The sequence below is a fragment of the Delphinus delphis genome, chromosome 2 (genome assembly GCF_949987515.2).
Source record: "Delphinus delphis chromosome 2, mDelDel1.2, whole genome shotgun sequence".
Lineage (NCBI taxonomy): Eukaryota > Metazoa > Chordata > Mammalia > Artiodactyla > Delphinidae > Delphinus > Delphinus delphis.
In genome coordinates, this window is record NC_082684.1 from 106,678,009 (window position 1) to 106,750,097 (window position 72,089).

General features: G+C 41.1%; 1 protein-coding gene and 1 non-coding gene across 2 annotated transcripts; one reads left to right on the forward strand and one right to left on the reverse strand.

Annotated features, from left to right (window-relative positions):
- Positions 1-635: 635 nt before the first annotated feature.
- TICRR (TOPBP1 interacting checkpoint and replication regulator) lies at positions 636-51,219 on the reverse strand. Its single transcript, XM_060003628.1, has 22 exons — positions 50,557-51,219; positions 45,628-45,907; positions 44,334-44,578; positions 42,820-43,054; positions 41,785-41,914; positions 38,033-38,172; positions 36,979-37,197; positions 34,354-34,505; positions 33,647-33,744; positions 32,512-32,605; positions 32,342-32,421; positions 31,933-32,169; positions 31,320-31,413; positions 29,666-29,723; positions 26,474-26,620; positions 9,968-10,058; positions 8,889-8,950; positions 7,333-7,464; positions 6,559-6,716; positions 2,605-4,777; positions 2,355-2,480; positions 636-1,482 (listed from the first exon to the last, which is right to left on the reverse strand). Exons 1-22 carry the CDS (start codon positions 51,217-51,219, stop codon positions 1,370-1,372), a joined length of 5,727 nt encoding a protein of 1,908 aa, XP_059859611.1. The 3' UTR covers positions 636-1,369.
- Positions 51,220-63,174: 11,955 nt separating this feature from the next.
- LOC132421271 (U6 spliceosomal RNA) lies at positions 63,175-63,277 on the forward strand. Its single transcript, XR_009518552.1, has one exon. It is a non-coding gene; the product is annotated as a U6 spliceosomal RNA (small nuclear RNA).
- The last annotated feature ends 8,812 nt before the right edge of the window (positions 63,278-72,089 follow it).

The following is a 72,089-nucleotide window of genomic DNA, read 5'->3' on the forward strand; positions in this document are numbered from 1 at the left end:
AAGTCCTACTCTGCCATCTTGTCTCTCTCCTTCTGCCACCTTTTGGCTTGAGTTTCAGAAGGATGATTCTGGTCTCACGCTGATGTGTGTGCTGTTGGTTCTGAAGTTCAGCCAAGGCTTGTCACAGAACAGTCAATGGCAACAGGGTTGTGGTTTAAATGGTCTTATGTATATTGCAGGGGGGAGGGGACTGAAAAGCTTAGTAGTATCAAGTTTCGAAAACCATTTTAAAATAAATGACAGTAACCTCTGGAGGGAGAAATGGGAGTTTTCACTTAGAGTTTGATTTACAAGATCATAGTAAGACTCAGGTTTGGGAACACAACAGGCTTGAAAGTTTTTCAGAGACCATGAGACTGTTGAATCAGCTCTGTTAGCGAAGCTCCTGGCCAAGACTTGACAGCAAACTGGTCCACGGGGTGCTCTGGGCATATCCACGACTCAGGTGAGTCTCCCTGTGAATGGTGGGAACTGTGCCAGGGACTAGCTGACTCTCGGGGCAGACCTTGAGATGTGGCTGCTCCAGAAACCACTAGAGCTGGACCCTGGTCACATTTAACCTCAGGCTGGAATGTTATACAGAAATGCACTGCATGCCAAGTAGCTAGAGATGATTTTATTGTTATACAGGGAATGCAAAAGATTTATTCTGCCCCCATGCCAGTCTTCCGTTTGGTGGATGCTGCTTCCACCTCCAGGCACTGCCTCTGTCTTGGGCTCCTGGCCTATAGCAGCTCTGTGAGGGACTGATATGTAGGGGTCCTTCTCCCATTTCGTAAGTGAAGCAGAGTGGTCTGAACTTGCCATGGTCACAGCTGGGGTGGGGTGGAATGGGATCCTGATCTTAACAGTTCCTTGTCTGGTTCCTGACTCCCAGGCTGCCTCTAAGTTACACCACCAGCTATACCACCTTACTAAGGTAGGGCAGGCATTGTGGGTTAGGGCTGGGCTTGGAGGTGGATAGACTCCACAAGGGGGATTTGAAAAGTTGAAGGCATTCACGTGGGAATCTGAAAGCTGATCATGGTAAAGGAGGCTTGGGACCAGGCCCCAGTTTCTTTATGCCCATGGGGACCTGGCTGACCTCACCTTCATGTTTTAAATTTCCTAAGTTCCATTAAGCCTTGGTTATTCCTGTTTCTGTGCAGCAAACTGAGGGTTACATATGATGAGCAGACCAGTAGGGCCCTGGCTCAAATGAACCGAGTTTCTGGGTACATTACTAAGAATTCTTTTAAAATACATGTCTGGAATTCCTTGTACGTCCAGAGAAAACTGCTGTCAGAGCACTTCTGTTAAGAAGTGCGGTAGCTCTGGGCAGGCTCAGTAGTGTTTGTAGTTATAAGTCCCCCAACCAGTTCCATCCTGACTAGCTAATCAGCTTCTTCCGTGTGTAAGTTCTGCTGATGGGACGTCTCCTGGAGAATGCTCGGCTGAAAGGAGAGTCTTCTGCCGTGGGGGAGAATACATCCACATCCTCATCTAGAAAAAGGCAGAAAGACTTAGCATACAGGAAGTAACTGAGAACAGAACAAAAGAAAATGGGCTTCAACTGCAGAGGGTTACACGTTAAGATGGACTTAAAACCAGCATTGCTTGTAGGTTCTCTCATCCCACAGACACGCTACCTATACTATTTCAAGGCCCTCTGCCCTTACCGTCAGCACGGAGCTGACAGCAACAAGTAATTGTGAAAACGCAGAATACCTGTGGCACTTCAGTTTGATACCATGCAGTTCTTTTTGTCTCAGATCTGTGGCGGTTTTGCATGATTTCTATCATGGTCTTGAGGAAAGAGAGCCACTGAAGAGCCCCACCTCCTGCACCCCGCTGCAGTTCTAGCAGAAGGAGGAAACCTCTCTAACCAGTGCAGCTAACAGGGTGAATCCCGTTCTTTGCAGGTGGGGTCGAGGGGAATCCTAGGGTCTGAAGGCTGATTATAATAGCCAGTCCGTTCTCAGACTGAATGTATGGAAACACGGGTAACCCCCGAGGGGAAATGACTGGCTCTGCACACACCACCTACCACTCGTGCTGCTTTCCCCTCAGATCCCAGCGACCACAGACGAGCAGGACGTGATTGTGTGCCAGCTTCTGTCACTGTCTTCAAGAAGCTGAAGTAATTTGGTAGGATGTTGAGGGGTTTTTTGGTTCAAATACACATAAGTTCTAAAGTGGTATTTCTCTGGGAAGGGCACATGACACTGCAGGGATAAAACCATCCCAAACTGTGGCAGTCCCTACGACTCCTGCAAGATGCAAGTGCCTGAAAACCCCGAGCTAGCTTGGGATAGAGCTAACCAAAGGACAGACGATTGATCCTGGTAACATCTTTAGGACCTTCAACAAATTACCTCTGGTGTCTTTACACTGAGAGGAGGGTGCCTTCCCGTGGAACAGCAGCGGAGAGTGGGTCAGCGCCTGCAGACCGCTGGCAGAGAGGCAGCTCCGCACGGCACAGCCAGAAGGCGGGGTGGCACCTGCAGCAATGGCACGGTCAGCACAGCCCGCAGCCCTCACAAGGAAGCCCCAGCCATCCCGTAGGCGTCTCTACAGTGCCTCCTGGCCAACACACCCGACAGAGCTGCACGGCAGCCAACTCACCTGAAACAAACACCTCGTCGCCTGCCATGGAGGGGAGCTGTCGCACACCCGTGCCTGGAGACCTGTCTTCACTCTTACTGACTTGGGAGTCTCCTCTCTGCTTGTCACAGACTCTTTTGGTTTGACACTCAGCCTCCTCCTTGGCAGAAAGGAGTCTCTTCCGAGATCCCAACCCAAACTGTCCCCAGGAGAAGGCTTCCTCAGCCTTAGGCTCACTGTCCCTGGGAGGTGACTGGTCTGGCAGCTGACACACCCCCTCGAGCTCAAAATCCCCCAAGATGGGGGTCTTGGTGATGCTGAGTTCAAGCCCTCGCTCCTTCCCCTCCGGCTCCAGCAGCGACACGCCCCCAGGAAGGTCTGTACCGACCTCGCTCCTCCCAGCAGAGGAGCTGAGGCTGCAGTCCACTGCCCTCTTCCGGCGGGGCCAGTCTTTAATTGTGTCAGGAGTTGTCTTCCCGCTGTGCTTGGGGGATGGTGTCCAAGGAACCCCGATTTCTGTCTGAAATGGAGAGGGGGTACTAGAGGGGCAGCGGGTGGGGGTACAGGACTGGCAGATATAGGTCTGTCCCCCGCTCTTGCCGGGGGTGCCGTGCGAGGGGCGAAGGCAGGGGGGCGACAGGTAGGTGGCTTCGGGTTTGCCTGAGGACTTGCTGGCCCTGGGCACGCTGAGACCAGGGAGGCAGCTCTCCTCTCCCAGAGAGCTCTCCTCCCTTCGCAGGGGCTCGGCTTCTGACAGACAGCTGGGGTCTATCTTTTTAATTCGAAGCTTGGGAAGGCCAGAAGCTTGCATCTCCAGCTCAACCTCATAGGTCTGTGGGCTGGCAGAGGCTCTGGAGGGCCAGGCTGATGCCTGCAGATTCTCTAGTTGGGCGGCAGCCTGGCGCTGCTTCCTGTCTGCGGTGCAGCGCAGGTCGTAGCAGGGTGTCAGGGGAGAGCTGGGCCCAGAGGAAGGAGAAGAGGGAGGAATCCCGGGGTTACACAGAGACGGCTTCTCATAAGTACCCATCCTTGACCCCTCACCTTCTTCCACTGGTGAAACGTTGCTTTTTAAGTTATCACTGCTATGGTGCTCAGCAGCTTCATCCAGGAGAGTGAGATACTCCGAGTCTCTTGCAATAAGCAAAGGAGAGGATGTATGCCAGTGACTCCCAAAGCTAGTCCCAGGGTAACTATGTCTTTCAGGAGGAGATGGAGGAGAGAGGGTCTCTTCCTTCTGGTTCTTTCTAGCATCTGTGATGGCAGCTGGGTTATCAGTTGTGGCAACTCTCAGAACAGCAGAGCTGTTAGGCTGGCCCTCCTGGAAGTTTCTTTCTGTTTTAGAAGTCTTTTTATGCCTTCTCCCAATTTTAGAAGGGGGTGGAGGCGGTAGGAGGTCAGATCTAGCTATCTGTGAGGCTTTGTGGGGAGTCGAGGGAGCAGGACAGGATGGAGATGTGGCTATACTGGGTGATTTCTGGGCCTCCTGCCAATCCAGTTCTCCAGAGGGAGGAGATTCTATAGAAAAATTCCCAAATGAAGTCTTCTCGGAAATACCACATGAAGGAGAGGGAACAGGTTTCTTTGGAGAAGTCAGAGCTGTGTTCCCTGGTTTCTCTGGGGTTCCGACAGCATCATTCCATGGCTGCACCAGCTTCTCTGCCTGAGATGCTCCGGAGCCACGGAGGAGTTGGCGTTTCTGACTTGGAGGTGTGCCCATGAAGGCAGCTCGTCTTCGGACCCCCGAGGCTGCTGCCCTCAGAGAGATGCGAGGAGAGTACTTGCTGGGAGTCAGACACTCACTTCTGGTGTGGGCAGTTGACGAAACCAGGGCTGCCAGACAGGAGGTGCTTTCTGGACTAGAATTCACCAAACGTGGCCAAGCAGAATTCTGCAAAAATCTAGGTGGCTGGCCACCTTGTCTTTGGGGAGTTCTCAGTATTTTTTCAAGAGGAGAGTGACCTTCTGCCAGGGAGTGTCCTTTCTGAGGAGTGGCTTTTCGTCGAGATGGCGAATGCCAGCCGTGTGAGGAGTCTTTTAAGAACTCCTTAAAAATGACCTGTTTGGCAGGGGTCATTTCTGCAGGGGATTTTTGCAGCCTTTCAGGAGTGCGCAACGGAGTTCGTGGCGTATGAGGGAACTTTCTTGGTGTAGCTTTAGAAAAGACTGGAGATTTCCAGCAATTCTTCTCAGGAGTCTGTAAAGAAAAATGCTTATTTCAGTGCTTGAACATCATAACCCATATTCTCTGAAGAGTGTTTTAATAATGTCTAAGTTGATTAAAAAGTCAAATTTGGAAGATTTATATAGTCAGCCAAAGGAATGATCTTAAGTTGGATTTCATATAGTGACAGGTTTCCACTTCCAAAACATGACCCAGATTTTACATGTCCACTTTTTCTAGCACCAAGCGCTGTATCCAATCTTAGTTTCTTCTCCTAAGACAAATAGTTTTAATAATTTGCATACTACAGCCAAAACATGCTTTGCCTCTAACTCTAACTCTGTCACTCCACTACTCACAGCTATCTTCTTCAATGAGACAACTATTTCTGATCTTTGCCTAAAGTAACCTTTCGGAGCCACATCACCTGCTGTTGATCTGCATTCAGCATGTGCTTTTAAGTACCTGCTATGTGCTAGGCAATGTGTGTGCGGGAGGAGGCCCGGGGGGATGAGGTGGAACATGGAATATATGGATATATAAGGCACAGCCTCAAAGATAACATCTCAGAAAGGAAACTCTCCAGCAAAAAACTTCCCTTCTTTCTTGCAAAAATGCAGTTAAATACTCCAACAGGTAAGGAGGTCCAACACCTATTGTTTAATCTTACCTGATCATCTCAAGGGAGTCCTGGTCTAGTTGGCATTTCATGTGGGATACAGACAGATATATAGTATGGCCAATGCAATGACAGGGGCACGCATGGAACAATGTGGGAGCACCGGGAGGGTTGGCTATCTAACCCAGCAAAGGGGAGAAAGAGGGAACAGGAATAGCGAGTCAGGTCTTAAAAGAATGGGTGTGAGCAAGTGAAGACAAAAGGTGGGAAAGTGGGGGAGAGGGAACTTCAGGCATAGAAAACAGTGTAAGCAAAGGCACAAAAGCAAAAAACAGCAGTTGTGTGCATCTGAGGCTGCTGGAAAGGTGGAGTGTGAAGCAGAGATGGCTGAGCAGGGATCAGATCATGGAGGTCCTTGCCTGTCCATGGAGGAGAATGAACATGGTCCTATAGATCTGTGGTTTTCAAACCCTTCCCCACAGTTCCCTCCATATCCTCCTCCATCCTAAGCAGTTTTTGGGTTTCCAAACAAAGATTATTATCTTTGAACACAGGGTTCCATTTTAGGAAAACTTAGAAAACCCTGCTTTAACAGATGAAGAGTCTATAGAGCTTCAAGCAAAGTGATGTGGTCAGAGGAGCGTCCACTGGGGTCACAAAGGTCCTTCTGACCTCTGGGGACAGGATGAATTTGAGAGAGAAGAGGCTACTGAAGTGTTCCAGGCAGAACTGAACTAGGGCAGGAACTGCAGGGATGGAGAAGAGGGAATGAGTATGAGATAGTTTGTCAGTAAAATGGGCAGGACTAATTGAGTAGCCAGGCCTGAGGAGAGGGGGAAGTCCAGGATGACTCCCAGGTTTCTAACATGGGTGACTGGATCGAGTGGGCAATCTAACAGAAACAGATGAATGCTACTGCACATTTCAGAAGGATATATACGTAGTGTCCAATATAAATGGAAGATGAAGCCAAGAGAGTAGGGCGAGATCTTTCTATCTCCTCCCTGCCACCTTGGCCTCAGCCCAACTGCTACCTAAGTCCCCATACACCCAATAATCGTTCATTCAAGTCAACCCCAACCACCTCAAATCTCTGTTATTATCTTCTCTTCCCTACTGGACTCAGTGGTTTTCCTTGTCCACGACTACATGCTCCCCAAACTATACTATCTGAAACATCATCGTAATTTTATACCTGATAAGCTATAGGTATTTCAGAATCCAATGTGTTTCCTGAAGACCTTTTAATTCGAGCTGAACCCTTCTCAGAGGGACTGATCATCTCAGACACTGCCCCGAAAAGAAGCCTCTTGGGAGACCGAATACTTTGGATTGGAGAATTTTCTCTTTGGTCTGCAAGTCAAAAACAGTTACAATATTTCATCCTTTCTCAACTCCTGCGCCCCCCACCCGCCTCCCGCACCAAATACCCATAAAACAGCCAGTCCATATGAGAAAGATGATAATTCTTTTAGAGCAAATAGGGGCAGATCCCACCTAATTATGATAGCAGTCCAATAATTGCTGCCTTCTTGAATTTTAACACTGCATATCAAGCCCAGTCCCTGTGTTAGGAGATGTAGGCAACTGAAATAATTTAATTTGCAAAGACAAATATAAAAAGACATATCTGATAATCCAAGCTAATAATGATAAAAGAATGAAGGACAAACAGCACCTGCCACCTGGAGATGCCTTTCTGTAGGATCTGAACATATGGTAGAAATTACAGGTAATTTCCTCTTGAATGAATGAATTACCCACGAGGATAATGTGGACAGCCAGCCATAGGAATCTAAACGGATGACTCTGATAATGGTGGCCATGGATTGTTCATCTGGTCATCACTCTGAACCTCAAATATTTATACCTATTCTATTTCTCCAACGTCAAACTTCATTCTTTTCCCAACAACACTTCCCACCAAATCTGCATGGACCTCTGAAGACAGGTAGGCAAGCACTGTTACCTGACTTGACTTGCTGGAATGAGTGAACTCGTTGTATACTTCGAGACTTTGGTTGAGACACAGAGTAGAAGGAACCAGAATTTTTCCTGCTGAATGCCAACTGCTTGATTCGAGGACTTCGTCTCAAACTTACTTCTACAAGAACTAATCACAGTTAGTTCTGACAAGAAGAAATGCAAGCTTGACGCTTCCCCACATATTAAATGGGTAAGATTTATGTAACACCACGTACAAGATGGAAAATTGACAAGCTGTTGACTTTGAGATCTCTGAAGTGAGACAAAGCTAAGAGGGATATGATACGTGGCCCCAACAAAGTACCAAAAAAACCCAAAAAACCCCCACAAAAACCAAAAACCAAAAAAACCCTGACCCCCCCCACTATAATCTGCAGAAATTTCATAACCTGCCACCTTTAAGAATGATGTAGAGTGAAAAAAGGTTTGTATAGTGTGAGTTGTTAAAAAGTTTAAAAATGAGTTTTCATATTTATGTTACACATATTTGTATAGAAACAACACCTGTAAGAGTATTATTAAAGCTAAATGTTAATAGTTATTTCTTTTCTTTCTCTTTTTTAAAACATATTTATTGGAGTATAATTGCTTTACTATGCTGTGTTAGTTTCTGCTGTATAACAAAGTGAATCAGCTATATGTGTACATATATCCCCATATCTCCTCCCTCAACAGACTTATTTCTAATTTGTGGGATTACCAAGTGATAACTAAATTCTTGGCTTCTCTGTGTTTTCTAATTTTTCTACAATAAACATAAACTACTTGATTTAAAGAAGTTAGTTTTTGGAAACCCCTCCTTCATCATGTATACTTTTTTTTTTTGTGGTACGCAGGCCTCTCACTGTTGTGGCCTCTCCCGTTGCGAGCACAGGCTCTGGACGCACAGGCTCAGCGACCATGGTTCACAGGCCTAGCCGCTCTGTGGCACATGGAATCTTCCCAGACCGGGCACGAACCCGTGTTCCCTGCATCGGCAGGCGGACTCTCAACCACTGCACCACCAGGGAAGCCCCATCATCATGTATACTTTAAAAATAAGCCACAGGGGACTTCCCTGGTAGTCCAGTAGGTAAGACGCCACGCTCCTAATGCAGGGGGACTCAAGTTCAATCCCTGGTCGGGGAACTAGACCCCGCACGCATGCTGCAACTAAGGGTCCGCATGCCACAAGTAAAAGATCCTGCATGCTGCAACTAAGACCCAGTGCAGCCAAAATAAACAAACAAATAAATATATATATATATTTTAAAAAAGCCACAGCACTTTATATTAACGTAGTAGTTTAGCTTTCACCCTGAATCCCATTTCTCTTGTGTAAAAATATTTCTTCTCCAGAAACTCTTAGTACATTCTATGTAAAAGACCATTCACCAGTAAATATGTACTGATATACGTTGTGGGCCCAGAGCTGTCATAATGTCTGTAAAGTATCTTAGGCTATGCTGAGCGATAATACCAGTATAGAATAGCTTTCACAGAAAGTAGAGGAAACACAAAAACTGAGAACCCTAAAAAAAAAACAAAAGGAGGTAATACCATCATCTCCTTTTTCCGGGGACTCTTCAACAACGTCAATTTCAGGACCAGGATCAGAGGACCTTGAGGAACAGCAAGTACAAGGATTATTCAACACCACTCATAAATGACGCATGTCAAAGAGCTACAGGTTCACACCTCACAAGGTAACAAAGACCACAAGTGGTCTTTGGCAAGCACTCTCACACATTACTGTCAAGAATGAAATGGTAAGAATATTTTTTTTTGGAAAGCAGTTTGACAACATAAAGTTAAAAATATGTATACCTTCTGACCCACAAATTTCACTTCTTACAATTTACCCTGTAGATAAACATGCACAAGTGTGTAAAATCCACACACAAATAATGTCCAAATGGAGCCTTGACAAGGAGGAGTAGATGCACTTCTCCCCATTCTCCCTGTTATGTACAGCTAAGAACCCTGGATATTACATATAAAGGAAGCATAAGACTCTCAAAGGTGGAGAGAAGAGGCTTGGGACTTTAGGACCTGAGAAGAGACAGGGCAGCGAGCCCCCGGAGCTCCTGGATTGGGCGCCCGACAACCTGACAACCCCGATACACCAAGAGGTGCAGATGAAAACTGCCCTAAGGATAGCTAGCTCTCCTAGCCAAAGAACCAGGAAAGAGGCAGCCAAGCAAGACAGAAACTTTCAGACCAGAACTGCCCTACTCCAAGTGCCATGGCAAGCTGTGGTCCCACCACAGGCCAAGTTGGGATCCCAGACTTCCAGCCTTGCCTGGCAGTGAGACTCCCTCCTTCCCCAGGTCAACACATGAATAGATTTTTAAATCAGGCAGTATGCATTCAAATGGAATACTACTCAGCAATAAAATGGAACTACTGATATATGCAACATGGATAAATCTCAATAATTATGCCAAGTGAAAGAGGCGAGACACAAAGAGTGCATTCTGTATGGATCTCCAGCCCCCATAAAATCTACAGAATGCTCTTTGGTTATAAGCAACACAGTTGAGACTAGAATCACAAAGGTCATGAGAAGGTAAACATGGCCCATAAGATTAGGAGGGCTGTGCAGGTGTATGAAGAAGATAGACAAGGATGTCATTTACCTGCCCTTGATCTGTCTATGAAGCAGCCTTCTGGAGATTTGCTTATGTACTGGAGTCTCGGCCACACTCTTGGTTAGCAGCTTGCGATAACCTAAAATGTAAAAAGGATAAATTTCACATAATCTTATCAAGAAGGAAGAGCAAGGCAAAGGGAACAGTTTGAACTTAAATATGGTCTAATGTTTAGCCGGAGTGGCTCTTAATGGTCTTTTGGACCAAGGTCTAACCATAAGACTCAATTTAACATGATATAACAATTTATCAACACTATTGGAGTTTAATAATAAATAAGCCAATGTAAAATATTATAAAATTTTAAGATAATATTCCTGAAAAAGTGAAAAGTTCTCATTTATTTGGGCTAACACATCTGTGCACCTACTTGGTGGTTCTTGTATTTATGATTAAATGAAATAAAGCATGTGAAAATGCTGATGTGTCATACAATAAGATGTTTAATATAACGATAAATCTAACTTATGCTCTGGCATAAGTTTTCTCAATAGAGTAGGTATGCAAGCTACTCATGGGAGGACTGGTTTTAAGGGAGATAAAAATGACTAGAAAGAAGAGTGATGTCAGCAGGAATGTGGAGTAAGGACCTCTTAAAAAAACTCTCCTCCATTAAAGGAACGAGAACACTGGCAAAAGTTCAAAATCAATTTTTCCAGAACTCTGGCAATTAACCAGTTTGGAACAATCCAGGGAGTATTTATTCAACAAAAGCAGCTGAATCTCATTAAGAATAGCAAGCTTTGTGGAACTTTAACTTGCCCCAATCCCAACCTCCTCTCCCTAGGCCTGTGGTAACCTTGAGAACCAAAAGCCCATAATTACAGTGAAAACCAACAGCCCAGGAGCCTCTGGATGGAACAGAATGGGATCCAAGCTCCTCCAAAGCCCCATTTCCAGATAACAATTTGGCCTGTCTGGCGGTTCCCTGGAAAATCCCACTCACAAGGCCTGTCTTTATTTGACCTGACTCAGAACTCATCCAATGCAAACAACGTTTTTCCAGGGAGCATTTACTGAAAACAATCAGCAGCAACTGTAAACATCACAGCTGCCTGAGGTGGTGATAACACTTGGGGCAAACCACAAGCTGACCAAAAGTTTAGATGGGAAAACTGGGGAGTGAGATGTCCCTAAGGGACTCTGCTGACTTCTGACACACTCCTGGGACCCTAAAAGTACATGTGTGGTAGGGCTGTGTGCATGCCCAGGATGGACCCAAGAAGGCCCTTAGCTGTCACCTCTGGCTGACCTTGAGGCTCTGGAAAACAGAAAGAGTTGTAAAATGTCTGGCTGAGTATTGAAGACATGAGCCAATGCACACATAGGGCCCCTCAGCAAAGGCTGGGAAACTTACTGGTTCTGGGCATGTAAGAAAATCTCTGTCCAACCCTTAGCTGACCACTAAGCTAACCAAGCAGAGACTTCAGTGGCTACACATGACAGAATACAGACTTAAAAGACTTAGTTCAGGAAAGTAAACAAACAAAAGCAGTAATGGTAACAACAAACCCTGCCCTGGAGCAGTGGCAATCTGATCATCAGAGTTGACTCATTATTTAAAATGTCCAGTTGTCAACAAAAAATATGAGACAAGAAACAAGAAAGAATGGCCCACACACAGTGGGAAAAAAAAAATCATTCAACAGAAAGCATCCCTGAGGAAGTCCAGACACTGAATTTATTAGCCCAAGACCTTAAATTAGCTATCTGAAATATGTCCAAAGGAAAAAAAAATCATATCTAAAGAACTAAAGGAATGTATGAATGAGCCTGATGACTTGCCAAACAGAGAATGTCAATAAAGAGAAATATCATTAAAAAACAGAACCAAATAGAAATTCTGAAGTTGAAAAGTACACTATCTAAAATGAAAAACTCATTAGAGGGGCCCAGCAGTTGATATGAGGTGGCAGAAGAAAGAATCAACAAATTGAAGACAAGTAATTGAGATTATCCAGTCTGAGGGACAAAAAGAAAAAAGAAGAAAAATGAACAGTCTCAGACACCCATACGACACAATCAAGCATAATAACATAGGCACAGTGGGAGTCCTGGAGGAAGAGGAGAGAAAGAGGCAGAAAAAATATTTGAAGAAATACTGGCTGAAAACTTCCGATGTTTGATGACAGACATTACGTAGCCAAGAAGCTCAACAAACCTAAGTATGATAAAGTCAAAGAGATCCACACCAGACAAATCATAATCAAACTGTTAGAAGCCAAAGGGGAAGAGAGAATCTTGAAAGAAACAAGAAAGCAGTGATCCATCATGTACCAGGAACCCTCAATAAGATTAACAGCTGATTTCTCATCAGAAACATAGGATAACAAAAAGGCACTGAGATGAAAGGCAAAGTGCTGAAAGAAAAAGACTCAAGGATTCTATATCCTCTAAAACTGTTACTCAAACATGAAGGAGAAATCAGCACATCCTCTCCACCTCCAAAGAAACACCCAAAAAACAACACTGAGAGAATCTGACACTAGCAGACCAGCCCTAAAAGTAATATCAGTTCTACAGGATGAAAGGAAAGGGCACTATAGAGTAACATGAATCCACGTGAAGAATTAAAGAGCACTGGTAAAGGCAACTATACAAGTAAATGCAAAGAACAGAATAGAAGTATTTTTGGGGCTTCCCTGGTGACGCAGTGGTTGAGAGTCCGCCTGCCGATGCAGGGGACACGGGTTTGTGCCCCGGTCCGGGAAGATCCCACATGCCGCAGAGCGGCTGGGCCCGTGAGCCATGGCCGCTGAGCCTGTGCATCGGGAGACTGTGCTCCACAACGGGAGAGGCCACAACAGTGAGAAGCCCGCGTACCGCAAAAAAAAAGAGTATTTTTGTTTGTAATTCTTTTCTCCTTTGAGTTAAAAGATAAAGCAATGATTACAAATGTACTGATGGGCATACAATGCATAAACATGTAATCTGTATGACAATATAGCCCAACGAAGGGGATAGAAAACAGAGTTATACAGAAGGAAAGTTTTTGTATACTCCTGAAATTAAGTTGGTATTAACCTCAACTAGATAAATTAAGATACTTAATTGTAACCCCCAGAAAAAGTGACATCACATGAAACAGGGAAGTAGGAAGCTCTAGGGTTTGGTCCCTCCCCCCAAACAACTAGTAAACTAGGGAAAAAAATTATCAGAGTAAACTATTTTGGAACTCTGGAACCTGACTGGCACTTATGACAACCAGGGAAGTGCCTGATGAAGGGAGAGGCTGATATTTAGTAAGTAAATGACGTGCACGAACCAGCTACCAGCCTCCTTTGCTCAGCCCTGCTGTAGCTGTGGGGACAGTGGCCCACATTCTAGGAGCAGCTGGCTGGTGGTAGGGCAGACAGTGGGGACCCTGTCTTCCAAATTTGCGGTTATACGGTTCAGTCAGTGTGCTTTGGAGAGTGGAGTCCTGTGGGGCTGGTGCAGACATTTGCCTTGATTTCTGCTCTCTCAGGCTGCAGCAGCTTTCCCCCACTGCATCTAACAGAAGATTTAGAGGGACAGGAACACCTTTTTGGAGCCAGACACTTAAGGAAATCTTTGTCAGGCCACTGGCTAACCACAGAGATAACAGAACAGAAACTTCAGTGACCACACAAGAAGGAATACACGCTTTGTAAAGAACAGTTTGGAAAACGCACAAATGGACAGACCCTCAATAAGCAAAGATCAGCAATTCCTCAGAAGTGGGAGAATTTGATCTCCAGAGTTAACCAACTGTAATATTCAGAATATCTAATTCTCAAAAAAGAATTACAAAGCATACAAAGAAACAGGAAAGTGTGTCCAGGAAAAAGGAATTTGACAGAAACCACCCTTGAGAAATCCCAGACATTGGAATCACTGGTCAAATATGTTAAATCAAATATTCTAAACATGCTCAACAAGCTCAAGGAAAAAAAAGAACAAAGAATTAAAAGAAATAAAGAAAACGATAAATAAAATGAGAATACCAATAAAGGGACAGAAATTATATAAAGGAACCAAACAGAAATTTTTGAGCTGAAAAGTACAATAACTGAAATGAAAAGTTCACTAGAGGGGTTCAACCTCAGATTTGAGCAGGCAGAAAAATCAATAAACTTGAAGATAAGACAATCAAAACTATCCAATCTGAGCAGAAAGAAAAGAGGATAAAGAAAAATGAACAAAGCCTGCTTAAGGGACCTGTGAGACACCATCAAGCATAACAATATACAGACACTGGGAGTCCTAGAAGAAAAAGGAGAAGAGAGAAAAAGGCAGAAAAAAGTCGGGAGAAATAATGGTTGTAAATTTGCTAAATATGATGGAAATATATAGCAACAGAGTGTATACTATTGAAACTAAGTCGTATTATTCAACAGGTTTAAATTTAAGGTGTTAATTGTAATCTCCAAGGTAAACACTAAGAAAATAATTAGAAAATATACAGAAAAAAAGATGAAGGGAATTGAAACAGTATACTACAAAAAAACAAAACAAATCAGCTACAAAAATGGCAGTAACAGAAAAATGAAAGAACAAAAGAGGTATAAGATATATAAAAAAATAAGTAGAAAATGGCAGAAGTCCTTCCTTATCAGTAACTACATTAAATGTAAATGGATTAAGTGTTTCAATTAAAAGGCAGAAATTGGGGACTTCCCTGGTGGTACAGTGGTTAAGACTGTGCTCCCAATGCAGGGAGCCCAGGTTTGATCCTTAGTCAGGGAACTAGATCCCACATGCATGCCATAACTAAGGAGCCCATGTGCCACAATTAAGGAGCTGCTGAGCTGCAACTAAGACCCAGCACAACCAAATAAAAAAAATAAATAAATGTTAAAAAAAAAAAGGGCAGAAATTGGCAGAATGGATTTTTAAAAATATGATCCAACTATATTCTGTCTATAAGCTCACTTTAGATACAAAGAGGTTGAAAGTAAAAGGACAGAAAAAGATATTGTATGCAAAAGAGAGCTCGCATGGCTATATTATTGTCAAAATAGATTTTAAGTCAAAAAAGGTTCAAAAGACAAAGTTCATCATGTTGATTTAAAAAATTCAATCCATTAAGTGATACAATTATAAACATATACACGCAACTAACAACAGGGCCCCAAACTCTATGAAGCATGAAACTGACAGAATTGAAGGAAGAAAAAAATAGATAAGTCAACAATAATACTTGGAGACTTTAATACCCTGATTTCAATGATAGAACGTCTATACAGAAGATCAAAAAGAAAACAGAAGACTTGAACACCATAAACCGACTAGGCATAACAGACATCTATAGGCATTCTACCCAAGAGCAGAACACACATTCTTCTCAAGTACACATAGAACATTAACCAGAACAGGCCAAATGTTAGGCCATAAAACAAGTCTCAAAAAATTTAAAAAGACCAAAATCATACAAAGTATGTTCTTCAACTACAATGGTATGAAATTAGAAACTAGTAACAGAAATTTGTGGAATTAACAAATATGTGAAAATTTACACCCTCCTAAATAGCCAAAGGACCAAAGAAAAAAAATCACAAGGGAAATTAGAAAATATTTTGAGATGATGAAATTGAAAACACAACATACCAAAACTTACAGGATGAAGCTAAAGCAGCGCTTAGAGGGGAATTTGTACCTGTAAAAAGCTGTATTAAAAAAGAAGTCTGGGGAATTCCCTGGCAGTCCAGTGTAAGGACTCCGCGCTTCCACTGCAGGGGCCACGGGTTCAATCCCTAGTCAGGAAACTAAGATCCCACAAGCCATGCAGCGTGGTCAAAAACAAAAACAAAAAAGAAGCCTGGAACCCTCCTACACTGTTGTTGGGAAAGTAAACTGGTACCTTTACATTGGTACCTAAACCACTATGGGGAACAGTATGGAGGTTCTTTTAAAAACTAAAAATAGAACTACCATATGATCCAGCAATCCCACTCCTGGGCATATATGTCTGGAAGAAGCCATAATTCGAAAATATACACGCACCCCAATGTTCACTGCAGCACTATTTACAACAGCCAAGACATGGAAGCAACCTAAATGTTCATCGGCAGAGGAAAGGATAAAGAAGACATGGTACATATATACAATGGAATATTAGCCATAAAAAAGAATGAAATAATGCAATTTGCAGCAACATGGATGGACCTAGAGATTATCATACTAAGTGAAGTAAGTCAGAGAAAGACAAATATGATGTAACTTATATGTGGAATCTAAAAAAATGATCAAATGAACTCATTTACAAAACAGACACAGACTCAGACTTTGAAAACAAACTTTTGGTTACCAAAGGGGAAAGGTGGGGGTAATTAGGAATTGGGAATTAACATATATACACTACTAATATATAAAACAGATAATCAACAAGCTTCTACTGTAGAGCACAAAGAACTCTATTCCATATTCTGTAATAACCTATATGGGAAAAAGAGTCTGAAAAAGAATGGATATATGATAATGTGTAACTAAATCACTTTGCTGTACACCTGAAACTAACACAACATTGTAAATCAACTATACTCCAATATAAAATAAAAATTTTAAAAAAAAGGACAGTGGTGATAAACTGTTCAATGAGTGATGTAAATAAAAAAAAAGCATGTATTTTAAAAAATCAATAACAAAACCTTAATCTTAAAAAAAACTGAAAAAGATCAAACTAACATCAAAGCAAGTAGAGGGAAGGAAAAAATAAAGATTACACAGGAAGTAAACGAAATCAAGAGTAGAAAAATAATAGAAACATCAATGAAACCAACAGTTGGCTCTTTGAAAAGATCTTTAAGTTAACAAACCTTTAGCTAGATTGACAAAGAAAAAATACAGAACACTCAAACAACTATGAAAGAGAGAATAAAACTGCCAAACTTACAGAAATAAAAAAGGACTATGAGGTAATACTACAAACAATTGCATAGCAGCAAATTAGAAAACCTAGATGAAATGGACAAATTCCTAGAAAGACAAACAACTGAAAACAGACTAAACAATAGAAAATCTGAATAAACCTATAACAAGTAAAAAAAAAATGAAACTGTTATCAAAAAACTTCCAAAAAATACCCAGGACTAGATGGCTTCACTGCTGAATTCTACCTAACATTTAAAAAGAACTGGGGGGATCCTAGTAAGAGAAGAGAGATATTTGAAACACACAGACACAAAGTGGAAAGCCATGTGAAGACAGAAGTGAAGATTGAAGTGATACATCTATAAGACAAGGAACTTCAAGGATAGCATAAACCACCAGCAGTTAGGAGCCAGATACACCAGAAATACATCTACACGTGGAACAACTCTTACAGAACACCTACTGAACGCTGGCAGAAGACCTCAGACATCCCAAAAGGCAAGAAACTCCCCATGTACCCGGTTAGGGCAAAAGAAAAAACAGAGACAAAAGAATAGGGATGGGACCTGCACCAGTGGGAGGGAGCTGTGAAGGAGGAAAGGTTTCCACACACTAGGAAGCCCCTTCACGGGCGGAGACTGCGGGTGGCGGAGGGGGGGAGCTTCGGAGCCGCTGAGGAGAGCGCAGCAACAGGGGTGCGGAGGGCAAAGCAGGGCGATTCCCACACAGAGGATCGGTGCCGACCGGCACTCACCAGCCCCAGAGGATTGTCTGCTCACCCGCCGGGGCTGCGAGCTGAGGCTCGGGCTTCTGTCGGAGTGCAGGGAGAGGACTGGGGTTAGCGGTGTGAACGCAGCCTGAAGGGGTTAGTGCGCCACGGCTAGCCGGGAGGGAGTCCGGTAAAACTCTGGACCTGCCGAAGAGGCAAGAGACTTTTTCTTCCCTCTTTGTTTCCTGGTGCGCGAGGAGAGGGGATTAAGAGCGCTGCTTAAAGGAGCTCCAGAGACAGGCACGAGCCGCGGCTATCAACGCGGTCCCCAGAGACGGGCATTAGACGCTAAGGCTTTTGTTGAAGGCTGTGTGCGAGCACAGGTCACTATCCACACCTCTCTTCCGGGGAGCCTGTGCAGCCCGCCACTGCCAGGTTCCTGGGATCCAGGGAAAACTTCCCCGGAAGAACGCACGGCGAGCCTCAGGCTGGTGCAACATCACGTTGGCCTCTGCCGCCGCAGGCCCGCCCCGCACTCCGTGCCCCTCCCTCCCCCCCAGCCTAAGTGAGCCAGAGCCCCGAATCAGCGGCTCCTTTAACCCCGTCCTGTCTGAGCGGAAAAACAGACGCCCTCCGGCAACCTACATACAGAGGCGGGGCCAAATCCAAAGCTGAGCCCCTGGGAGCTGTGAGAACAAAGAAGAGAAAGGGAAATCTCTCCCAGCAGCCTCAGAAGCAGCGGATTGAAGCTCCACAATCAACTTGATGTACCCTGCATCTGTGGTATACATGAATAGACAACGAATCATCCCAAATTGAGGAGGTGGACTTTTAGAGCAAGATTTATGATTTTTTTTCCCCTTTTCCTCTTTTTGTGAGTGTGTATGTGTATGCCTCTGTGTGCGATTTTGTCTGTATAGCTTTGCTTCCACCATTTGTCCTAGGATTCTATCCGTCCGTTTTTTTTTCTTTTCTTAAATTTTTTTCTTAATAATTTTAATTTTAATAGCTTTATTTTATATTACTATATCTTCTTTTTTTCTTTCCTTCCTTCCCTCCTTTAGACAATGAATCATCCCAAATTGAGGAGGTGGACTTTGAGAGCAAGATTTATGATTTTTTTCCCCTTTTCCTCTTTTTGTGAGTGTGTATGTGTATGCTTCTGTATGAGATTTTGTCTGTATAGCTTTGCTTCCACCATTTGTCCTAAGGTTCTATCCATCCGGTTTTTTTTTAATTTTTTTCTTAATTATTATTTTTAATTTAATAACTATTATATTTTACTTTATTTTATCTTCTTTCTTTTTTCCTTCCTTCCCTCCTTCCTCCCACCGTCCGTCCTTCCGTCCCTCCCTCCCTCTCTCCTTTCTTTCTTTCCTTCTTTGCTTCTTCCTTCCTTTCTTCCTACTTCTACTAATTCTTTCTCTCTACTTTTTCTCCCTCTTATTCTGAACCGTGTGGATGAAAGGCTCTTGGTGCTGCAGGCAGGAGTGAGTGCTGTGCCTCTGAGGTGGGAGAGCCAACTTCAGGACACTGGTCAACAAGAGACCTCCCAGCTCCACATAATATCAAACGGCAAAAATCTCCCAGAGATCTCCATCTCAATGCCAGCACGCAGCTTCACTCAACGACCAGCAAGCTACAGTGCTGGGCACCCTATGCCAATCAACTAGCAAAACAGTAACACAACCCCACCCATTAGCAGAGAGGCTGCCTAAAATCATAATAAGTCCACAGACACCACAAAACACACCACCAGACGTGGACCTGCCCACCAGAGAGAAAAGATCCAGCCTCTTCCACCAGAACACAGGCACTAGTCCCCTCCACCAGGAAGCCTACATAACCCACTGAACCAACCTTAGCCACTGGGGACAGACACCAAAAACAACGGGAACTACGAACCTGCAGCCTGCAAAAAGGAGACCCCAAACACAGTAAGATAAGCAAAATGAGAAGACAGAAAAACACACCGCAGATGAAGGAGCAAGATAAAAACCCACCAGACCTAACAAATGAAGAGGAAATAGGCAGTCTACCTGAAAAAGAATTCAGAATAATGATAGTAAAGATGATCCAAAATCTTGGAAATAGAATAGACAAAATGCAAGAAAACATTTAACAAGGACCTAGAAGTACTAAAGATGAAACAAACAACGATGAACAACACAATAAATGAAATTAAAGATACTCTAGATGGAATCAGTAGCAGAATAACTGAGGCAGAAGAACGGATAAGTGACCTGAAAGATAAAATAGTGGAAATTACTACTGCAGAGCAGAATAAAGAAAAAAGAATGAAAAGAACTGAGGACAGTTTCAGAGACCTCTGGGACAACATTAAACGCACCAACATTCGAATTATAGGGGTTCCAGAAGAGGAGAAAAAGAAAGGGAATGAGGAAATATTTGAAGAGATAATAGTTAAAAACTTCCCTAATATGGGAAAGGAAATAGTTAATCAAGTACAGGAAGCACAGAGAGTCCCATACAGGATAAATCCAAGGAGAAATACGCCAAGACACATATTAATCAAACTGTCAAAAATTAAATACAAGGAAAGCATATTAAAAGCAGCAAGGGAAAACAACAAATAACACACAGGGAATCCCCATAAGGTTAACAGCTGATCTTTCAGCAGAAACTCTACAAGCCAGAAAAGAGTGGCAGGACATATTTAAAGTGATGAAGGAGAAAAACCTGCAACCAAGATTACTCTACCTAGCAAGGATCTCATTCAGAGTTGACGGAGAAATTAAAACCTTTACAGACAAGCAAAAGCTGAGAGAGTTCAGCACCACCAAACCAGCTCTACAACAAATGCTAAAGGAACTTCTCTAGGCAAGAAACACAAGAGAAGGAAAAGACCTACAATAATGAACCCAAAACAATTTAGAAAATGGGAATAGGAACATACATATCGATAATTACCTTAAATGTAAATGGACTAAATGCTCCCACCAAAAGACACAGATTGGCTGAATGGATACAAAAACAAGACCCATATATATGCTATCTACAAGAGACCCACTTCAAACCTAGAGACACATGCAGACTGAAAGTAAGGGGATGGAAAAAGATATTCCATGCAAATGGAAACCAAAAGAAAACTGGAAGAGCAATTCTCATATCAGACAAAACAGACTCTAAAATAAAGACTATTAGAAGAGACAAAGGGCACTACATAATGATCAAGGGATTGATCCAAAAAGAAGATATAACAATTGTAAATATTTATGCACCCAACATAGGAGCACCTCAATACATAAGGCAAATACTAACAGCCACAAAAGGGGAAATCGACAGTAGCACATTCATAGTAGGGAACTTTAACACCCCAATTTCACCAATGGACAGATCATCCAAAACGAAAGTAAATAAGGAAACACAAGCTTTAAATGATACATTAAACAAGATGGACTTAATTGATATTTATAGGACATTCCATCCAAAAACAACAGAATACACATTTTTCTCAAGTGCTCATGGAACATTCTCCAGGATAGATCATATCTTGGGTCACAAATCAAGCCTTGGTAAATTTAAGAAAATTGAAATTGTATCAAGTATCTTTTCCAACCAACCACAATGCTATGAGGTTAGATATCAATTACAGGAAAAGATCTGTAAAAACTACAAACACATAGAGGCTAAACAATACACTACTTAATAATGAAGTGATCACTGAAGAAATCAAAGATGAAATCAAAAAATACCTAGAAACAAATGACAATGGAGACACGACGACCCAAAACCTATGGGATGCAGCAAAAGCAGTTCTAAGAGGGAAGTTTATAGCAATACAAGCCCACCTTAAGAAACAGAAAACATCTTGAATAAACAACCTAACCTTGCACCTAAAGCAATTAGAGAAAGAAGAACAAAAAAACCCCAAAGTTACCAGAAGGAAAGAAATCATAAAAATCAGATCAGAAATAAATGAAAAAGAAATGAGGGAAACGATAGCAAAGATCAATAAAACTAAAAGCTGGTTCTTTGAGAAGATAAACAAAATAGATAAACCATTAGCCAGACTCATCAAGAAAAAAAGGGAGAAGACTCAAATCAATAGAATTAGAAATGAAAAAGGAGAAGTAACAACTGACACTGCAGAAATACAAAAGATCATGAGGGATTACTACAAGCAACTCTATGCCAATATAATGGACAACCTGGAAGAAATGGACAAATTCTTAGAAATGCACAACCTGCCAAGACTGAACCAGGAAGAAATAGAAAATATAAACAGACCAATCACAAGCACTGAAATTGAAACTGTGATTAAAAATCTTCCAACAAACAAAAGTCCAGGACCAGATGTCTTCACAGGCGAATTCTATCAAACATTTAGAGAAGAGCTAACACCTATCCTTCTCAAACTCTTCCAAAATATAGCAGAGGGAGGAACACTCCCAAATTCATTCTACGAGGCCACCATCACCTGGATACCAAAACCAGACAAGGATGTCACAAAGAAAGAAAACTACAGGCCAATATCACTGATGAACATAGATTCAAAAATCCTCAACAAAATACTAGGAAACAGAATCCAACAGCACATTAAAAGGATCATACACGTTGATCAAGTGGGGTTTATTCCAGGAATGGAAGGATTCTTCAATATACGCAAATCAATCAATGTGATAAACCATATTAACAACTTGAAGGAGAAAAACCATATGATCATCTCAATAGATGCAGAGAAAGCTTTTGACAAAATTCAGCACCCATTTATGATAAAAACCCTGCAGAAAGTAGGCATAGAGGGAACTTTCCTCAACATAATAAAGGCCATATATGACAAACCCACAGCCAACATCATCCTCAATGGTGAAAAACTGAAAGCATTTCCACTAAGATCAGGAACAAGACAAGGTTGCCCACTCTCACCACTCTTACTCAACATAGCTTTGGAAGTTTTAGCCACAGCAATCAGAGAAGAAAAGGAAATAAAAGGAATCCAAATCAGAAAAGAAGTAAAGCTGTCACTGTTTGCAGATGACATGATACTATACATAGAGAATCCTAAAGGTGCTACCAGAAAACGACTAGAGCTAATCAATGAATTCAGTAAGGTTGCAGGGTACAAAATTAATGCACAGAAATCTCTGGCATTCCTATACACTAAGGATGAAAAATCTGAAAATGAAATCAAGAAAACACTCCCATTTACCATTGCAACAAAAAGAATAAAATATCTAGGTATAAACCTACCTAAGGAGACAAAAGACCTGTATGCAGAAAATTATAAGACACTAATGAAAGAAATTAAAGATGATACAAATAGATGGAGAAATATACCATGTTCTTGGACTGGAAGAATCAACATTGTGAAAATGACTCTACTACCCAAAGCAATCTATAGATTCAATGCAATCCCTATCAAACTACCGATGGCATTTTTCAGAGAACTAGAACAAAAAATTTCACAATTTGTATGGAAACACAAAAGACCCCGAATAGCCAAAGCAATCTTGAGAAAGAAAAACGGAGCTGGAGGAATCAGGCTCCCTGACTTCAGACTATACTACAAAGCTACAGTAATCAAGGCAGTATGGTACTGGCACAAAAACAGAAAGATAGATCAATGGAACAGGATAGAAAGCCCAGAGATAAACCCACGCACATATGGTCACCTTATCTTTGATAAAGGAGGCAAGAATGTACAGTGGAGAAATGACAGCCTCTTCAATAAGTGGTGCTGGGAAAACTGGACAGCTACATGTAAAAGTATGAGATTAGATCACTCCCTAACACCATACACAAAAATAAGCTCAAAATGGATTAAAGACCTAAATGTAAGGCCAGAAACTATCAAACTATTAGAGGAAAACATAGGCAGAACACTCTCTGACATAAATCACAGCAAGATCCTTTTTGACCCACCTCCTAGAGAAATGGAAATAAAAACAAAAATAAACAAATGGGACCTAATTAAACTTAAAAGCTTTTGGACAGCAAAGGAAACCATAAACAAGACCAAAAGACAACCCCCAGAATGGGAGAAAATATTTGTAAATGAAGCAACTGACAAAGGATTAATTTCCGAAATTTACAAGCAGCTCATGCAGCTCAATAACAAAAAACAAACAACCCAATTCAAAAATGGGCAGAAGACCTAAACAGACATTTCTCCAAAGAAGATATATAGACTGCCAACAAACACATGAAAGAATGCTCAACATCATTAATCATTAGAGAAATGCAAATCAAAACTACAATGAGATATCATCTCACACCAGTCAGAATGTCCATCATCAAAAAATCTAGAAACAATAAATGCTGGAGAGGGTGTGGAGAAAAGGGAACACTCTTGCACTGCTGGTGGGAATGTGAAACTGGTTCAGCCACTATGGAGAACAGTATGGAGGTTCCTTAAAAAACTACAAATAGAACTACCATATGACCCAGCAATCCCACTACTGGGCATATACCCTGAGAAAAACAAAATTCAAAGAGTCATGTACCAAAACGTTCACTGCAGCTCTATTTACAATAGCCCGGAGATGGAAACAACCGAAGTGCCCATCATCGGATGAATGGATAAAGAAGATGTGGCACATATATACAATGGAATATTACTCAGCCATAAAAAGAAATGAAATTGAGCTATTTGTAATGAGGTGGATAGACCTAGAGTCTGTCATACAGAGTGAAGTAAGTCAGAAAGAGAAAGCCAAATACCGTATGCTAACACATATATATGGAATTTAAGAAAAAAAAAATGTCATGAAGAACCTAGGGGTAAGACAGGAATAAAGACACAGACCTACTGGAGAACGGACTTGAGGATATGGGGAGGGGGAAGGGTGAGCTGTGACAGGGCGAGAGAGAGGCATGGACATATATACACTAACAAACGTAAGGTAGATAGCTAGTGGGAAGCAGCCGCATGGCACAGGGATATCGGCCCGGTGCTTTGTGACCGCCTGGAGGGGTGGGATAGGGAGGGTGGGAGGGAGGGAGACGCAAGAGGGAAGAGATATGGGAACATATGTATATGTATAACTGATTCACTTTGTTATAAAGCAGAAACTAACACACCATTGTAAAGCAATTATACCCCAATAAAGATGTTAAAAAAAAATAAAATATAAAGAGAATTAGGGGGACTTCCCTGGTGTTGCAGTGGTTAAGAATCTGCCTGCCAGTGCAGGGGACACAGGTTCAAGCCCTGGTCTGGGAAGATACCACATGCTGCGGTGCAACTAAGCCCGTGTCCCACAACTGCTGAGCCTGCGCTCTAGAGCCTGCAAGCCACAAATACTGAGCCCACATGCCACAACTACTGAAACCTGTGTGCCTAGAGCCCATGTTCCACAACAAGAGAAGCCACCACAATGAGAAGCCCATGCACCGCAATGAAGAGTGGCCCTCGTTCGCCACAACTAGAGAAAGCCTGTGTGTAGCAATGAAGACCCAATGCAGCCATAAATAAATAAATAAATAAATTTATTTAAAAAAAAAAAAAAATTGGGACTTCGCTGGTGGTCCAGTGGCTAAGACTCCATGCTCCCAATGCAGGGGGCCCGGGTATGAACCCTGGTCAGGGAACTAGATCCCAGATGCTGCAACTAAGTGTTTGCATGCCGCAACTAAAGATCCCACGCACCACAATGAAGACCCAATGCAGCCAAAAATAAATTTTAAAAAATGGATATCATCAAAATTAAAAGTATTTTATGTATCAAAGAACACTATCAAGAAAGTGAAAAGAAAACCCAACAGATTGGGGAAAAAATATTTGTAAATTGTATATCTGATAAGGGGCTGGTATCTAGAATATATAAAGAACTCTTACAGCTCAACAGTGAAAAGACAAACAACCTAATATAAAAATGGGCAAAGAGTTCTCCAAAGAAGATATACAAATGGCCAGCGAGCACATGAAAAGCAACTCAACAACATTAGTTATCAAGGAAATGCAACTCATAACCAAAATGACACACCACTTTACACCCACTAGGATGAGCAGAATCAAAGAGGGACAATGGAAGGTGGAGGCAAGGATGTGGAGAAATTAGAACCCTCATACACTGTTAGTGGGAATATAAAATGGTATAGCCACTTTGGAAAACAGTCTGGTAATTGCTTAAAAAGTTAAACATAGAGTTACCATATGATCCAGCAATTTCATTTCTAGGCATATGCCTGAGAATTAAAAATGTGTCTACACACAATCTTATATATGAATGTTTACAGCAGCATCACTCACAATAGCCAAAAGTAGAAACAACTTAAATGTCCACCAATTGATGAATGGATAAGTAAAATGTAGTTTATCCATACAATGGTATATTTTTGTCAATAAAAAGAAATGAAGTACTGAGACGTACTACACCACGTATAAACCTTGAAAACATTATGGTAAAGTAAAAAAAGCCAGTTACAAAGACCACATAATATGATTCCTCTTAAAAGAAATATCCACAAGAAATCTATAAAAACAGAAAGTAGACTGGTGGTTGCCTACAGCTGGGAAGACTGGGAGAAATGGAGAGTGATACTAATGGGTAGGTACAGGGCTTCTTTCTGGAATGATGAAAATGTTCTGGAATGTGTCATGATGGTTGCACAACTTTGTGAATATACTGAAAACCACTAAAAGTTGATTTTATGATACATGAATGGTCTCAATTATAAAAAAGCAAAAAAAACCCCAACACACCGAAAGACTAGAAAATTGCTAGTCACTATCTTTCATTTTGGTTTAATTGGTTTTATAAAATAGATGTTTGTCTGTTGTCTGTAGGGGTAACCAGAAAGGGAGGAATGAGAAAGACCAGGATTAATTCTTCATCTAAACTTGGAGGGAGAGACCCCAAGTGGAAAATTAACTGATGGTAACCAAAGAGGAGAGGAAAACATGAGATTAATGAGCTTCTGCAACAAGAGTCTGGAGACCGGTTTGGGTCCAAGAATCCCCTTCTCGTGGTTACCCTAAAATGTAGTACCTTTGGTCCTCTTGAAGTTGTCAAGTTTATACTCTAGACCTTCCACAGCTGACACAGAATGGCTTCTAGGCAACCCCCGCTTTACAGATCTCTTTGAAGGAGAAATCATTTCCTGGTTGAAGAGATTTCTTCGAACTTTGGTCACTTCTGAAAGCATTAAGAAAAAAAGAAAGTCAAATATTATCATTAATAAAAGCCACATGTGGGAAAAGAAAGATATCCAAAACAGAGAATCTGCTTGAGGAAGCTATTTTACAGGCTGACTGCTATATTCACATTTACTAATAGGATTTCCTTAAATAGTACACTCACATGGTATATCAAAACTATTTACTTCCCTGATGGCGCAGTGCTTAAGACTTCACGCTCGCAACGCGGGGGGCCTGGGTTCGATCCCCGGCCAGGGAACTAGATCCCACGTGCATGCCGCAACTAAGAAGCCTGCCTGCCACAACTAAAGGAGCCCACGTGCTGCAAATAAGACCTGGTGCAACCAAATAAATAAATAAATATTAAAAAAAAAACTTAAAAAAAAGTTTTTAGAAACTACTTACATTTGTAAATTTAATTTAAACCCAACCTTTCAGGAATACAAGGAAGGCCCACATCACTTAAATTAGAAGTTTTATTCACTGTAAAATGGACATAATCCTTAAGTGAGAGGTTGGATAATGTAAATCATAGTCCTTTTAATATATCCCAGTGTTACGATATTTTTCTCACATTGGAACTTTTTGCTGCTTTGTATTTCAGCATCAAGCAGAGAAACTGTTCTTTTCAATCCCAGAGATTTCATTTTTCTTCTTTTGAGTATATTACTAATTTGCTGGGATACAGTAGTCCCTCCCTATCTGCAGTTTCACTTTCCACATTTTCAGTTACCCGCAGTCAACTGCAGTCTGAAAATATCAAATGAAAAATCCCAGAAATACATAAGTCATAAGTTTTAAAGTTGTGTGTCTTTCTGAGTAGTGTGATAAAATCTCATGCCATCCTGCTCTGTCCCACCCAAAACATGAATCATTCCTTTGTCCAGCATATCCCACCCGTTAGGCACTTAGTAGCCAGCTGGGTTATCAGATCAACTGTAGCAGTATAGCAGTGCTATATTCAAGTAACCCTTATTTTACTTAAATACTTCTTGTGTCCCAAAGCACAAAAGTAGTGATGCTGGCAACTTGGATATGCTGAAAAGAAGTCATAAAGTGCTTCCTATAAATAAAAAGTTTCTCAACTTAAGGGAAAAAAAAATTGTATGTTAAGGTTGCTACGATCTATGGTAAGAGTGAATTGTCTATCTGTGAAACTGTGAAGGAAAAATTCACGCTAGTTTTGCTGTCACAACTCAAACTGCAAAAATTATGGCTACAACGCACGAAAGTGCTTAGTTAAGATGGAAAAGGCATTAAATTTGTACAAGATATTTTGAGAAAGACCACATTCATGTAACTTTTATTATAGCATATTGTTATAATTGTTCTATTTTATTATGGTATTGTTAATTCTTACCATGCCTAATTTATAAATTAAACTTTATCATAGGTATGTATGTATAGGAAAAAACATAGTATAGGGTTTGGTACTATCTGAAGTTTCAGGTATCTGAGGGTATTGGAACGTAACCCCTGTGGATAAGGGGGGAACTACTATATTTTAAATCCTCTTCCTAACTTCAGAGCATGAGAGTTGTAACCATCTAGACTCAAAGTTAGGAAAAATAGCTGAAGAGTCAGGAAATACTTGACAAAGCCAGCAGGCTAGCATTTTAATCTTAATCTTAAGCAAGATGGCCTGGTGGAGGCTACTCAAAAATTCACCAAGAGTAAAAAAATTCTAATTGCAAGTCACTTAAATAAAAACCAAATAAACCAGGATCCACAAACTGGGAGGAGCCTTTTTTACCCATCAATGACATAAACATTAAGGACGCCAATAATGCACACCAAAGTTTCAAAAAAATGTTTCTCTATCTCCATTATAAAAGCCTCTGTTACCTGCCTTAGGCTGTCTATGAAACTGATTTACGGCCTGACAGCCAAATTTGATCTGTTTTCCATTTTTCCCAAATTTTGGAGAAGTTTAATATCTATAGAAAATTTCAACGTAGAATCATGGTGACTTTGGTGGTGGCTCAGTGGATAAGACTCCACGCTCCCAATGCAGGGGGCCCGGGTTTGATCTCTAGTCAGGGAACTAGATCCCACATGCATGTTGCGACTAAGAGTTTGCATGCCACAGCTAAGGAGCCTGTGTGCCGCAACTAAGGAGCTGGCGAGCTGCAACTAAGACCCAGCACAACCAAATAAATAAATATTAAAAAAAACCAAAACCAAAAAAACACACATAGAACTGTCACTAAAATTCACCAACTGTCAACATTTGTTTTCTCCCTCCATCTCTCTCTCTACGTTTGTACAACTGCCCACCCCAGAACGCTGGAGAGTGAGTTGCAGACATCACAACTCTTCAGTTTCCTGTATTTCAGCATGTATCTCCAAAGAACAAGGGCGTATATCTAAACCATCTTCGAATTTCCTCTCATCGTCTCAGTAATATCCGTTATAGCTTTTTACCCTATATTTAAGACCCAAGCAGGGATCATGTAGTGCACTTATGTCACAGTTAAATTCCTTTTATCTAAACCAGCTCCACTGCCTCTTTTCTTTTTCAGCTTTCATGTTAATGGCATTAAAAAAAAATTTTAGGGCTTCCCTGGTGGCACAGTGGTTAAGAATCCACCTGCCAATGCAGGGGACACGAGTTCGAGCCCTGGTCCAGGAAGATCTCACATGCCACGGAGTAACTAAGCCCGTGCGCCACAACTACCAAGCCCACGTGCCTAGAGCCCATGCTCCACAGGAGAAGCCACCACGAGAAGCCCGCGCATTGCAACGAAGAGTAGCCCCCCGCTTGCCACAACTAGAGAAAGCCCACACACAGCAATGAAGACCCAATGCAGCCAAAAATAAACAAACAAAAAATAAATTAATTAAAAAATTTGAGACCAGTTATTTTACAAAATGCAGTATTTTGAGACCATGTGAACATCCTACTCCTCTAGCACACAGTATATGGACATATTTCATAAACCAACAATTACAAAAAACTATAATTTTTAACTATATGCAACTGCTTAAATATATGTAATCAAAATAAAACTGTCACTGAGTACAACAAGGAAACAAAGTATACCTTGTACCGTTTCTTTCACTGGGGGTGGAGGCTGCTGAAGAGTAGGGTGAGAATTCTCCTGAAAGATGAGAAAATCCAATAAGAAAATTTAAATAGGAATTCATTTAAAAGAATAAAAATTCCACAAGAAACCCTTTGATCCTTGCAATTCCACTTGTAGGAATCTGTAACAGAAATAGTTGTAAAATGCACAAAAACAGGGCCTGGAAATATACACAACAAACTGCCATCAGCGATTACTTCTGAAGAATGGATGGTGAAGAGGCACTAACAGTTAACTTTATATAATTTCAACTTTTAAACGATGTTTCTGTATACCTTTTATAACTAAAACATCAGGGAAACCCCATAATATTAGAGGATGGCTATATACTCTTAGGAACGTCTCTGTATAAAACTGCTATTTGGGGACTTCCCTGGTGGTCCAGTGGTTAAGACTCCGTGCTTCCACTGCAGGGAGTGCTGGTTCGATCCCTGGTTGGGGAACTAAGATCCCACATGCCGTGTGGCGGGCAGAAAAAAAAATACCCACCTGCTATTTATTTGCTATTATAGTAGAGGATTCAAGTGCCTAAACTCAAATGGCATCTAAACAGAGAATTGTTTTTAAAGATTTTGTTGCTGTTTTTTTCAATTATGCCACTGCAATCATTAAAGAATAAACAGCCAAATAGGAGCAGAAACTTAACAAATGATATTCTTTTTTAACCAAAATCAAATCCTGATCTCAGTAAATCTGGTCTTAAAGAAGTTAAGTTTCTAGGCCAATCTGAAACAAAAGTTTTCCAAAAGGAGTGCTAGAAAGGACTGCTAATCGTGTAAAATCTAGTGAGAGAGGTGGTCTGATACCTTTTGGACTTCATACTCTCTGAACAAAATCTCCAAGATATCTAAGATTTGCATCTTATTCACTCATATAAGAAAGTGAACACCACTAACTCTTCCAAAGAAACCCCACCTCCAGTACTAAAGCACAGCTATAAATCTCTAGAAACAAACCACTATTGTAATGATTAATGCTTCTAAAGCTAGTTCTCCTAGAATTTTAACTCTTCTCATAATTCATGCAGTTTAAAAGTTTCAATGCATTTTTTTGTCTCTCTCCTTCTCTTAGTAAGACATTAATTCTACTTAGTAAATAGACTCCAGCTGGATTTCTGTTTTTGCAACTAACAAGTCCTAACATCTACTGCCACAGAAAAATAATTACCACCTGGCTTCAGGACTTTTTTTGTTTGCTTTTGTAACTTGTTATTGACGTAAAACATACCTACTGAAAAGTACTTTCTGATACACAAAGTCCTATTATGATTGTACATTATTTTTCAATGGCTTCTTTTGCTTATGTTATTATTTCATGAGTTTTCTTAACTACATTAAAGATTTTGAATTAACTTATTCATTCCTAACTTTTACTATTTTTTTCCCCTTAATATTACCTCTGTCACACTTTTGGGAAAAATGATTAATATTTAAATTTATATTTCTTTATTCCTTAGATTACAGTTGTAGACACATTCATAAAAATACCTAATTTTATTTCTGTATCCTCCAATGCTCATTTCTTAAAAGTAAAGACACTGTTTCATTCTTATTTATTGTATGAACTCAGGCCCAAAGTGATACCACTTTCTATCTCCTGGAAATGACTTACATTTTTCGTAGCTCTCTTGGATACTTTGGGAATTTCAATTTGTCGCAGATTTTGTGAAACCTCTGCAATGCTTTTATGTCTTATTGCATTTTTCCTTTTAAAAATAGAAAGAAACAGTCAATATACACTGAATACAGGTTACAGCTAGTTATATCAGAATGGAACTAGAGTTTAAAATAAAACACTTAAATAAAAGTCGGTTATCTTGAGGTTGCCCTGAACTTACAGTAAAACAAGTCAATCCCAGAATTTCTAAAAGTAACAACTATAAATTTAACTAGTTATGAACACTTAGAGCATCATGGAAAATATACAAAGTAAGCTGAAACCCTAAGCTTATCTCATGGAAGGCTCCTAGTTCTTGGAGACCCCATGTGGAGAGTCAAGAGGGGACTGTGACTACACAATACAAGACTATATATTCCCCAGATAACATAAAGAGTGTCAGATGCTCCTTGTTAAGAACTCTAATAATTGGCTTCTGTGATTCAGACATAAGGGCAACTACTAATTCAATAAATTATAGACAAAGACAACTGGACTATGGCTTAAACATACCCTATACCAGAACTGTAACAGTGCAAGTAATTCCTTTAATTCCTTGAGCTCCTACCTTCTCTTCTTAGCTGATCTGGAACGAAGCTCCTCCAGTTGGTCAGATTCAGTGCCACCCGACACTGACCTATGAGCATTTGACGTAAGAGGCACAGAAAGGGGTGATTTGCTCTCCTGTGTCATGGAGTCATCACTGATAAAATCTGTAGGAAGGACACCAGCCAGCTTCTGAGGAATCACAAATCCTAGGCTGTGGTAAAGATGTCCAAGTATCTTTGGGATTGAATCAATATACCTGTGGAATAGATTGATTAAATATGGAACAGTCAGTCACCATTCCACCCTCTCTACTCCCTTCCTCACCCAGCATGAGAAATAGTCCTTACAATGCTACAATTCTGAGACAATACCTATATAAGTTCTTGGTAAAATTATTTTAAATTTAAATTAGAAGTCATCAAACTTACAATTCCAAAATTTCTTCCAGAAACTTTGCTAGGTATGCCGAATCTTCAGTTAAACACACCATGCGCAGCAAATCTGTCACCTGAAGATTTTAGAAAATTACCACATGGCCTCTGCAGGAAGCTGAATGCATCTACAGCACATCCCCAGTGGCACTAAGCAGCATACTTGCCTCCTCCACTACTTGCTCCATTTCACCTATATGTTCATATACTGAAGGGCACTGCCGACACATCTCCAAATGAAGAAATACCTGGAGCCGGCACCTTGAGAGAAAAAAAAAAAGCTTGGTTATATCTGCTTTGAGTGTCACTTAACTGAAATGAAAGTTCCTTCCTTATGCAGAGATCTGTTTACATAAGAAACAACAACCAAAAAGAAGAGCCATTGCTTTCTAAATAGCAATATGGTTATTAGGTAAACAGGTGTTGCAAACTGAACATTAGAACGTTATAGAGAATCAGCTACAAAAGCCTCTTCAAGCAACTGGCAATCTATTTTAAACTGATATATACTCAGCCATTGAAAAGAAAAATGAAATAATTCAATCTGCAGCAATAGGAATGGACCTAGAGATTATCATACTAAGTGAAGTACGTCAGAAAGAAAAACATACATCACTTATATGTGTGGAATCTGAAATATGACACAAATGAACTACCTATGAAACAGAAACAGACTCAGACACAGAAAACAAACTTATGGTTACCAAAGGGCAAAGGGCAAAGGGCGTGGGGGAGGGATAAATTAGCAGTTTGGGACTAGCAGATACAAACTATATTATATATAAAATAGATAAATAACGACATTGTAAAGCAACTATACTCAAAAATTTTTTAAAAAAGATAAATAAGGTCCTAGTGTGCAGCACAGGGAATTATATTCAAGATCCTGTAATAAACCATAATGGAAAAGAATTTTTTAAAAATGAAAAATTAAATTGATACAAGTAAATCTTGGAAGTTCTGTTTTGGAGTAATGGTTTAAAAAAAAAAAAGGGGGACTTCCCTGTTGGTCCAGTGGAAAAGAATCCGCCTTACAATGCAAGAGACGTGGGTTCAATCCCTGGTCAGGAAACTAAGATCCCACATGCCGCGGGGCAACTAAGCTCACACGCCACAGCTACTGAGCTCGTGCACCTCAACTAGAGAGCCCACGTACTCTGGAACCCGTGTGCCACAACTAGAAGGAAGCCCACGCACCGCAAGGAAGAGCCCGCATGCTGCAACTAAGACCTGATGCAGCCAAAAATTTTAAAAATCATAATAAATAAATCTTTAAGAAAAATTAAAAAGGTAGTTAATTACTCTCTGACTTTATCGTCTTTATCCAGTTTTCCTACATTCTGTCGAAGACTTTTGCTAGTTTTCAAGAGGTTGTTTCTTACTTGATGTAGGCAGTTCATCTGAAAATACAAAATTACATAGGAGAATATTAATATTAATGCTTATCATTATTTCTAATTTCTTCACAGCTGACTAATGCCCTAAGAAGGGAAGTACATCCTCTTTCTTTCATTTGAATGAAAAATAGTGTAATATTCTTTTATATTTTTTAAAAGAACATGTAGAAAAGTATTTGAGAGCAAGTGGGCATGGATACAGCAAGCCTGCCGATTTGAACTTTCATAAAAGGAAGATTCCATAAAGTAGTGATTGAGAAGTCTAAGCAAAATGAATCAACATTTTAAAGAAATGTTCCAGGTGACTCTAAAGTGCAGCCAGGGTTAAGAACCACTGGCTTAATTCATGCAGCTAACATGCAACTCAGATGAGGACAGAGCTTTCACTGGAAGGGAAGTACATGTAATTACTCCCACTTGGCCCATTTCCTTGATTTCTGCCTTCTCAGTGGACTACGTCCATCTTCCAAGACATAGAATTGTGCTCACCCCCTCACTCATCATTTTTGAAATGTGCACTGCATAACAGATATTTTCCAAGACATATGAGCCAGACCCACCAACAAGCAACTAACATTGTTATGACAAACAACAATATCCGGATTCCCTTACTTCTAATTCCTTGGTGCCTTTGGACTTTAGGAATGCTTTAATGTTTGAGATCATGTTCCGAGCACATGAACACAACACGATTTCTCCTGTGGCCACAGTCTTTTGGTAATTTTCATGTATGTAAGATAGTAGCTCCTCCTCAGTTTTAAAATCTGTGGGAAAAAAAAGTCACATTGATCATCAGACCCAGCTGAAGTCACTGTACTGCTTAAGCCAGTGGTTATAAACTGGGAAGTTTTGCTGCCCAGGGGGACATCTGGCTATGTCTGGGTGGCAGTGACTGGTGGGGAGAGGGAGGGTACTACTGGCATCTAATGGGGTGGAGGCCAGGGATGCTGCTAAACATCTTATAGTTCACAGAGGATTACCTGGTCCAAAATGTCAAAAATGCTGAGGTTGAAAAGTTCAGAGATAGTGATTAATTTTAAGGGTTTGCAAATCACGTGTACATGTTATAAATTTAAGGATAACCAGTAATGGAGAAGAAATAAACTATACAAACCTAGCAGAAAGGAAAAAGATGCATAAAGAAAACTTGATTAATCCCATAGCCTGCTATAAAGGAAAAAAACAATTGAAAGCACAAAATAAGACACTAAAATACACCCTAGCTTATCAGTAATCATAATAATTATAAATATTTATTTTACGAATACACTTGCTGGTTAAATAAAAGATAGAAACTGTCAGGTTGGGTTTAAAAAAAAAATTATGCTATTTACAAAAGACATACCCAAAACACATGACAAAGAAACATTGGAAATAAAGGAATAGAGGTATAATCACAAGGAAAACATAAATGATTTTGTATGGACCTAAAAAGAAAGCCTCAAAATATATGATGCAAAAATTGGCAGAACTGCAAGGAAATTTAGACATCTACATGGTGGAAGACTATAATACAATCATCTCAGTTATAGATTCTTTTAAGTAGAAAAAAATTAATAAGGATTTTGAATATTCAAATATTAAGATGAATATGTATGGAACCAAGTACCCCAAAATTAGAGAATACACATTATTTTCAAGTACACATGGAATATTAACAAAACAATCACATATTAGGCCATAGAGTTTCCACAAATATTAAAGATTCAATATCTTACAGAACACATTGTGCACAGTCCAAAAAAATTAAAAGCTAATTACAAAAATAAAACACTCCTCTCTATTACAGATGTCAGAAAATATTTAGATGTATCAATGAAAACAGAATATAGCGAACTTATATAATGCAGCTAAATTTATACCTAAAGGAAAATTTATAGACAAATTATCTTTTTAAAGAAAAATTCAAAAACCGAATTAGCTAAGGGTCCAACACAAGAAATAACACAAAAGAGTAAATCCAAATAATAAAGAAGGCAACAATAAAGATAAAAACAGAAATGAATTAAGTAGGAAAAAAGAAATGAGAGAGCAACAAAAACAAAGATGATTCAAGAAAATAAAACAAATTCAAAATACTATTAAGAGATAAGGTTTAAGTTCAATTTTTCCATAAACATATCCAGTTATTCCTGCACCATCTGTTGAAGATTATCCTTGTCCTGTTGAATTGTTGGGGGCACTACTGTCAAATATCAATTTACCACTGTTGTGCAGGTCTATTTCTGGAAAGGATCTAGTCCAGAAATTATGCTAATGCCACACTGTCTTGCATTACTGTTAATTTTGCTCTCCCATCTGCATTCTGGTATACCATACTAGCTCATCGAAGATGTGCTATCTCACTCAAACTGATTATCATCTATGATCCAGTATTCCACAAGAAAAAAAAAATGTTTAAAGAAGCAGAAAACTTTCATTCCAGAATTTTCAAAAGGACTCAAAGGTGACATCAGGTAATTATCGCCCAAAGTTCATAAGCTATTGTCACAATCACCCCACAGTACTGGCACTGTCAGTGTGAGCTAAGAATGTACCCTGAGAATGAGAAACATACTGTAATTCAATCCATTTTTAAATAAGAAAAAAGAACAAATAGGAAAATAAAAGCTACTGGACTAAATTCTTCTGCCTGATTTTGAAAGACCTCAATAATCTAACCCTAGATTATTCACGAACCTTTTCCCTTCTCTTCATTCACAAATGTATAAAACTTCTTTAACCACTTAAAGGGCCAAGACACAGCCCTTCTTTGTGACTATGCTTATGCTAATCCTCCATCTAGCACACACTTCTTTTACCTTTCTGCCTTCTAAACTCTGCTCATTCTTCAAAGTCTAACCTGGGCTCCACTGGCTCCGTAAAAGCCTTCTCAGCCTGTTCTGCTCAAGACTGGACTTTCCCTTTCTTGACTCCTAGTATGTCTTTACTTCCAAAATGAACAAGTATTTTCTGTTACAGTCTCTTGGCTCTCTTACGTATTCATTTTACCAATTCGTTGTGTATATGTATGTGTATATATATATATATATATATGTTCATTATTATTCTTTGTAGCTGGATCATAAATCTAAGGCTATCTTATTTACTGTACTCCCCATAACACACTTGTGGACATACAGTAGATAGCCAATAAATGTTCATTAAGCGAGGGATATGATTAAAACTTAAAAATATGAGAGTACAGAAGAGTAAACATGAATTTAGATACCAAAATGCAATGGAACTGAGGAATACCTTTAGGTTTAGAACTTCTTAGTGTTCTTCCTTTGTTTCCCAAGTTATCTGCTGTTCTTCCATTGGCTATCTTTTGGATCCCTTTCTCCCCAGCTGTGTCTGGACTGCCATCTGGATGTAACTTCTGAGCCTTTACATTCAGTCTTGCAACATTCAGCATCTTTAAGGAACGGCACATGGTATTCATCTTCTGCCTCACTGGAGTACGAGGGACACCTCCTACCAAAACGACATCGTGGGAAGGAAAGTAAAATAACTTTTACTTCTGTGGAAACAAGAACTACTTTAATTCAGATGAAATATTCTGTGAAGGAGTATTGAAATGAAGTATATCCATTCAGAATGATCTGAATTAGGTAGTTCTTGCATCTCTTTCTACCTACAACACAGGGTAGAAAAGAGCTCTTTTTTAAACTGAAGTTTAGGAACTAAATATCTCAAGGTGGTTAGATGATTTTTACATCTAATGCCAAACAGACAACAGACAAATGCCGAACTGACTCATTTTGGTGTTACCCAGTAGTCACAGAGTTGTGATGAAACTCTTTTGAAAGGCAATTAAGCAGTCTGCATCCAGAGCTCCCTTTTCCATGAATAACTTGTTCATGGAAACTTATACTAAGGAAATCACTCAAAGGTAAATCATATGCATGATGTACACTATAGTATTATTTATAATGGTAAAAACTGAAAACAATCTACATGTTCAACAACATAAGAAATTTGCAAATTTTGTTAAGCAATGAGGTAACTAAAAAAGCAAAGTAGTAGATAAACAAGTAATTATAAGCAGCACACAAAGTTGTATTTAAATTTCTATTATAACTAAAAACAAAAATGGTTTAATTCATTAAGAAGGTAGAAAAAAAAGAAGGTAGGATTGTGGGAGATTTTTAAAGTCACTACTGTACTAATATAATTACTTTAAAATATGAAATATAAGAACGTGTCCTTCTTTATTCAGTTACCATTTCAACTTCATTTTAAGGAATATCAATCTTTTAAAACACACTGTCAAAAAAGACTGTAAGAAACAGCCTTTCTATGTGCTTACGCTTCTTTTTGCTGTCTTCTTGATTGGACACAGTATATTCTTCACGAGACTTTCTCTGGTAGAGCTCAGAGAGGCAACGTGTCAATTCACTTTCAGTTTTGGAAGGCTCTTCCTTATTAGATGACGCAGCCTGTAGTAACCTGTGAATAAGTCAAGATGTCTAGTACAAAGTTGAAATTCTGATTTTCCAAAATGCTTTAAAAACAGCAACAACAATATTCATTATCCTTTTAAAAGCTAATCAAAAGATGTCTCCACAAGATGCCTTCACAAGTATTTTTTCTCAGGAGGGAAAATGTCCCTCTTCTCATTTATGATTTGTACAAATTCAGGGGCAGAAGCTACCTGTTCACAAAACCATTAATGTATTATTACATACAGTATTGACTTTTATTAATAAGATTCTTCATGTCCTAGGGTACATGTCTAATTATGCTAACTATTTCACTCACTTCTGGGCTTCCACAATTTTTACCCAGTTTCCATATATTAAAGTACAAGATGATGTAATACAGTGTAGTGAGTATCAGAATAACTTTTGAATAATTATTTCACACTCTAGTAAACTAATTTGGGATTGATGAGCAGGGAAAGAAATAGGGCAGGGGAGATGATTAGTTATTAACTGCTTTCCCGCCTACAGCTAAATATCAGTCACTAAGGAAATAATGAAAATAGCACAACTTTCAAAATGTATTATTTCTATTTCATTATCTTCCATTATCTGATATCATCTGACTTAAAAGTAGGAGAAAGTTATGGTGCCATTAGTTGAATTAGTTCATACCAGCAGCAGGTCTGAAGCAGCCTAATTCTCCTAAGTGTGCTGGTATTTCCTTGAGCAGTGAGGGTTGCTTTTTCCCCCCCGTTAATTTACTGTATCTGCTTCAGATTTTTTTTTAAATAAAATTAAGCATTCATGGACACAGAGAAAGCCTCACCCAATTTCTTCCCATCCCTTCCTCCCAGAGGTATTCCTAGATTCGTGTGTACCTTATTTACAGAGACATATATATGTAACAAAACGAACAAACTGCTGTTTCATATGTTGTAAATCTTATGAAAATGGTATCATACAACACCATCCTTTGGCAATTTTGTTTGCACTCAACATATTTTTCACGTGTTGCTCTGGTTTATTCAGTTTTACTAATCTACGTATAATATTCTATTGTATAACTATACTGTAATTTATTTATCCATTTCCCTGCTGAGAGTCTGCTAGTCCTTTCCACTGGAAATGAATATTCTAGCACAGCTCTCCTTGTGTTTGTGCAAAAATTTCTTCAGTGCAGACACCTAAAAGTAGAATTGCTGAGTGTCAGAGTATGTGAAGTTTCTGTTTTACTAGGAACATTGTTCTCTAAAATGGTTGTAACCATTTCACACTTCTACCATCTAAAATGTGCTCATTTCCCCACATGCTAATTTTTCACAATCTAATAGTTATAAAATAGAATCTGGTGGGTTTTTCCATGTTGTGGTTTTAATTTCCATTTGCCTATGCTGAGTATCTTTCCAAATTACTGCTCTGTTGGATTTCTTCATATGAATTGCTTGTTCACAATTTTTTTTTAATTTATTTTATTTATTTATTTTTGGCTGCATTGAGTCTTTGTTGCTGAGCATGGGCTTCCTCTAGTTGCGGCAAGCGGGGGCTACTCTTCATTGCGGTGCGCAGGCTTCTCATTGCGGTGGCTTCTCTTGTTGCAGAGCATGGGCTCTACGTGCACGGGCTTCAGTAGTTGTGGCGTGTGGGCTCAGTAGTTGTGGCTTGTGGGCTCTAGAGCGCAGGCTCAGCAGTTATGGCACATGGGCTTAGGTGCTCTGCAGCATGTAGGGATCGAACCCGCGTCCCCTGCATTGGCAGGTGGATTCTTAACCACTGTGCCTCCAGGGAAACCCTGCTTGTTCACATTCTTTGCCCAAGTTTCTATTGGATTTCTTATATTTAGGAGATCTGTACTAATTTGGATACTAATGCTTTGCTGGTTATATGGATTACAGCTACCCGAGTCTATGACTAGTCTTCATCATTTAAACATTTTAAAATTCATTATAGTCATATATGTTCCTTCATGCTTTGAATTTTTTAGGTCTTATTTGAGAAATCCACCCTTAGCCTAATCTTCTTCTCTAGTGTTTCTCCTTCTTACAATTTTAAAGTGTTTACTTTTCATGTTTGGTTTTTCAGTTTATTTGGAATTTATCATTATGTATGCTGTGAAGTAGAAATCTAATTTTTTATCTTTTTTGTTCTGGATAGCCAATCATCAACACCACCATTTACTGAATAGTCTATTCTTTCCCTGCTGCTTCTACTCCACTGGTCTATCTGTTGATCCTTGCACCGATACCACACTATGTTATTTACTACAGCTTTATGGTAAATTTTGCTATCTCATATGGGAAGGTGTACCTGTTATGCTCTTAGTCTTTTGGAGCTGTACCATGTCCATGAATCAGAAGACTCATTATTATAAGATGTCAATTCTTCCCAAATGGACCTATAAGCTCAATACACACTCAATCAAAAATCCTAGCGGGCTTTTTTTGGGTGTGTGGAAACAGGCTGATTCTAAAATTTACATGGAAATGCAAAGGGTCCAAAATAGCCAAAGCAATTCTGAGAAAAAAAAAGAACAAAGTTGAGAGGACACAGACTACCTGATTTCAGTACTCAAGATAATGTGTTATTAACATAATTTCTGGACTAGACTCTTTCCAGAAATAGACCTGCACGTTGGTGGTCAACTGATTTTGACAAAGGTGCCACAGTGATTGAGAAAAAGATTGTCTTAACAAATGGAGTTGGAACAACTGGGTATCTTTATGGAAAAAATAAACCTCAACTTCTTAATATTTTGAATTTCTGCCATATCTTTTACATTTCCAATATTATTTATGACTGCTCATACAAGTAGCTCAATCTTGCTATATTTTATTTGGCTTCTCAAAGAATCATCTTTTGTTTCTCTTGACTTCTATTTATTATTTTTAATATTGCCTTCTTTTTTTAATTTTTGGGTTTACTCTCTTGTATTAAGTGTGTCAGTCTCAGCTAATTGGTTTTTAATTTTTCTCTTCAAAAGATACTTTAAATTTTCCTTTAAGTATAAATTTAACTGCATTATTCAAGTTTGCTATTTTCCTTTTTTATTGAGATTTAATACTAAATATTTTCTGACATCTATGAGTGTATTTTGTTTTCGTAATTAACTTTTTCTAAATTTTTAGTTCTGATAAAATACACAACATAAATTTATCATCTTAATCACTCTTAAGTACATAGTTCAGTGATATTAAGTATATGCATAATACCATCATCTCCATCCATCTCCAGGATTCATCTTGTAAAACTGAAACTCTAGGGGCCTCCCTGGTGGCACAGTGGTTGAGAGTCCGCCTGCCAATGCAGGGGACACGGGTTCGTGTCCCGGTCCAGGAAGATCCCACATGCCACGGAGTGGCTAGGCCCGTGAGCCATGGCCACTGAGCCTGCGCATCTGGAGCCTGTGCTCGCGACAGGAGAGGCCCCAACAGTGAGAGGTCCGCGTACCGCAAAAATAAAAAAAAAAACAAACCCTGAAACTCTATACCCATTAAACAATATTCTCCATTTGTAATTAGTTTTTAATATTATTGGACTGTACTCAGAAAGGGTGGTCTGTTAAAAACAACAACAAACTCACATGCAGATAACTGAGAGCTGACTTCAATAATCAATACCCAGAGAAAAAAATAAGTTTTACCAAAATGACTCCATCAAATTTGAACTGGCACCACTAAAGTTAGAGCAAGGAAACCACTTCTCCACAACAGAGGAATTCCAGGGAGCTGTGCGGCCAAGCTCCTGCTGGGCCCATTCTGGAGTAGGCGGAGCTACAGAAACAAAGAAGCAGAGATGGAAGAGGAAAAGAGGCATTAGAAGCAAAGCAGAGAATTCCAAGCACTTGCTCCTCCCTTGGACTGACTGCATTCTTCTAAAGGACATCATTAACAATGTTCCTTCAGCTGCACCCCCAATCCCAACAGGCCTATGTTGTCTATGAAAAATGCGCAAACACAGGCTTCCTGAATGTTCCTCAAACACACCAGACACACAAACCTTGGCACTTACTGTTGCTTCTACAATGTTCTCTCCCTATCACTTCCTTCAAAGCCTTTGCTCAGATATCACTTTTTTAACAAGGCCTGTTTAAAATTACAACCCTCCTATTCTTTTTTCTCTGCTTTATAACTATAGCACTTAACTCTTTCAAACATACTATATAATTTCCTTATTTAACTTATTGTCTTGTCTCCCCTGACTAGATAAGTTTCTTAACAACAGAGACCTTTGTCTATTTTCTTCTCTAATGTACTCCCAGCCCCTGGAACAGAGCCTGACATACAGCAGGCACTCAATAAATCTATTGAGTAAATGTGAATGGAAGAACTATCAAATTGATTATATCTATCTAGCATAAATAAGGTTTGTATCATATCAGTAACAGTGCAAAAAGTGGAAGACAGAATCATAACAGTTTTACATGTAGTCTTTATTAAACATATTAAAAAATACCCTCGATTTCAAAATGGTTTCACAGAGCCTTTGGCCTCCTCAGAATTGCTTCAGGATTTCTATAAATAATGATTTAAAGTGCCAGAAATATTGTAGACTACTTTTATCTGTTTTATAACAGATATTGGGCTCTACTAAGAGCACATTGAAAAAAAGTTATGTTGCTAGAAAAGATGGTAAACCACTAACCTAGAGTATGGTAGTTATTGCTTCAGAAGCTTACCTGAGGTAGCAGGATCTTCAAGTGAATTGTGAATCTGATTCAATACACCATCCACAACCTCAGAAAAAAGGGAAGCTGAATCCTGGGGGCTCTCTGCCACAACTGTTTGGAGAAAATGTCTTTGAAATTCAGTCTCCTTGGTGTGGAACACAGTGAGAATTGTAGCACTGGCAGAGAAGGGGGAAATAACTCCAGTGATGGGGGGCCAGCCTTCACCAGGGTCCACACTGGTAACCTACATAAAAAGATCTAATTAGTTGGGAATATTGTTGACATATGTCTAAAAAGGCATGTAGTTTAGTAAAAGACAGAATGATAGTTTCACCCAATGATTAATATAAAAGAGAAAACTGGAAAAGACAGACTTCACGGATATTAGTGCTAGCATTGAATTTACTGATCATCTAATCCTAATCCCTCAATTTACAGATAAGAAAAGCCTAAGGTTATTAGGAATATTTACTAAGCACTTATTATGTACTTATTATAACTCAATGGATTCTCATAACCACTCTGAAGTAAAAATGATTATTATCAGAACTTCCCTGACGGTTCAGTGGTTAAGACTCTGTGCTTCCACTGCAGGGAGCACGGGTTCCATCCCTAGTTGAGGAACTAAGATCCTGCATGCCATGAGGCACAGCAAAAAAAAAAAGATTATTATCCCCATTTTATAGAGGAGGAATTGAGGTTGAGGAATAAGCAACCTGTTTGTCACCCAGTTAATAAGAGGCAGAAGCCAAGAGTGTATGAATTTGAAACCCATGCTCTTAACCAAGAATCAATTCTACCACTTAAGGGGATTTATTCAGATCACATGGTGGGCAGCAGAGCTGTGATCTAATCCAGGTCACCTGACGCCCTGACTCCAGTGCTCTGTCAGAGCACACAACTCTTAGAATAACAACTGTCCAAATGACTACCCAGTTTTTCTCTGGAATGTTTTACAGTGGAATCCAGAAGATAAAAGCTTTCTGAGCTTACAAAAGCAAAAGGCAAAGTAAGGTAAGGAATTACTGGTAGTTAAAAAATTAGCATCACCTTTATATCAAATCTGGGTATGTATGTATTCCTTTTCAGAAGATATTACTAAATTTATATCAAATCTGGGTATGTATGTATTCCTTTTCAGAAGACATTACTAAATTTGTATAACTACTGGACACTAGTATATCTAATTTTACAATGTAGAGTTTTTTTTAAAAATGAAATATATTTATTACGTAAAAGTAATAAATACACAATGCAACATTTAAAAAATGAGAAACCACCCATCACTTCACTGCCCTAATATAATCATTCCATTTGGCTCACTGCCTCTTCCCTATGTGAATATAATTTGGTTTAATTGGATTCAAGGTACATGCAATTTTTATAAGCTGTTTCTTCACTAATGAGCATTGTCACTGAGACTGTATTATGTAGGGCACTCCTTGGCATTTCATAAATGCACTTATTTCACTTTACCAGTGTGTTATTAGACCAGAATAACTTGCCACGTGGAAGATACCTACCAGATGTAATTCTTCAGCAGTCAGCCTGTTTACCAGCTGCTGAAATAACATCCTTTGAGTTGATTTGTTATCCTCTGGACTTTGTAGCATCCAGCTATCAGTGCCCAAAGTGCAGCTTGTTGGGAGGGACCACTGGGTCACTGTGCCTTTTAGAAAAATTCTGACTGGTTTCTGAAAATGTCTCTGATGTATGGCCAAGGGCTCTAGAGTAACTGTCCATGTTTCTTGATCTTGAATCTCTTTGCCTGTTAGAAATAAAGAATATTGAAATTCTAATATAAGAAGTAGCTCCTAATAAGAGATTTAATAGTAAGAAAAAAAATTAGATTGCCAGCCGAGGTACTAGTATTGTCACTTAGTTCACCCTTCAACCCTCATTCTACTGCTATCATAGTTAAGTTCATTCAGTTTTATAGGAAAAGCTGTATTTGACTGGAATTACAATGGTGTGACTTGATATCAGAACTTCTCAATTATGACTTAGAAATAAGTATTCAAGCAGTACAAACACACACAAAACCCACTGCTTCTTAAATCCATAAAATACAGTGCATCCTATCTTACGAGTTTAAATTCTAAAGACCATGTAAGACAAAACTGCTTTCCATGAAGAGAGATGAGGTTCCCTTAACATCTTTCTTTCACTACCAAGCAGTGTTTCCCAGCTTTAGTAAAATCCTGGCTGAAAGTTTCAAAACTACTCTTGAAATTTCCTTAAATTGTCCATAGTGTATAATATAGTTTTATGTACATATCTCTATATGGTATTATTTATGTGACTACATAATGATTCAGAAATTAGATTCACTATATAGCAAATCATATGATAAAGCAAATTTATGAAGATTCCGACATGCTGGCTCTTCCTGGTACCAGGCACCATTTTCTGCTTCAATTGACTAATTTGTTATTTCTTCTCTGAGTCAATCACTGATTTTCTATGATCTTCAATTTATCAATCTCTTTTATGAAGCAGTGAAACCTTACTACCCATTTGCTTGGGCACCTGAACAATACTACCCTTCTTTGCAAAAAGTTGGGAAACTCTTTAAAAGCATTCACTTGTCCTTTTTACATGGGCTTACAGTTGTACCAAACTTTAGTCCTTTCCTGTGGTATCTCTGATTTTGCTTAGATATCTTTCAATGACAAGCGTTAATGGAATGCCTAGGCTGCTGGAAATTCTAAATTCTAAAGAATTCATGGGCCTGACTTGCAGAAATGAATGAAACCCAGACCAACCACCCCATCACCACTCCTCCCCCGCCCCCGGCCCCAAGTATTATTTGCTTACCTTCAACAGGGAAAAATAATGTTCCTTCCACCCGTGGAAATGAGGCTTCATACTCAGGAGAATTATAGAGCAAACAGTTTAAAGTGGAATCAGTTGGCAGAGTTGAAATCCATGAAGAGAGGTGAGGTTCCCTTGACAGCTTTCTTTCACTACCAAGCAGTGTTTCCCCAGCTTTAGTAAAATCCTGGCTGAAAGTTTCAAATGGCAAGACAGTGCCTCCTACATGGTGGAGCAGTTCACATACTGTCCAGTACCCAAGGTGGTCCGGAGATTCCCACAACTAAAATAAAAATTACAAAGAATCTTGGGTTATTGTAAGTTAGGCATTCATAAAGCTAAGGGAAATCAGGAGAAAGTAAAGTTGATATGTACATTAAAGGATCAAATTACACAATTAATGTATTTGTTGAACCAAACACAAATAATGGCCAGCATCCCATTACTTGCATAACTGCTATATAATATGCCTTGAATAACTGCTATATAATATGCCTTCAAGAAAGCACCTATTTAGTGAAAATAGCACTTCAATTCTATCTTCTGTCAAGGAACAGAAGTGATGCAACTCACGAGGGATAAATCATAAAACGTTAGAAGGAATGCAAAGTCATTACACATTAATAAAAAAAAATCGTCCTCCACAACACAACAGCGGCCAAGTGTCACAGGAGAGAGGCAGGAGCACCTCCCTTAGAAGGTGATCACCAGAGACTCACCCACCCTGCCCACACCCATGGGTCTGTGTGGAGACCAAACAGGTCTTCTCAGTTCTATCTTCAGTGTTTTCACTAAACTCTGGACTCTTACTGAAGCTTACAGAGTCTGTGCTCTGCCTCCAATCTTTCCTTTGTTTTAAGAAGTATTCTTCGAAACTACATATCCAATCATGCTACTTCTGTAAAAACTCTGAAGGGCTTCCCACTGCCCTACAGTATAGCCATAAAGCCCTTTACAACCCAGCTCTAAACAATATTTCCAAACACATTATCCTTCCCTCACCCATCCCTACCTTCCAGGCACACCGAACCATTTGCTGTTTCCTGAACATGCCACATTTTACAATGCTTCCATGTTTTTGCTAGTTCTGTTTGCTGTGTATTCCCCTTCCATCTTCACCAACTGGATGCTTATTATACTTCATTACCTAGCTCAAACCCTGCTGTCTCTGTAAAAGCCATTCCTCACTCCTTCACACATAGCTGACTCTTCATCCAACCTTCTTTCAGCAAACTTTTATTGAGCAACCTTTATGTGCCATTGAGATAGGCTGGGACATGGGACCCTTTATTGGAGTGCTTGCACCTGAACAAACGAATACAAAGAAACTATAAGGGACTAAAAATAACTGCATGCAGTCAGGGCAATTATGAACAATAGGATACGAAAAGGCCACAAATCAACTGCCATTTCTGAGGTGCTGAGAGCAAAAGCAGGGTACTGAGCATGATCCCTGCACACAGCACCAAGGGGGTGCACAGATCACCTAAGCTACGCCTCCTGCCCAGCCCACCAATCTGCTCCTACTACACCCCCATTTAAGGAATCAGGCCCCTGCCCTTCTCTGGGGAGTAGGAAGGGCCCCTGTTTCTTGTTCTTACTCCCTTGTGCAGCACGAGTCCCAGTAAAGCCTTGCCTGAATTTCTCATCTGGCCTCTTATCAATTTCTATTGATTAAAGAGTCCAAGGACTCAGGATGATAATACCATGAACTAGCAAGACATAGTCCCTGTCTTCTATGATCTTAAAGTCAAGGGTGGGGTGAGTAAAAAAGCAATAGCACGAAATATTTGGCTCAGAATCACAATGTACCATGACAATATGCAGGTACTATGGGAACATAAAGGCGCACCTACCCTAGAATACATTGATCGTGCTGCTTTGCCTACTCCACAGGTGAGTTGACAACTGTGAACCACAAATTGCTATGTGAATGTGAAAAATTAGAACTAGAAGGGTCTTCTAGGTCCTCTCCAATCTTTCTATTATATTGAAGTTCAAAGGGTGCCCAAGTTCACAGCAAGGCAATGATAGTCCAGTCTAAGAACCCACGACTCTCTTGGGTAGTGCTTTTAAAATGAGGATGGTGATCCTGATGAACTTGGATGGACCCTATGATGAATCAACTGAATGGTTTAAGATCGGTGTTAAAGAAAAAAACCAGGAAAGAAAATATCAGAGCACAACAGAAACTATCACATGTAGTGAAGATAAGTAATGTACTGCCAAACTTTTGTTTTGGTTATGCCTATCAGTTTGGAAAATGCTGTGATAGATTAATCAATTAGTATTTGATGTTACCACCCATATATCCACACCTGTGCTCACTGCCAAGGGGGAGAATGGTAAGCCAGTTCAACTATCATAGATCCTGATTAGGATTTTCTGCCAAAGGGAAACAAAAAAATTGTTGAAATTATTTCAGTCAGAGGACCAGCCAGGAAAAAAAAACTGCTTGGCAAATGAAAAGTAAAACTTTAAAAGGAGTTGAAAAGGACATAAGCTTTGATTAAAAATATATGAACATGATAAAAAAAAAACCCACAACCAGTATATAGATTATGGCTACATTTTTCTTTTTTATGTACATTATGGGCTAAGTAACAGACAAGTCCTAGTGGTAGTTTCAAATTTAGGGATTTATAAACGTCCACAAGACTATAAGCTCCAAGACAGCAGGGACCACATCCATCTGGCTCACTAATGGTGCACCCAGTACTCAGCATACCTCGCAGTTTGTTCAACAACAGGTATCTGTTGAGTAAATCAGGGTTAGCATAAAGTGGAAAATGTGAGAGAGGTCTCTTATGCTCCCTTCTATCCTATATCTTTGCAAGAGTTATGTGTGCTTGGATTCCCTCCTCCCTGAGTCTGTTTCTCCCAGTTTTACTTCCCAGACTGTAAGCTCCACATGGCAGACCCTGGAATTTCTCTTCTCTTCTCTCTACCTCATAGTGAGAGCTCCCCAAGGACAGAACCTAAGTCTCCCTTTTGCCTCCACAGTGCAGCTAGGCAGAGGCTTTTGAACAGGAAAAGACAGATCTACACCAGAAAAAAAATTCCAGAAAAGCTTAAGATTATCTGATGGGCTTTTTCTTATGGGAAACAACATAATAGATGTAAGAAGCCTCAGAGAAGACCCATCTCCACAGATGATGGGATGTGTGAACTGGAAGAATCTTTAAAAAGATCCTGTCAACCTACTTATTTTAATGCCATTCAGAAAAGAAAAAAAGAATCTCCAAGCCCAATCTGCTAAGACTTATTTCTAGCCAATATTTGATAAAATACAATTCCAGCATAAAGTCTTTGATGTGATTTAATATCAACTATCCCAAATCAAGCCCTTATGTGTTGTGTCCAACACCTGATTTGCTGCCTTAAACAAACTAAATTTTAGGATTCCATTTTCTCCGTCAATGTTTACCATTCCCTTAAACACTTTTGCCTTTTCCTTTTCTTTTGACCAGCCACTGCTGCCTTACATTGCATTTGCTAAGTCTTCCTTGGGCTTTGCATGTGAAAGCAATTTGGAAATTTTAACCCACTATATCACTACTTGTGTTAAGTATCTGCTCATTTCCCATTTGCAACCTTGCAATTTAACCCACCCCTACTTTAGTGACATATGTTTCCAACAGATGCAATCACATCTTTCACCTGGTTAAGCCACTTTCCCAACTATTAGAACAAAATCCGAATTTATTACCTTGGCCCTACAGATATGCCTCTGCTACCTTCTAACTTCCTCTCCTACTGTGCTTGTCCTTGCCGACTAGTTTTCAGCATTCCTTGCCTTTTTGTTTCTGAAACAAACTAGGCTCATTTCCAGCTCAAATCTTTACACTGGCTCTTCTCTTTGCCTGGAAAGTTCTTGCCCAACCTTCACTATCCTCCTCCTTCACCATTCAGTTCTCTGTTCAAAAAGGCCTTCCCTGACTACGACCCTATTTACAACTGTCTCCTGCTTCCACTTCCTCTGCCCCACTGTCAGCCCCTTACTCAGCTTTATTTTCTTGAGAGCATTATTTGAAATCCTATCACTTGTTTATCTGTTTAATCTGTTAACCATACCTGTCTAATATATCTTCCCCCAGAAGGTAAACTCCACTTTGCTGACCACCGCATCCCCAGCAGCTAAAACAATGTAGTCGGTACTCAATGTAGTGGCTCCTCAAATGAAGTTATTTATTGACAAAGTGAAGTGACAGAAAGAAAATGATGGAGGTAGAAATTTATACTTATCACTGGAGCAGGAGCTCCACTGCCTCAACGAAAGTCCAAATTAGCCATTTAGGACTGTAAGTACATAAGAATTTGTTCATTTGGTCAACAAATATTTTCTGAACACCTATAACAAGCAACAACACATCTGCAGGAGATACAGAGATGTGTGTGCCTGCCTCTTAGGTTATTTCTAGGCTAGATGGAAGGTGAGGGACTGCACGACTGGAACATATAATGGAGAAAGGGTAAGTGCCACAAAAGTGTTTGGAAATTCAGAAGTTGAGATTGAGTAGTTGCCATGTGGGCAAAGGCCCTAAAGAATGAGTGTGATTTAAACTGGCACAGAAGAGAGAGCAGTGGCTTTTCACTGCTAAGACAAAACAAGCCGTCAAGGCCTGTTGGCCAATTAAACTGTTTCAACAGTATGGAATAAGGGTCGTGTGTAGGAAAGATTAAGTCTGGGAAGACAGATAGGGCCCAAATTGTGAAGGACCTCAAACGCGTTTACTCAGGTACCGAGGACCTACCTATCCCGTTGTGATGAATGTCCCTCTTTGTGACCCCAGAACTTTCCTTCTGAAGGGACACCTGTTGGTCATGTTAGTCTCATTCTGGGTCCACGGGCTGCTCTGCAGATGCTGTCAAGTTCTGGTTCATCAGCACCAGCACCACGTACTAAAATCTGAGTTCGCTGTGTAATCTTACCTTAGGCCACTCGGTGGTATCCACCCAGTACAAGGTGATTTTTCGGGTTATCATGACTTCCTGGACTCTCTTGGGCAGCAACTTGTCCATCACCTGCTTAGGAGTAGGCGGCAGGCGCTGGGCCTGGGCCTCGCACCCGGACACGAACTGCAGCAGCTCCCTCTGCGAATGCGGACAGGGGGCTAGGAGGAAGACGGCGTTCACAAAGCCGCCGAGCGCAGACTGGGCCTCCTTGGCCTCGCCCTCCACGTCCAGCAGTCTCCTCCCGCTGCTACGCAGAATCGGCTTCGTGGGCGATGTGATCTCGGGCCGGTCCCACTGATAGTCTAGCAGCGTCTCCATAAGGGCACTGTGCGTGTGGGTGGCCCTGGGAGCCGGGCCCGGCAAGTGGGCGCCGTGGGCGCCATCCCCGAGCCTGGCCTCCAGCTCCTCCTCAAAGTCCTCCCAGGAGCGGACCCCCAGCTCGCGGAAGTCAGACACGCGGGAAGGCCGGCTCCGCGCACCCTGAGAGTCAAAGAACCTGAAGGCCCAGCGGACCCTGGCCAGGCCGAACCTGCAACTCAGGTAGGTGAGGAGGCGCAGGGCGACCCGCCGGACTGGGCTCTCAACAGCGGCGCCTCCCGCAGTGTCCAGCAGCAGCATTACGTTGTGACAGCAGGCCATGTCGGCCGCGCAGCCGCCTCAGGGTTAGAGCCGGGGCCGGCGCCGCTCTCTCCTAGACCCTCGCTTCAAAGAACCAGCGCCATTCTCTGCTTCTCTCAGGAACCCTGGTCGAAAGCCTCCCGCGCTCTCCAAGGGCTGCTGGCATTGGCGGAGCTAACCCCCAAGGTCAGCTCCCATTGGTCGCTTGCCTTACGTAAGGGACGTGAGCAACTTTCATCCTTGGCTCTGATTGGAAGGGTGATGGAGAAGAGCCCTGCTTGATTGGTGGACTGCGGGACGGCGGGCGGGACGCTGTGTTCCGAGAGAAACTTAACGTTCATTGGCCTGGGCCTTCGTTTTAAAATTTAAAGAGGCGGTGCTGGAGGCCTGTGGCTTGAAGTTTCTCTTTTACGAAGGAGGACTGGGGCCGTGCGATGGTACGGGGAGAGGTTTACTAAGATCTGAAAATAGTAGGGGAAGAGAATTTGGGATGGTTTGAATCGAACTGGTTTAAAGCCACCCTAGACTTTCTATGGAGCGGGATCTGATGGGGAAGACTTAAATTTTCTGTAATTTAAGAAAAAAATATTAAAAATTAAAAGTTCACTTCCTTTGCCCTAGTAATTTCTAAGCGTTTCTCTTGAAGAAGGTAATCGAAGATCAGGATAAAAGTTTAATTTGAGAAAAAAAGGAAACAGCTTGGGAATGATTAAATAGGCATGGTGCACCCCCAAGGGGAACATCGTGCAGCTTTTTAAAGTAATGTTTTTATATGTAATGTTAGATGGAAAAAACTGCAAAACCGCACATGCAATGAGATCCCCAAATTTTCTATCTGCCTATGTGTATATTTTTAAACTGTTAAGATAATACTGTGTACTGAAAGTTGTTTTTAATTGTATCTGGGTAACGAGATGGTGATTTTTAAAAGTTTTTTTTTCTTTTAATTTTCTAAAGTTCTATATTTTTATTTTACTTTTACATTCGAGGAGGGGGGGAATATTCTTAATGAAAAGGATCTTTTTGTTGCAAATAGAAGAATCCTCAATTGTAGAGAAGGTTGTGACTCTAGATGGGAGAAATCCCTATTATTGGTTCTAACAGCAGAGGAGAATTTAAACTCTCTCTAGCTAGGACTGGCCTACCTTTAAATATCCTTCCAATCCTGAGATTCTCTGAACCAGTTGTTTCAAGAAAGACCACCAATGCTACTTCATAGATTGTCAATTTATTTTATTCATGGACTTTTCCTGATCCACCGACTGTCATTTTAGAGTCACAAACATTTTTTAGTCTTAATGTGTCAGGTGCTTACTAAAACTATACACACCCATTGTGTTGTTCATCATTCAACAAATAGTCATTACAGGGAACAAAAGAGCTAACTATACTTCCTCTGGGAAGCTTACATTCCAATAAGGGGAGCCAAACAAATAAGTAAAAGATATAATATGTTAGGTGGTGATAAAATCTTTGGAGAAGAATTAAGTGGAAAAAAGAATATGAAGTAGGTAGGAGTATGCAGGATAGGGAGAGAGGCACCGTGGACATTTGGGAGAAGAGGGTTTCAGGAAGAGGGAACAGCAAATGCAAAGGCCCTGGGACAGGATTTTGCTCCCTATTCGCCAAAGTAAACTTCTAAAGAGTTATTAAACTCATGCTTTTATAAATAGAGGAAACTGAACCTCAGAGCAATTGAAGAATCTCTGCCATGATTTTATACACAGCAGAACCACAAATGGAATCAAATTCAGATTCCCAAAAGCAGGTTCCCAGGGTGCAATGCTTGCAACCTAGATTGAAAAACCAGCTTCATAAGGAGGGACTTAGTATACTTTTAAGAGTAAGGTTGATTGGTTAGGTCTTCACTGAAAACAGTGACAGGATCTGGCTATTTAATCCGCATTTCTTCTTCCCTCTCCATTCAACAATCGCCCTTAAAGATTGTTTGTTTATTTAATATTTGTTTTTCTTTCGCTCCCTGTCTTCTACCCTTTTATTTAGTTAACGAAAAGTTATTGCCTATCTGCCTACTGTTAGTGGAAGTGAGGAATGGATGTAAAGGAAGAATAATATTTTTCCCTAGGAGGAATTAAAAACAAAAATACACAGAATGCTTAAGAGACAGTTCAATGCTAAACTGAATGTTTAGTATTTCCAAAAGAAGAAACCATCCAAAAAGAAACCATCACAGTGAGCTGGGGTTTCCAGATATGCCACCCTCACACCAGGCTGGGAAGGATGAGAGTGTGAGAGAAGCATTTTATCATTGCTGGAAAATTTGGATGCCTTTAGGCACCAGACAGGTAAAGGAAATGAGACATGGTGGGCATTAGTGATAAATGGGAAATAGAGGGGGGTGAGCTTGTGGCCCAAACACATTCAAAGTCTCTTTAATTAAAAGACATTTTATTTAAAATAAAAGTAAAAAACGTCCTTGCCATACTGCTTAACTAATTTAAGTGAAAACTCAGCAGCTGAGCGTCTTTCTTGTAGTGACAAAAGTAAAATGATTCCTATTTTAAAGAGGTCACATATCAATCAAAACAGCAACTTGCTAAATGCTTATATCTATACTGTGAAATAAACAGCAGAGGAAATGTTCCACATCACTGGGGACAGTGGTGGAATATTTGGACTAAAGTGCTCCAAAATTGGAGCCAAATGCAAAATCATGACGAAAAATAGACATATACATGTCCTTAATTTTTTTTAAATCTTACCAGAGAAAAGGTTAAGGCACTGGTCTGTCCAGTTAGATACTAGAAAACTACACTCCCACCCCCACTGGAAGATATCGTCATAGTGAGAGCAAGTTTATTGAGTGTTCACTGTGTACTAGACAGTATTTTGCAGAAGTTTCATAGAGCAGGTAAACATTTATCTGAGTTTTTATTGTTTATCAACTGTAGGATAATATAGGTAGTGAGATTTTATTATTTTATGTCACACTAAAAGAAAAATTCAGCCAATTATAATAACCCAATGTTTTCTAATCACTTCAAATTTGGGGGGTTTATATATGAAAGAACTCCTTTAGATTTATGTAGACATAATTTAAAAAAAATCATTTATCACTCTTGTACATATGAAAGAAAGAAAACAAGAATATAAGCAAAACTAATTGGTTAAAGTATTCCTAAAACTTCTTCAGAATCCCAGTCAATCACTTTTCAATTCATTCTCCAGGGTCCATCTGTTTTCAGAAACTATCATCCATCCTGTCTGCCATCAGGAGTGTTGGCAATGCAGTATTTCTCAAAAGAATGCTCCACTACTCCCTCTGGTAGTTACTTTCAAACCATTCTCTCCCATTCTGCAAGTTCTGTCACACTCCCACTGACCATGACACCTACCTCACTGCTCTCACCGGCCAACAGATTTTTCATAAAGGAGAGCAGAGAAATGAGGTGGTAGCCAGGGAAAGGTTGTGTGTGTGTGTGTGTGTGTGTGTGTGTGTGTGTGTGTATTTTTAAGGTAGGAGACATTACAATGTATGTGGTTGGGAATGATCAGGAAGTGAGTGGGGGGTCCCCTCCCCTTCCCTGGTGGCGCAGTGGTTGAGAGTCCGCCTGCCGATGCAGGGGACGCGGGTTCGTGCCCGGGTCCGGGAGGATCCCACATGCCGCGGAGCGGCTAGGCCCATGAGCCATGGCTGCTGAGCCTGCGTGTCCGGAGCCTGTGCTCCGCAACGGGAGAGGCCACAACAGTGAGAGGCCCGCGTACCGCAAAAAAAAAAATAAAAGTGAGTGAAGGGGAATTCCCTGGTGGTCCAGTGGCTAGGACTTGGCACTTTCACTGCTGAGGGCGTGGGTTCAATCCCTGGTCAGGGAATATTCTGCAAGCAGCACAGCATGGCCAAAAAAAAAAAGGACTGAAAATCTGATGATACAGAAAAGGGTTGGGGAGGGAGAGGATTGCAGTAGTGCAGTAGCCTGATGTCTGGGTGGGTGAGAAGGATGGGCTTCTCCCTTTTTCTGGGTGACCATGGGCTCTGTGACAACTTTGCGGTTCTATTACTAAAGGGAAAAGGGGAGAACGGGTATTGGGGAATGACTTGCCGCCTTAGACACCCCAGGATTTGGTGATGCTGGACAAGAACAATAGGTGAAAGAGGAAGGTGAGGGATTTGAGGATGTGCACCAGGGAGATGTTTACTGATTATAAATTATTTCAGCTGCAAGGGCAGAAAATTTGACCACAATGGCTTAAAAAACAGCTTTTTTTCCCTTTACATAACAAGAAGATTGGAGGTAAGTGGCTTCTGGTGTGAGTTCCTTGGTTGAATGATGTCAGGACCAACAAGTGTGCCATCCTCCTGCTTTTTCCACATGCTCATAATCACAAGAAGGCTGCATACACCCCATTCATATTCAAGTTAGGAAGAAAAGAGCAGATCTCACGGCAGGAAAGCAAAGCTTTCACAGAAACCACCCCACCGTCAGATTTAGACTTAAGTCTCAATGGGTCACATAGCACTACCTCTAGCTGCAAGGGAGGCTGGGGAATTCAGGGAGATTGTTATGATTGACCGAGAGGTCTAGTGTTGGATGGATCATTTTCACAGACGCTGAAGTTACCAAGAATGATGACAGGGCTTCCCTGGTGGCGCAGTGGTTGAGAGTCCGCCTGCCGATGCAGGGGACACGGGTTCGTACCCCCGCTGGGAAGGTCCCACATGCCGCGGAGCAGCTGGGCCCAGAAGCCTGCACGACCAGAGCTTGTGCTCCGCAGCGGGAGAGGCCACAACAGTGAGAGGCCTGCGCACCGCAAAAAAAAAAAAGAAAACAACAAAAACAAACAAAAAAAAGAATGATGACAGGAGCAGTGGTGGAGAGAGACAGTGAGCCAGTGGCCAAAATGTTCAGTGAAGAGGAAGAGATCTACAGATGACTGTGACAAGGAGGCAGGGTATAGTCTAATGTCAAAGAGGCTGGGGTTTTATGGAGAAGGGGAAAAGAGGATAGCTACTGCCACCTGCAGGCCAGGTGGAATAAGGGATGTGAAAGGGAAAACAGCCCTTACTTGGGGAAACTACACTGGAAGTAATATCTGCAGGCATTAGCCAGGTTTCCAGTAGAGCAGGAAGGTGAAGGGCTGAGGACATAGGGGAGTTTGTTCCTGGTACACTACCATTCCAGAAGACACTGTAGGGAGATCAAGGAAGGGTGGGAGATGGGGTCAGCTTAGGGGATATACAGAGCTGTAAGTGGTTAAAATCAAGATGATGAGAATTGCCTGGAAAAAAAGGGCTGAGGGTTCAGTGCAGGACTCAGAAACCATTCTAGGTATTTAAAGCAGGAAGACTTTATTTTATTTTTTAAACATTTATTTATTTATTTATTTTTGGCTGCGTCGCGTCTTAGTTGCAGCACGTGGGAATCTTCCGTTGCAGCGCTCGGGCTTCTCTCCAGCTGTGGCGCACGGGCTCTAGAGCGTGTGGGCTCAGTAGTTGCAGGGCACAGGCATAGTTGCCTCTCGGCATGGGGGGTATTAGTTCCCCGACCAGGGATCGAACCGCGTCCCCTACATTAGAAGGTGGATTCTTAACCACTGGACCACCAGGGAAGTCCCTAAAGCATGAAGAATTTAATGCAGGCATTGAGTATCCGCCTAAAGTGGGAGGAGACAACCTCTGTCTATAGTAAGATAATGTGGCAGCTCTCCTAGTGTTTTAGCTCTCCTAGTTCCTTTTGCCTTTCCATATAAATTTTAGAAAAAGCCTACCTATATCTAGAAATAATCTTGCTGGAATTGCTTTAAACTTATAGATCAATTTGGGGAAAATTGACATCTTTACTATGAGTCTTCCAATACATATGTGAACATGGTAATGTCTCTTCATTTATTTAGATCTTTGATTTTTTTGGTTAAAAAGAAAACTTGTTTTGTAGTTTTCAACATACAAGTCCTATATGTGTTTTGCTAGGTTTATACCTAAAGTCTTTTTTTTTTTTGAGCAATTGCACATGGTATTGTATTTTTAACTTCAGTTTCCAAGTATTCATTGCTAGCATATAGAAAAACAATCCATTTTTTCATGTTGATCTTGTATCCTGCAACCTCACTAAATTCATGTGTTAGTTCTATGAGAGTTTTGGGGGTTTTTTGTTTTTCTTGTAGACTCCTTGGGATTTTCTAGGTAACCCATAAAACCATCTGCAAATAGGGGCAGTTTTACAACTTCCTTTCCAAGCTATATGCCTTTTATTTCCTTTTCTAGCCTAATTGAGCTGGCTTAGTAAAAGTGATGAAAGCAGACATACTGGCTTTCTTTTTCGGTACACGGACCTCTCACTGTTGTGGCCTCTCCCGTTGAGGAGCACAGGCTCTGGATACGCAGTCTCAGCGGCCATGGCTCACAGGCCTAACCGCTCCGCAGCATGTGGGATCTTCGCGGACCGCGGCTCGAACCCGTGTCCCCTGCATCGGCAGGTGGACTCTCAACCACTGCGCCACCAGGGAAGCCCCTGGCTTTGTTTTTGATCTTAGGAGGAAAGCATTAAACCTTTTACCATTAAGTATGTTGTTAGCTGTTTTGTAGATGTTCTCTGCCAAGTTGAGAAATTTCCCCTTTATTTTTAGTTTTATGGGAGTTTTTATCAGAAATGGGTGTTAAATTTTGTCAAATTCTTCTGCTGCTTCTATTGATATGATCATGAGACTTTTGTATGTATACATGGTAGATTACATTGAATGATTTTTCTTTTTTTAAATTTTATTTGGCCATGCCATGCGGCATGCAAGATCCTAGTTCCCTGACCAGGGATCAAATCCCTGTCCTCTGCGTTGGGAGCGCAGAGCCTTAACCACTGGATCACCAGGGAAGTCCCTTGACTGATTTTTTAATATCGAACCAGCCTTGGATATCAGGAATAAATCCCACTTGGTCATAGTATATAATTATCTTTATGTATGGATGAATTCTCCTTGTTAATATTTTGTGAAGGTTTTTGCATCTATATTCACAAAGAATTCTGGTCTATAGCTTTATTTTCTTACATTAACTTTGTCTGGTTTTGGTATCATGGAACACTGACTTCATAAAATGAGTTGGGCAGTTGTTATACAACAATGTGAATACAGTTAACACTACTGAACTGTACATTTAAAAAGGATTAGGAGGATAAATTTTATATTTTGTATTTTTATCACAACTAAATATTACAAAATGAGTTTGGGAAGTTTATTAATTACAAATTCTACTTCTCTATTAGTTACTGGGCTATTCAAATGATATATTTTATGTTGGGTGATTTATAGTAGTTTGTGTTTTCCAAGAAATTGGTCCATTTTGTCTAACTTATCAAGTTTATGTGGGTAGAGTTGCTTGCGGTATCCTCTTATTATCTTTATGATGTCTGCAGTGTTTGTAGTGATAGCCTCTGTTTCATTCTTTTTTTTTTAAGCAGTTCATTTTATTTTTTATTATTATTTTTTAATGTATTTAGTTATTTATTTATTTTTGGCTGCATTGGGTCTTCACTGCTGCACGCAGGCTTTCTCTAGTTGCGGCGAGTGGGGGCTACTCTTTGTTGCTGTGCGCGGGCTTCTCATTGCGGTGGCTTCTCTTGTTGCGGAGCACGGGCTCTAGTCACGCGGGCTTCAGTAGTTGTGGCTCAAGGGCTCAGTAGTTGTGGCTCGCGGGCTCTAGAGCGCAGGCTCAGTAGTTGTGGTGCTTAGCTGCTCCACGGCACATGGGATCTTCCCAGACCAGGGCTCGAACCCGTATCTCCTGCATCGGCAGGCGGATTCTTAACCACTGCGCCACCAGGGAAGCCCTCTTTCCTCGTCTTTTGACTAGAGAGAGCAGGCTTTGTTATTGTTTTGTTGGTTTTTGCCTGCCTCCATTGACATATTAGGTTGCCAGCTTCTCCAGTATCCAGTTAGATATAAAAGGCAAAAAGGAAACCCAGGGTACTCACTGCCATATCATTTCTTGGGTCTCAAGAGAGCCCTAGCCAGTCTGCCTCTTCTCTCAACCTCTCAGAGTCTTCTTCTGTTTGTTTATGTGGAATGTCCAGGGGATATTTAGCTTTTACTAGTGGGAAGGCTAGGAATAAATATGTCTACTCCATTTTGTTTGGAACCAGAAGTCGGGAGTCATTGTTTTTATTAAAATATCACACTGCACTATAATTCAAGCTATCTCTTTAGGAGTTTGTTTCACATTCTAAACTATGAGGGCAAGAACTGTGTTTTATTCATCTTTGCATCCCTAGTGTCTAGCAGAGTAGCAATAAATTATTTTTTTAATTGAATTGTAGTGTGTTATCAAGCATTTTTATATTTCCCGGAAGGATGTTAGGAATTTGGGCAGATACAGATATATTACCACCAGAGGGCAGTAGCAGCAACACTTCACTAAGGGCTCTGAAGCATACACACCCTGCTCCAGAACGAAACCTTTCCCCAGAACTACTTCCTCTTAGTTTGTATGAGAAAAGCTGAAGTCTGGGAACTTAATGATGGGCCTCCCAGGGGGGAAAAAAAGGACTTGACAAGGCTGTACTGGGAGCACATGAGTCCCCCTCTTCCCAATAAAGGGATGGGAAGTCACATATTTCCAGCATCTAGAGGGACAGTCATGCTTCTGGACACTCCTCACAATAATTCACAGGCATTATTTCCTCCATTTTACAGATGAAGAAACTGAGGCTCAGAGGGCCTCTCACAGATAGTAAGAGGGAGCTCTGAAGCTCTTACACTGCTTCTTCCAAGAGATGCAAGGGCAGCCTTCTCCCTGTGATGGAATGAACAGGAGAAGGAACCTCCTTGGGCAATGAACCCAGGTCAGCCCCACACCCAGCAAGCCTCTGAGCTCTGAGTGTGTTCCTCATCTTTCTTTAGAGGGGTGATGATCCATTCTGCTTTCAAGAGCTGTACGATATTGGGCCAGGGCCAGTGCAAAGTGAAAAATGTGGGACCCCCTTGTTAAAAAAAATTAAAAATTTCAAAACAGCAAAAGCAGAGCGTTAAACCAAGCCTGAGGGCCTGTGTGGCTGTGCAAGTCACCTGTCCCTGAAGCCAGCCCTGTCTAGAGCAATAATAGAAATAATGAAATAATAATAGCTTCCCTCTTTGGGGCACCTATTTTGCACTAAATTCTCCCTGTCACTTTAAATATTTATTTCTTTTAACCTTTCTGAGATTGTTTTTATTTCCCCCTGTGTGTTTTTATCTCTACAATGGGGAGGTTGGACTAGACCAGTAGTTCTTAACCCTGGTTACACATTAGAAGCACCTGGGGACTTTTAAACAATACCCAAAGCTGGTCCCACCTCCACAGATTCTAACTGAACTGGATTGAGTCTCAAGATGGGAATTTTTACGGGCAGTGATATGAAGAATAGGTGTCCTTGGTGGGTCTGGGTAAAGGGTGGGTCTTTGAGGACATTGTTTCTCCTCCACAGCAGCCATTTACCCAGCTGTCGGTTCCGCCCAGGGTGTCAGTACTCCAGTGTTAGCTGGTGGCCTCTGGAGGAAGCCATCCATTGGTGGCAGTATTTCTGGGTACAAAGAGAAGACGGTGGCTTCCCCACCTCTTCTGGGAACTGCCAGCCTGCCTAGCTTCCCTGATAAAACCAAAGCAATGTGCATAAAACTGTTATAGAGAAGAAAGCAGAGAGGAAAATGATGTGTATCGCACACTTTCTGAGTGTCTAGCATTACACAAGGAACATTCATATTTAACCTTCCAAAAACCCTTCTGGGTATTTTCTAGAATCCCCATTTTTACAGCTCAGAAAGCTTAAGGATGTTGCTGGACATCACACAGCTGATTGAGTGGTCCCTGTACTTACTGTAGGGGCAGTGTTGCGGTTCAGCATGGTGGAGGGTGGAGTGGGGTGCAGAAGTGTAGGTATAAGGCTGGGTGGTGCTTGCCTCACCTCTGCCCCATCATCTCTCTTGACCCCTGCTAGCCTGAGGCCTGGGACCCCTACCATCTTGCTCCAACCCCACCTCCACTCCCACCCAGCTGTAGTCCCTGGGCAAACCATGACTGAGGGCCAGTACAATCTCAGAACCCTGTGGGACTGGCCCTCCCTTTTCTGGCAAAGAGAGCCAAGCCGTGGATGAAGCCAATGAGGCATGTCCCAGGCCTGCCTTATCAGGACCGCACAGAGCCCAGAACAGCTCACCTTGGGTCCTATGGAAATGGTCTGGAACACTGGGTCCATTCACTTTTGTGAGAACCCAAGGACAAAAGGAAGGTCCCCTGGGGAGGCAGCCCAGGCTCCTCACGGAAGCCTGTCAAGAGATGGGACTAAAGCAGATGGGGGGCTCTGGAGCTACTGAGCAAGGCTGAAACTCCTTCTAAGACTAAACTCCTTCTTTGAAGCCAGTTACGCTGCAAAGATCCTGAGTCTGCACACGGACTGGGGCAATTCTCACCCTGATGACAGACCGTCAGCCTCAGGCTCTGCCCAAGGCGGGATAGTTTCACTTTTGAGGAAGGAGCTCATAATTCCCCTCCCTACTCTTGGAGGGCCTTGGATGGCATCCTGCCCATCCTTCCCTGGCTCAGGGAAGCCATGGGGTCTGGGGTGGAATGTTGGGAAGTAATGCAGACCCCAGACAATTTAGGGGGTGGGCAGGACTGCAGCCTCTCTAATGGAGCCATGGCCAGAGCAGAGGGGAGGGCTGGAGCTGATCTGGAGGGCCCCTCACCATAGGAATCTACCCACACTTCCACTTAGGCAAGTAGACCTGCAGTTTCACAGCCCCAAGCTGGGCTAAGCCAGTGAGGCCTGGACCAGCTAATAGAAGCCACAAGGAAAGAAAGATTTCTATCACATCATTCATCTTGGGGCAGCCAAGTGGTTTGGGTGTGGAGGACTGGGGAACCTGCTTTTAATTCATTCTTTTTCTTTTTTTTTGCCCACACGGCATGTGGGATCTTACTTCCCTGACCAGGGATGGAACCCATGCCCCCTGCATTGGAAGCACAAAGTCTTAACCACTGGACCACCAGGGAATTCCCTAATTCATTCTTTTTTTTTTCTTAACAAATTTATTTATTTACTTATTTATTTTTGGCTGCTTTGGGTCTTCGTTGCTGCTTGCGGGCTTTCTCTAGTTGCAGTGAGCGGGGGCTACTCTTCGTTGCAGTGCACAGATTTCTCACTGCGGTGGCTTCTCTTGTTGCGGAGCACAGGCTCTAGGCTCGCAGGCTTCAGTAGTTGTGGCACGAGTGCTCTAGAGTGCAGGCTCATTAGTTGTGGCACATGGGCTTAGTTGCTTCGCGGCATGTGGGATCTTCCCGGACCAGGGATTGAACCTGTGTCCCTTGCGCTAGCAGGCAGATTCTTAACCACTGGACCACCAGGGAAGTCCTAAAATGGTAAATTTTATGTTATGTGTATCTTACTACAGTTTAAAAAAAGAAAAAAGGATATTTAATGGTGGTTAGCTTAGAAAGCACACCAGACCAGAAAGTGCATCATCAGACAGTCTCATCTGAGGCTGAAAAGAGGCTTCCAGAAGCACCTGCAGGCTTCTGGGGAAGGCATAGTCTTCCCCTTAAGGCTCAAAATGATCCACCGAGGGGGTTAGAAATGAGTTCTTAAAAGCCTGTCAGATGTGCCTCCCTTCTCACCCTTTCTGGCTGTCCTTAGGTCCATGAGATGGGATTATCTCTCTCCTCTCCAGTAAAATTTGGGGGTGCATGTGAGGACCGAGCCAGTAAGCCAGCCCCTGGCATTTTTGCACCCTGCTTTAGGACTGCTGAACCATTTTACAGAATCTTAGCTGTTATGAGTGTGTGAAGTTTGCAGTGGAGAACGCAGACTGCATCCAGGCTGAAAGAGCCAGCTAACGATGCCCCAGAAGGTATACTCTCCGGGCAGAGGTCCCATACGCCCCCGGTAGGGGTCTGTGGCAGTGTCTAGGAGCACAGGAGGCCTCGGGAGAGAAGGGACTTACCTGCCTGGAGTGTATTTTTACTTAAAAATTCACAAGAGTGGATCTTATTACGTTTTTACTTAAAACACATATAACATCACTGGAATGACACAAAAGATTAACCTGGTCCTTGTACAAGGATGACATGCAAATTTGTGAAGCATTTCATATTTTTTTAGCAGTTGATAACTGAAAAGTGAAATTGGAAAAGCAAACCAATTTACAGCAAAACAACAACAAAAACAGAAAATACTTAAGGATAAATTTAACAAAAGATGTGCCAGACTTACATGCTGAAAACCACATGTCACTGGGGCACCATCCTGCCCCGTGGCCTGCTGGCTTTGACTACCAGGTTGGGTGACTGCTCAGTTGACCTGACAGCAAGGGCACCAGCCTGTGTTGTTTTTGCCAGAACTGGCAGGGGTGGAGTGGGATACGGCTGGCTGGGAAGGGCCAGACAATCAAAATGCTCTCAAAGACAAAGACAAAGATGACTTGACTCTTTCAGCTAAGGGCCTGTGGCATCCTGTCCTGGTCACCCCATCCTGCCCCTCCCCACCCTGTGATTAGTGTGGTAACTGTGAGTGGTGAGGATGACAGTGAATACTGTGAGAGTCAGAGTTGATGAGTAGATGTGTAACATCCCTGCAGGTACCTACAAGGCTGGTGTTCTCTTGTCTAAGCATCTCTGACCTTAAAGGCATGGTCCTGGGTCAGCCCGGTTCTTGTTTGCTTACCTAGTATGGCTACTCTTTGAGTATGCTTGTGTGTTTATCCTGATTTCATTTCTTAAATATTATTTCTTATTAAAAAGTGATACTCAGGGACTTCCCTGGTGGCGCAGTGGTTAAGAATCTGCCTGCCAATGCAGGGGACGCGGGTTCAAGCCCTGGTCTGGGAAGATCGCACATGCCGTGGAGCAACTAAGCCCGTGCGCCACAATTACTGAGCCTCCGCCCTAGAGCCCATGAGCCACAACTACTGAGCCCGCATGCCACAACTACTGAAGCCCACGCATCAAGAGCCCATGCTTTGCAACAAGAGAAGCCACCACAATGAGAAGCCTGCGCACCGCAACAAAGAGTAGCCCCTGCTCACTGCAACTAGAGGAAGCCTGCACGCAGCAACGAAGACCCAAAGCGGACAAAAATAAATAAATAAATATAATTAATTAATTAATTTAAAAAAATGTGGTGCTCGGGACTTCCCTGGTGGAACAATGGTTAAGAATCTGCCTGCCAATGCAGAGCACATGGGTTCGAGCTCTGGTCAGGGAAGATCCCACATGCCTCGGAGCAACTAAGGCCATGTGCTCTAGAGCCTGCAAGCCACAACTACTGAGCCAGCATGTCACAACTACTGAAACGCGTGCGCCTAGAGCCCGTGCTCTGCAACAAGAGAAGCTACCTCAATGAGAAGTCTGAGCACCACAACGAAGAGTAGCCCCCGCTCGCCGCAACTAGAGAAAGCCCACGCGCAGCAACGAAGACCCAATGTAGCCCAAAATAAATAAATTAATTAATTAATTAAAAAAATTAAACTTAAAAAAAAAGTGATACTCACTTATCATAGAAAATTTACATAAACAAATTGAATAAACTGAAATAATCACCCAGAGATAACCTCTTGGAAGCCTGTGATGTGGTTCCTGACAATGCCTTCCGGTAGGAACCAATAATTCCCATTTCAGGATAAGCGAATAGTCCCAGCTAATTACAAAAGTTTTTATTTACAGAAGAATGCCAGCTAATAAATGTCAAAGAAATTATAGCATCAGAAAAACACTCTTTTGCAATCCCTAATGAAACAATTGATTCAGGCAAGGAACATCAATGGATGCTAAAATCATTAGGTAAACGCTTTCTTGGGGGAAATGATCAGTCTAAAGAAGAAAATATAAAGTTACAATGGGAGGGATCATCTTAACCTAGTTCTTCATCTAGCATCACCACTAGTAGGACATCATCCCATGCTTTCTGGGGTGATGAATTAGGCAGAGTCAGCAACACCTGGATATATTCCTGCCAAATTTAATCAAGCCTTTAACTTCCAGTTTTCAGAAAGTGCAGGGAATAAAGGAACAATTGAAGTGACATCACAAGGAAACAACACATATCTAGACAGGACAGTCAACAAGACGCTGGTGTGGCATCTTCAAGCCACTGTCAGTAGAAACACACAAAAATAACAGAACAGACCAGTGTTTCTTCTAGATTAAAGATACTTAAGACATGTAACAACCAAATCCAATTCTTGGTCCTCTATTGGATTCTGGTTTGAACAACCCATCTAAAGAAGTCATTTTGGGGGAGTAAAAGAAATTTGAGTAAAGACAAGGTATTTGTTCATTTTCTTAAGTATTATTGCAGCTATTCAGGAAAATATGTTTTAAACAGAAACCTATTGAAGTATTTAAGGATGAAAATATTTTATTAGCTTTTTTGATTTTGTTACTTTAAAATACTTAAGCAGAAAAATAATAGATGAAACAAATATGACAAAACGTCAAAAGCATTAAATCTGAGTGATGAGTGAATTTGGATGTGGATGATTATTATACTATCACTCTTTTTCTGTATATTTGAAGTTTTTCACAATAAAATAATTTTAATAATCAAGAGTATTTAATCAAACATTTAAAAAATCTGGAGATATCATGTAAAGAAATCCAAATTTCTGGCTTCTCTGGAAACTTCACAGTATCTGGGCCACAGGGTCCATATTTCCAGATGGAAACATCTGACCCTGAGCAGTGGCTGTTCTTTAGATTCCTCTCCTGTCCCAAGTATGCCCTCCCCTCTGCTCACTTCACCCACTTATTTACCTGCCTGGCACTTGAAGTCAATTGAGTTTGCCTAAAAAGGCCCAAACAAAAGCAACAATTAAACCAATGCTTCTGGGATACATAGGGAATGAAGGCCCCTGATGAGGAGGGGGGTCCACCCTTATGCTGTAGACTCCCAGGGGCAGAGTAAGAACTTGAGGGCGTGTAGGGTGGGTTTACACCCACGCAGCAGGTCACGGCCCAAAGGTCTCTGTCAAGGTAGTATGGTTGGTTCTGAGGGGGTCTTAGTCATGTGATTTTTTAAGTTGTTGATTATATGTTAACATCGGTCATTCCTCTTGGCACCCGCAACCAATCTCCTTTAGGATGTCCTCAACCGTTTTATTCTGCGAACCTGGTAAAGCAGAAACCCGAAATGCACTTTCCCAGCTTCCTTTGCAGTTAGGGCCCAGACATGTGACCTGATGTCCACCAATCAGATGCAACCTCAGAGCCTGGATTTGGGAATTAAGCCCCACCCAGTTTGGCGAGGGTGGAGGCGGGCGGAAGTGCCCAGCTGCCAGAGGTAGCAGCAGCGGAGTGTGAGCCCAGCGTCGGTCTTGCCAGGGGTCGCACCTGGTCCACACTCAGTCAGGGCAGCAGTGGTGTCTCCTTACAGCAGCTCTGCCTTGTCACAGCTGCCAAGCCTGGCTTCATGCCCTCATAGAGACTCTTAGAAGTACCTTAAGCCTTTTCTGCTTAAGCTCGCCAGATTGGGTTCTATCATTTGCAACCAAGAATCCAGAGTGATTTGCCACTTTCTCTCTTTCAGTCCTGTGACTGAAGATGGAAGGAGATAACGTTGCCTGGGATGAAGTCAGAGCCCTTTTCACCCAAGCCCTCCACTTCCCCAAACCCTGGGTCATTTTGGGAGTCATCCCCCCAATGAGATGTGAAGCCCCAGGGTGCTGGGGAGGCATCAGCAAGAGAGGTGCTGAGTGAGAGAGTCACTGTGTGTTGTTGAAGTCTCCAAAAAGAGCATTGTCCTGTCTACCTTGGCAATTAACTTCATGTTTCTTGCCTTGAAAGAGTTAGTCTCACTAATCAGATCAGAGAAATGAGAACTAAACTTGTCAAGCCAGCCTAGCAGATTTTCCCTTGGGCCAGTTTGACATTTAAGGATCTCCTAGGATGAATACTTCTTTCGGATGATCCCAGAGCTCAATGGTTAGTATCACCTTGATCCCTTGATCACACTATGATCCTGCGATCCCCATAATCCCCAGAGGCCAAGTTCAGTGGATATGGGGGAAAAGAGAGAAGAAAAAGAAAAGAAAACCACAGCCATAAATTCAGAATATTGAGAAAGAGTATGTAGAATTATCCAGATCAATTAGTCAAATCATTTATAGCAGCCATATTTAAAAAATGCTCTCTGACTCAACTCTCCTGAAACCACTGTGGGAATGAAACCCACACACATCCTGGGCCCCAGCCATCCACCCACGCGTGCCCTCATAGCACACAATGAGTGAAAGGGGGAGATTTTCACCACCTGCTGATGTCACTGCATTTTCAGCTCACCCAGACCAACCTCTTCGGTAACCACCTGGGTCTGCCCACCTTCCTGCCTTACTCTGGGACTGGAAGCAGGAACTTAACTCCAAGACACATGTGGAGACAATCTACCACTCAGCCATACCGAAACTCAGGAGGAGTCACTGGATGACTTGGGCTGCAGATAATAATAATGTAATAATAGCCAACAGTTAGTGCTTACTCTGTGCCAAGCACTGTCCTAAGAACCACATATATATTAACATTTCATTTTCATAACTCTGTGAGGTAAGCACCATTATAATCTCCATTTAAATGAGGCACAGGGACTTCCCTGGTGGTCCACTGGGTAAGACTCTGTGCTCCCAATGCAGGCGACCTGGGTCCGTTCCCTGGTCAGGGAACTAGATCCCGCATGCATGCCACAACTAAGAGTTCACATGCTGCAACTAAGAAGTCTGCATGCCACAACTAAAAGATCCCACCTGCTGCAACTAAAGATCCCGCATGCCACAATGAAGATCCCGCGTGCCGCAACTAAGACCCAGCACGGTCTAAATAAATAAATAAATATTAAAAGAAATAAATAGGGGCTTCCCTGGTGGTGCAGTGGTTAAGAATCCGCCTGACAATGCAGGGGACATGGGTTCAAGCGCTGGTCTGGGAAGACCCCACATGCCACAGAGCAACTAAGCCCATGTGCCACAACTACTGAGCCCGCGTGCCACAACTACTGAAGCCCACATGCCTAGAGCCCGTGCTCTGCAACAAGAGAAGCCACTGCAATGAGAAGCCTGTGCACCACAATGAAGGGTAGCCCCTGCTCACCTCAACTAGAGAAAGCCCACACGCAGCAACGAAGACCCAGCACAGCCAAAAAAAATAATAATAATAAATAAAAATAAATAAATTTTTAAAATATTAAAATAAATAAATAAACGAGGCACAGAGAGGTTAAGTGACTTGCCCAAAGTCATATCATCTCCTTCACGTACTCTCTACTATTTACTCATATGTGTAAGAAGCAGAGTGGGAATTGCATTTGTAGAATTGTACCCTAATTTCTGGGAGGGCTTTTTACTCTGAGAATGTCTGGAGGATGAGGCCATTTCTCTAGGCTTTCTGTGAACATGAGGGGTCTCTTCTTATGATCCTCAAGGGTTTTCAGTGGCTCTCTGTGTGTTCAGTTCCCTGGACAAGCACACATGAGGAGCCAGAGGAGCCTGACGTATTGGTAAGACTGCTTAGCTCTCCTCTGACCACATGTGCAGCCTCACTTAACCTCTTTGAGTCTTAGTGTCCTTATCTGTAAATTAGGAATAATACTACTACTCAGCTCATGGAGTTGCTATGAGGGTTAAATGAGATAATGCATGCAGAGTGCTTATACAGATTAAATGAATGTTCATTGTAATTATTAGATATATTTTCTTCCCTATTGTCCATATCCACACACCAGAGTTACACTGCACGCAAAGAATACAGGACAGATGGAGAGAGTCTGAGCTGCCTAACTCTTTCCTAATCCCACAAGAGACTGGGAAACCACTAAAGACCAAGGGAAGGCAGAGGTCACCAGACAGAACTGACCTTGAACAAACACTTGCAGGATGTTGGCCTGCTGTTGGGAATCATAAAAGACAAATGAAAAATGGGAGAGGGAGACAAAACAAACTAGTGGCGGGGGGGTGTGCAATGGCCCCACCTAAACTACAGGGAAGGAACTGTAGGGTCAGAGAGTAGAGAAGACACTGTCCCCATCTATGGAGAACCAAAGGGGACAGGACAGCAAACTAGGCTGCATTTAAATTGTCCTCCAGTTGCAGAACTTGATGCTGAAGCAGGGCGCCCAGGATGGCTCACCCCCAGTCCTTTGCAGAGTCCCATTTTTAATCTGCCTTTACAACTACCTTTTCCTTCTTTCTTGAAAAAAGTTATAATTGTAATTATAATGATAAAATATTTTATACATACAAAATATTATTAAAATTGAACTATTTTAAAGAAAAATAATAGAATGAATATCTATATACTCATCACCCAGCTAAAAAATAACATTTGACCAATGCCTTAGAAGCCACTGTGTGTCCCTCCTTGATTCCACACCTCCTCCTCCTCATTATCCTGATTCTGGTTTATCCATTCCCCTGATGTTCTGTATATTGGAACCACTTATACATGTTTCTTAAACAATACAGTATTGAGTTGTGCCTGCCTCTGAGCTTTACCTCCTTTCTTTGTTTTCTTCTGATTTTTAAAGATTTTTTCATTCCATTGTTCCCACCCTCCTACTTGTTTGCAACTTACGTGCTTTATGTCTGTTCTTTTGGTGATTACCCTAGCTGCTTCTTTCTTCTTTTCACTGTGGTGAAATATACATAACGTTAAATTTACATTTAACATTTTAACCATTTTTAAGTGTACAATTCAGTGGTGATAAGTGCACTCAAGCTGCTGTGCAACCATTACCACCATCTATCTTCAGAACTTCATCTTCCCAAAGTGAAACTCTGTACCCATTAAATAATAATGGATACATTATTATCTCCATTCTCCTCTCTCCCAGCCCCTGGAAACCACTATTCTATTTTCTGCTTGTAGCATTTTCTTTTCTCTTTTTAATATTTATTTATTTTGTTGCATCATGTCTTAGTTGCAGCAAGTAGTCTCCTTTGTTGTGGCTCCAGGACTCCTTAGTTGCGGCTTGCTGGCTACTTAGTTGCAGCACACAGGCTCCTTAGTTGTGGCATGCAAACTCTTAGTTGCGGCATGCATGTGGGATGTAGTTCCCTGACCAGGGATCGCATCCAGGCCCTCCGCATTAGGAGCACAGAGTCTTATCCACTGCGCCACCAGGGAAGTCCCTGTGGCATTTTCTTTAACATGCATACCTAACATAGTGAAGTCTAAAGTTCAATCAGTATCTGTGCATTCTTTCCAAATACATAAGGATCTTAGAATTCTTTCATTCCAATCACACTCTCTTAATTTATTTGGTATTCTCATCCAGCACTGTAGCCTGTTTCCCTTGTCACACACACACAAATCTCACAGTAGTTAATATTTTTATATACATATTTGTTAACATCTTTGCTCACCATTCCTTTTTTAAATTTTATTTCAGTTCTTCTATCCAGGATATCTGAAGTACATTCTTTAAGTTTCCTTTAGTGAATTTTTTTTGTCAGCACACTCTGTTTTTATTTGTTTGAAATGGTTTTATTTCACCTTTCTTCTTTTTTTTTAAAATTTTTTTTCTCTTTGGTCATTTATTTATTTATTTTTAAAGCAAGCATCTGCCTTTTTAAAAAATATTTATTTATTTATTTTTGGCTGTGTTGGGTCTTCGTTTCTGTAGTTGTGGCGAGCGGGGGCCACTCTTCATTGCGGTGCGCGGGCCTCTTACTGTCGCGGCCTCTCTTGTTGCGGAGCACAAGCTCCAGATGCGCAGGCTCAGTAGTTGTGGCTCGTGGGCCTAGTTGCTCCGTGGCATGTGGGATCTTCCCAGACCAGGGCTTGAACCCGTGTCCCCTGCATTGGCAGGCAGATTCTCAACCACTGGACCACCAGGGAAGTCCCCAAAATATCTTTTAAAATGTATCACTGAACTGATACAAAAATGAGTAATGCACAGATCTCAAAACTGGGGGTAAAGGAGCTCCAAGGCCAGCTGCTACTCTCAGGCTTTCTGCTGGACACTGGATACTGTGAGCTTGTACTTTGATGGCTGCCCCAGGTGAGAGATCAAAGACAAATCTCAGGTTCCATCCAGTGATATGGGAAAAATGCATGCAGATATATGTACATAAATTTTACTGACATAAAGGATGTATGGAACCAATTTACAAATAATAATAAAATATACAATACTCCTTATTGTAAATTCTATATAGAAAACTGATTCACACAAAACACTTGATGATTTTTGCCAAACTCTTGTATCCATAGCCAACCTATGGTTGCAATTCACTGCAGTTCTAAAGTGAATGTTGGCTAACACTTTTATTTATGTTAAGGAGGAAGATAAGATGAAACAACAAAGACATACACTGGCACTTCCTTTGTTAGTCAGTAATGTAAGCTACTTCTTTGCTAAATCAGATAATAATTTTGAATAGTGGAAGAATATTTCCTCAGTTTTTCTGTGCTATTCTCAATGTAATGGCTACAGACACAACACACTTTTAAGTTTAAATTATTAACATTTTCCATCAGTTTCTTAAGGTTAGACAATAAAACATTAAACCAAGCCTTCATTTGTAGCATTTGCTTATTTTCAGGTGTAAATACTCCCACCATGGCTGATTTCAGGCTACCAGTGTGACATCACTGAACATCACAATACTATTATATAGGATTTCCACCACCGTAGAGATCACTATAAAGACTGATGAAGCAGATTTGAAAAAGAACCAAATCAACGTATAATAATTGAAATAAAATATTCAGTGGATGACCATGAAGAAATAGACAAATCCAGAATGTGGAACATACTACAAGATCATTCTTTGGTTTCATCAAAAATCAATGTAAAAAAAAAAAAGAAGCGAGGTGAGGGAGGGGAGGAACAATCCTAGATTAAAGATAAGAGATAAAATAACCAAATGTATTGTGTGTTCCTTGACTGGATCCCGGTTTGAAAATGTAGCTATAAAATGTATTT

Bases quoted from the DNA above. Each gene is read 5' to 3' on its own strand.
- TICRR (XM_060003628.1), bottom strand. From the start codon at position 51,219: ATGGCCTGCTGTCACAACGTAATGCTGCTGCTGGACACTGCGGGAGGC. The intron at 41,915-42,819 runs GTAAGCTTCTGA...TTGTTTCTGTAG, and splicing joins TGAAGATCCTGCTACCTCAG to CTCCGCCTACTCCAGAATGG. The intron at 37,198-38,032 runs GTAAGCACATAG...TCGTTTTGGTAG, and splicing joins AGAAGACAGCAAAAAGAAGC to GAGGTGTCCCTCGTACTCCA.